Source organism: Apium graveolens, chromosome 9 (assembly GCF_009905375.1).
Source record: "Apium graveolens cultivar Ventura chromosome 9, ASM990537v1, whole genome shotgun sequence".
NCBI lineage: Eukaryota > Viridiplantae > Streptophyta > Magnoliopsida > Apiales > Apiaceae > Apium > Apium graveolens.
In genome coordinates, this window is record NC_133655.1 from 141,405,736 (window position 1) to 141,477,824 (window position 72,089).

Sequence of the window (72,089 nt, forward strand, 5' to 3'; positions counted from 1 at the left end):
AAATTCACTTATAGAGAACTCAGAGACTTCGACAAGTCAAAATACTTATATAGAACTCAGAGATCTCGATAAGCCATTATACTTATCGAGATGTCAGTTCTCTATACAACAAACTGTAGATCTCGATATGAACCTCAAGTACATAATGCAAATAAGTTAAAGATTCAAGATTATCAATTAACAAATGATCTAATCACTTAGATTGGAAATTTTACAAAAGAAGTTTGAAGAGTGCAAGATCAAGGGCCAAGATTAACTGACAAAGTAAGGTCACAGACCTACAAGATTTGCAAGGATTCACTAAGTCAGAAATGGAAAGGTTTAAAGATAACTTAAAGTAGGGTTTAGTACATCTTATTACATGCTGTGTAAACCCATGTTTATTAATCTATAAAGTAAACACTGGTCTTTTAAAATATAACAAAATAGATCTAGATTTTCTTGTACTCTCTCAAGATAAAAGCCGAGTTCTTTACTTGCAAGAAACCCAGAAATTTGTAGTAGGACATACTTAATTTTAATACAAAGTTAAGTGAGTTTTAAAAATACTGTATTTTTGTGCATGCTTTACTAATTCTTTTAAACACAATATCTCTACAAATTAGACTGTTTTGCTCACCATTTCCAATTAGTTTGAAAAAGTCTAAAAATCAAGAAAGCACATTCACTCACCCTCTATGTTGTACTCAATATCTAACAGGGACCATGCACATGAGACGCAATAAGGTTGCAGATATTTTCTCACTGTGGTTGATGATCATTCTCTCTTTGTTTGGGTGTTTATTCTTCCCAATAAGCAGTATGTGTTTACTCAAATTCAACATTTTTCGAGTTCTGTTGAGACTCAATTCCACACTAAAGTGTAGCAGATACGTAGTGATCATGTCACTGAATTTTTTAATTCAACAATGAATTCTCTCTTGGCTGATAGAGGGATTGCACATTCGGCCTCGTGTGTTGGCACACCAGCTCATAATGGACGAGTTGAATGAAAACATAGACAACTCTTGTTTATAGCTCATGCCATTCATTTTTAATCTGGATTACCAATTATTTATTGGGGTGAATGCATACAAATAGCTTTTCATATCATAAATCATTTGCCAACTCTTGTTCTTGATCATAAAACACCTTTTGTTTGTTTGTATGGTAAGGAACCAGATTATACTCAACTGAGTGTTTTTCGTTGTTTATGCTTTTCATCAGTTCATGGGGGAGACAAGTTTGGTCCTCGTGCTATTCACTCAGTTTTCCTGGGTTATCCCCTTGATCATAAAGGGTTCACACTATTAAACCTCAACACTAAGGAAATTTTTGTCTCTCGTCATGTGGTTTTTCAAGAATCCAAGTTTCCTTTTCATGACCAACTTGCAGGCTACTCCTAATGATCCTTATCATGTTGCTCAGTGGTTAGACTCTTACGATTAATCTCCTCTTGATACTGGCACTCTCAATTTGGAGGCTAATCCTATTATTCCAGCAAAGCAAAAGGTTGCAGAGAATGGGGGACAATCTTTCGAGACCACCACTTATTCTGATTTTTCAGATTGGCATGGCCTTCCACCTGATGTTGATACTTTGATGCATTTACAACCAGCTACTGATTTCTTAGCAGAATCCACAGAATATTTTGTTCGAAAGTCTAATAGAGATCGTAAACCTCAAGCTTGGTGGTCTGATTAACAAACTCATAATGTTCATACTTTGAAACCTATCAAGTATCACATTCAAATTTTGTTTCTACTACTTCATTTTCAACAGATCATTCTGCATTTATGACAACATTGATCCAGAAAAAGGAACCCAATTCTTTTGCTCAAGCAATTAGAGATCCTAGATGGATAGAATCTATGAACAAAGAGCTTGATGCTCTTGAATTTAATAATACTTGGGTTTTCAAAATCAAATATTTGGCTAATGGTGAGGTGGATAGATTCAAAGTACGTCTTGTGGCGAAAGGGTATACTCAAGAACCTGAAGTCGACTTTAATGATACCTTTGCACCATTTGCAAAAGGGGTGATTGTGAAATCAGTCATGGCAATTGCTTCTTCTAAAAATTGGCCTCTTTATCAGCTCAACATTAACAATGCGTTTTTACATGGCGATTTGAGTGAAGAGGTATACATGGACGTACCATTAGGTTATATTTTAGATTCTGATTCAGTACATCTCGTATGCAAGTTAATAAAATCGATCTATGGATTGCGTCAAACATCTAGAAAATAGAACAGAAAGCTATCAGATTTTTTGTTAACTCTTGGTTTTAAGCAGTCTCTTGCAGATTATGCTCTTTTCACTTGTCAACAAGGTTCCCATTTTACTGTGACAGTGATTTATGTTGATGACATCTTGTTAACCGGTAATCACACCTTATTTATCACTACAGTGAAAGAAGCACTTCATGAGAAGTTCAGTAGTAAAGACTTAGGTCAAGCCATGTATTATCTTGGGTTTGAGATTTCACGTACTGATTCTGGTTTGTTACTTAGTCAATAGAAGTTTATACTTAATTTTCTTTCTCACACAAATTTACTTCATTCTAAGCCAACTTTCTATTCCACTGGATCAACACACCAAGCTATATGACAATGTCAAGTCTGGTGTTCTTATTCCCAATCCATCTCTCTATCGTAGTTTGGTGGGTAAACTTATGTACTTGACGTTCACTGGGCCCAATATTAGCTATGTTGTTCATCTGATTAGCCAGTTTATGCAAGCTCCACGCACAAAACACTTGGATGTGCTATTTTGAGTTTTAAGGTACTTAAAATGTACTGTTTGTATGGGTCTTTATTTTCCTGCAGCCAATCCTTTGCACCTAGTTGGATATTGTGACAGGGATTGGGGTGGTTGCACTATCACTGGTCGTTCTATGACTGGTTTTTGCTTGTTATTGGGTTCCGCATTAATATATTGGCAAGCCAAGAAGCAGACAGTCACTTCTCAAAGCACTGCAGTAGCATCGATTACTACTGAAATCATGTGGTTGAAGTACTTGTTGGCGGATTTGAGTGTTCCGATTACACATGCTGTTGATGTGTGTTTGTGACAATCAAGTAGCAATTGATATTGCTAACAATCCAGTTCAACATGCTCATACTGTACATATTGAACTTGATTACCATTTTATTCGCGAGAAAATTTAGGATGGGGTTATTGTGCCTACGAAAATTGCTTCCACGATGCAATTGACTGATATTCTAACAAAGGCCTTAGGAGGAACTTCTCATTGGTTCATATGTTCCAAGCTTGGTCTTCACAATTCATGTGTGCCTCAAGCTTGTGGGGGGAGTAATGCAGATGGTAATGTCAGCAGATCCAAAAGTTGCACAGCATCAAGCTACATTGGTTAGCCTCACGCCACAACACAAGTTGACTGTAGGACATACTATAGAGTCATAAGTTATGCAGAAGTGAGTTAGACAAGGCTACTTGAACTTGAGTAATTACTTTGCGAGCTGTCATTCTGAAAAGTTTGTTAGGATCGGTTTTGTCTATAAATATGTAAACCATAACTTTGTTCAATCAAGTTTGTTAAAATACATTTTATCGGTTTTCTCTTTTCTTCTTATTCAAGTTTACTCATATACATTCATAATTTTTACATTCTCAAATCTATCATGAATGCATAAATACATGCGGTGTTCTATATTATTATAAAGAAACTTACCATTTATAAATTATTTGGAAAACATATTTTTAACAATTTTTACATATTTTCCTTTAATTAATGAAATGTAACAGACACTACCAATAGTGACCGTCGGATTAATATTAAATTGACCATTATGTCCCCGAGGGAAACGCATGGATTTGGAGTTTGGTTATGGTATCTAGAAAGTCAGAAGTTGGAGATAGTCGGAGGATGAGTGCTAGCCTGTGAAGTTGATCTCTATCATCAAATTATCAATCAAACATACATTTCAAACTTAAACATTACTCCTATAAAGGAACTGCCTCAAATTCTTGTGCTTTCTCAGTTTCTCGTCCCAAATAAACAATCAAGGTTAGTTAGCTTTGTTTGTACCACTACTTCTATTGTGTATACATATGTTTTTCATGTCCTTTTCTAATTCTTGCTCATTCTTATGTACTTCAATATTACTGTTACCTGAAATTTGGGTTTCTCGATATATTTCGTCAATAATATTTCAATAAGAGTTCTTTATGTGATTATTGTTGTATTAAGCCCCTTTGGATTCCTGCTGGCAAAAAAAAAGCCCCTGTGGATTCCCAAATTCCCAACTATTAGAGCATCTTCAATCACATTAGCTAAAATGATAAGCCAAATCATGGTTATCAAAAATATTGTTGAACCTGTAAGGACGAATGGCTATATTTAAAATGGTATTTTGTTCATATTTTTCAAGTTCTCATATACATATTTTAAATGATAAAATAAATTTGTTAAATATTTAATCTAATAAAAGTGTGAATAAAATATAAATTTTAATGAAAAGATGTTGAATATAATTGCAATTTAATAAGTATTAAAACTCAAAATATATAACACATTTAAATATGACAAAAAAATAACTGATAAAATTTGTTATATATTATACTATATATAGTTATATTGTATTTTATGATATGAGATTTATTACTATTTTTTATAAAAATGCAATTGTATGTCAAAAAATAATAATAAATTTGGTTAATAAGAAAATAATATTTTTATACTTAATCTTATATAAGCTTAAAATATTAAATAGTCCATAGGTATTAAATATAATATATATAAGTATGTATGCATGTATAGTCATAAGTTTAAATATTGTCCAATTTATGTAATGACTCCAGGATTAACAAATATAGAAGATGAAATAGATGATATCTATAATTATTGTTGTCTCATGGTTGGAGAGACATAATTTTAACCTAATATGTATATTAGGCTGACACATAGACATTTTAGCTAACAGGTAAACACGGTTGGAGGGGCTATTTTAGTTGATGATGTTGATATTAATACATGGACCTCATCTTAAAGGATTATTATACTTGTGACACTATCACTTAACCACATAACAAAACCTTACAAGTTTATTTCAAGGGATTAAATGTGATATATTGAGTACAGATTATGAAGAGTGAAAGGCATCATAGTACTTGCAAACAAACATAGCCTAAGGATACGTAACATATGAGAGCTGGTACTTTAACATAGTATCACAGGGGAGTTATGGAGTTTGTATCCGGACAATCCTAACTCAAAATTTTTAATTTTGACTCCAAGTTTCAAAATTGCCCAAAGATTGGCTCATGTTGATCAATTCTTCACTCTTTAGGCTTTCAAGTGAGTTGAGTGTAGAGTGTTAAAAGAGATCTGATGGTAAATATTCCCTAACATTTACAAGTTTTTGAGAGCATATAGCTTCACATTAAGAATACTAAATAAATCTCATATTTGATGTCCCTTCCAATTCTTTGCTATTCAAGTGTATTTTTGTCATTGGGCTGGTCCAAAACACCACAATTTTGAGAAACTTTACCTGGAAAAGCAAAATTTCAGTCATTGGCCAAAATGCCACATGAATACCAGTGTATTTAGGACTTTAGAAGGGTGTTATGCATTCAAAAAATATGTGTATCTTATGAAATAAAATTGGGAGATCATCATCTCTTAACGCTTGTGGGAGTCATATTCCATGCAATGCACAGTGGCTTTTTTATCATTTACCCGATCTATGTTACTCTGACTCGGGTACGGAGTGTCGGACACGACACATATCCGAGTGTCGGACTTTAGAATTCTAAAAATTGGGGACACGGGGACACTATTCTATTTTTGGACACGGGTACGCGGACACGGCATATTTTACTAATAAACAATAATAAACAAGTATGTTAAGTTAGATATCTAAGAATAAAGTAACAACAAAACTAAGATTAAAGTTTATTTTCTAAATAACTTTACGAATTTGGCATCTTCCCTACTTTTATCTCATTCTCGCTTCTTTCATTTTTCTTACATATTTATTTTGAATATTAAGGTGACTAGAATTTGTTCAATAAATTGGTCAAAGTGTCCAGTTTCGGTCATAGGATCCGACACGGAATAAGTGTCGTGTCCGAGTGTACGCCACAGGTACGGCAACCTAAACAGAAGAGTCGAAGTAACGTAGTACCCGATACACATATCTCATATATGTGTTTTAAGTTCTCTTTGGGCCCTCCCTCACCTATTATGTTATTCTGATCATGCTAGTGAATGTAGAAATGAAACACTGAAGATATCATACATGTCTCAGTCAACAGCCAATGATATGGTTAAGAAGCTTATTCGAATTGACGTAAGTTCAGACACGGTGTGTCCATGGTGTTGTGTGGGCAAAAAAAATCTTGACAATGCTATAGCTTCATCAAAGATTCACTATGATTTCAAGGTTTCTTCTTCTCCCTTTCTGTTTCAGTTAAACACTGATGTTAAATTATTGTTGACTGACTTTTTTTCAAATTACTCAGAAAGTCCGAATTTGTCGTTTAGGCCTATAACTTAAAACAGATTTATAAGGCTATTTTTTTTAAAAAAAGACAAGTCGAAAATACCAAAAAAATGACAAATAACTCTTTTTAAGGTAAGCCAGGCAGGCCTTGAGATTTTCTATTGTACAGTGCAGACATTTTGTAGAATGTTTGAGTAAGTATGGTGCGATACGTTGTATAGAAATATCCAGGGTTGTAATTGTTATTTGCACGAAGTCATAAATTGCATATCGCACATTACCTATGATTTCAAAAATAAATTGTTTGATATGTGAATGTATGTACTACAAGTGCATATCTTTAAGTAAATGTCCGCAAACCAAAAAGACTCTGAGGTTCCTTTTTCAATCTGAAATCAAACTAGTTAAATTTGACAATGGGATTTCTAATATTTTGAATAAGTAAATAATAATTATCACAGGTATTACAATAGAATCACAAAAATACTCATGCTCATAACTTGAAAGACACCACGTCTTTAACCGAGTGTGTGCGTGTGATACTGGAATAGAATCACAAACAGGTGACTAGTACTGGAACTGAATTTGAAATGTTACCTTGAAATGAGTTTAACAACCATGTATTATATCCTTCTTTTACTCTTAAATCTCATAATATACCATTAGTTGTGGTTGATTTTGATAGGTCTACAATATAATTGCAGGTTGTATGGCACCCTTTTTTTCTTAATCCGTCAGCCCCTACAGAAGGCGTAAACAAAAAAGATTTCTACAGGAGCAAGTTTGGATCCCGAGCCGATCAAATGCATTCACGAATGACTGAGGTTAGCTATTTTTATTTCGAAGTAACTGTTAGGTTGATTTTTTTAGGAGTGTACTCCTATAGTTTATTTCCTGCTGTACTTCACTCCAGTTAACAATCGCACTGCTGGAAATTACTCTGTCCTGATGACTTATTTCTTACTAGTTTTTTTGCTAATTTACTTGACTGAAGTTGCTCACACTGTCTCTAATTGGTTTAAATTTGCTGCCACCCAAGAAATCTCTTATTGCGTAAATACTAAAGGTCTCTCTCTCTCTCTCTCTCTCTCTCTCTCTCTCTCAATCTCTACATCTCTCTCGCACTTCCCCCCTCTATCTCTGCCACCAATCCAATTGAATCTTTATCTAAATTACCAACACAGAACTCTAGCCCCGACAAAATTCGACAGCATTCAACTCAAACTTTGCATCTTCCTGCAAAGTTTGCCTTCTCAGCCAAGTTTCAGTTTAAAACATTCACTTACAATTTCTATCTGCAATGTACTCAAACTTGTAAAATGAATAAAGTCGGATTTAACTGGCCTACATAGGCCTGTTCCAGCACAGCCAAAATCTTAATTAAACTCAAATTACTTATTTACCGAACCTCTTTTCTGTACGGGCTAAATTTGAGTCTGTTGATTTAAAAGCTATTTACTCACAGCTAAAAGGATAACGGAAGAAAAATAAAGTATTGTAACCTAAAGACAAGGTCACAAGGGTGATGAGTTAATTGAGTAAGCATATAGAGAGTCTTAAAACTTTCATCTTTTACTACTTACTAGGTATTTTTTTCAAACTTGGATGACTTGCCTGACCTTAATAAGACCACATTCTGGAGATAATATGCCTAGCAAGAGTGATTTAGTCTATACACCAGCTTCCATGAAAGCAACAACACCCTAGCATCGTCATTTTCTTCACCAATTATCTGTGAACTCCACATTAAAATTTTGTCAGTCACCTCTGACCACTGCCTGTACAGCCATAATCCCTAAAAGCTTAAGTATACCAGATTTGTTTTTGCTCTCCATTTTTTTCTTCTTCAGAACACTTTAGTAAATGAGGATATATAGCAGATTTAGCAAAAAATAACCTATGATTTTTTAATTTTTACACTTTGGACCACCCCATTTGATTCTTACAGATTTACAGAGTTCAATAAGTTGTTGAGACTAGAAAATGCCCCTATACAATATAAAACAAAGTGACTTGATAAGAAAAATTATTTACTCGATTTATCCACCTTCCCTTCTCAGCCTTATGTTTGGCCATAATGTAAATGCAGGTTTTTAAGAATGTTGGACTAGAATACAACATGTCTGGACTCACGTAAGTTCATTTGTTGTTTATTGACAAAGCTTCAATATAGAGATAAAACAACTTCATGTGTATATACAACTGTTTTAATTTTATGCAGGGGGAATAGTATGGACAGCCATAGGCTTATTTATTTGGCTGGTCAACAAGACCTTGGTAAACAACATGATCTCATGGAGGAGTTGTTCATTGGATATTTTACGCAAGGGAAGTATATAGGTGACAGGTAAACAAAGATAGTATCTTCTGATTGTAGAAAATAGAAATCCCTGCGTGATTTATAGTTATCATGTATTATATTTGCTAAAGTAAACAAATAATCATTTGCAATTATATTTCCTATCGTCCAACTCATACTTTTGTATATGATTTGGGTATCGCTGACTGAAATAATGTGCAATCTGTCCAAAAAAAAATTGTCATCAGTCTTTTTAGTCTTTTAGTATGTGAAATGATAATGGGCAGCTGAGTCGGATATAGGATTGAACTAAATTGAAAGAGGGAGTTTTGAGAGGAAGGAGTATACATTTTAAGGCGTAATTTGATATGTAGCTAAAATTCAGAGCTTGTATTGGTATACTGAACAAATTATATTTTATATACAGCATCGGTGCAGCTTCTTTTTTTTATTTAACATATTTAGTCCTTGCAGATGAGCACAATAACCGATAAATATACACATGCAGGCAATTTCTTGTGGAATCTGCAAATAAAGTTGGAGTAGAAGGAGCAGAAGAATTTCTTCAGGATCCTGATAATGGACGGAAGGAGGTATATATAGTATAGTTTAGTGTCAAACTGAATCTTCCACAATTCTTTTAACTATTAAAACTCTAATAAAGTTTTATATAATGTCCTATAGTTGACTTAAACAAAACTTCTACGTATTGTTGGTTCATCAAGATGCACAAGTTTCCAACTGGAAGCAACAAAACAATGCAGAATTATTTTTATTGTTCTATTACGGTACTGAATTATTCGTTTTAAACCATTGAAGGTACATGAGGAAATTAAGAAGTATTCAGAAAATATCGGTGGAGTTCCCTTTTACAAAGTAGGTTTATTATGTACAAAATAAAGAAATGCATTAGCTATTGTTTGTTTTTCTCAATGCTTCTTGTTTTTCAAGCAAAGTGACCAAACTATTGTCTTGCAGATTAACGGGAAGCACCAGTTAAGTGGTGCACAACCACCCGAAGCCTTTCTGCGAGCATTTTCAGTGGCAGCCGCTGACAGTACCTAAGATAATCCATCTCACATGTAGCACTATAATTTACTGTTTTGGCAACTTATATGCCTTCTCTTTGTCAATTTTCTGAATAAAGGGGTTGTCAATCAGTCTACATCTTTGTTATATTGTGTATTTTATAACTTTTACCGTTTTACGTTATAAGCATGATGTGGTATGTATAAATTTTCTGTATATGGTAATCAAATTTGAAGATGCTGTTTTTTTTGTCTATGCTGCTGCAAGCGGCCTTATCTAAAATCTTAAATAAGTCTAAGATTATGGATTTGTTTTTCTTACTTTCAAAAATACAAGCCTGGTGTTGGTTACTTAAAGATTTTTTACTCATTTCCAGGTAAATGGTAATGCGTTCGGAGCCCCGATTAGACAAATGAGGAACTTATGAAAAAAGTTCATATATCTTAGCATACTGATTAAATCATCACAATTGTATAAAATATAGAACATGACACTACTCAATAAAGTGTTTTTTTTGAGATGTTTTAATTGTGATTCTGATTTTCAAGCAGCTTCACTTCTGAATTTAGGTTCATTATTGTTGATTGTTCATTATTGTTCAAGCAGTTTTCGATTCCACTGATTTCTAAGCCGTATTGTTTAATAAATCTTGGTAAAAAAAAACTGCTAAACTGAATTTTATTATTAATATGATTGAATGAAAGAACTGGCAAGTTTAAAACAGAGATAAGTGTAACAGCATCCAACCATAGAGGCACAGGAGCTTGGTGAAACCTTTATTTATGTCCACAGGTTCTCCAGTCAATTTTTATGCACTTTCTAACTCCCTCAATTCTTCTCTTTCTTATTTAATTTACCAAAAATATTCACCCTCCACATCTCAACTCTCCAGTACTAAATAATATCTCTACTCTATAGTCAATTATATCATTCAAGTAAACTGTCTTCATTGCACAAGCCAATTTTTACAATTTACAAACTGCCAGTTTCTACACATGGGAAAACTTTGTGCCTTGTACATGAGGTTTCTCCTCTTCTTCTTCATTATCTTCACTACTAATTTCCCTCAACATGTTCTGGCCAATGAATCGAAATCTCCACTTGCACCTGCATTGTTTGTGATGGGGGACTCTCTGTTTGACAGTGGCAACAATAATCTTTTACCAACTTTAGCCAAGGCTAATTTCTTGCCATATGGTCACAACTTTGCTAGAGGTTCTACTGGAAGGTTCACCAATGGAAGAACTGTCGCAGATTTTATAGGTATGCACAATTAACATTGTTCATATATTCCTTCTCGGTTCACATTACGATATTTTATTTCATAACATGTTTTGTAACATTCGAGATCATGAACTCCAATACTCACACTTATGTACTATATACAATTCACTATTACAAGTGAATTTTAAATTCTGTATGTTAAGCTTCTTATTGTTTCTCATAATTTTGCAATGCTGCAGCTGAGTTTCTTGGGTTGCCATATTCTCCGCCTTACATTAGTTCTCTCAGAAAATCGTCTACCATAACAGGGTTTAACTATGCATCTGCAACCTGTGGTATTCTACCAGAAACTGGATTGTACATTGTAAGTGTGATGCTTATATACAAGTACCAGACATTTTCGAGCAAAATAAGTTCTGCGTACATTTTAGACCTGTTCTGTACACTTTTGATATGGTATGGTTTGGAAGAACAAAGTTTGTCGTCATCTTTCTGTTTCTTTTTCCAAATTCAGCATATTAATTTCAGTTCAGTTCATAGCGTAAGTTTTAGGTGAAAAAGTAAATGAAGCTGATAAGTTAAAAAATTTATAGTGAAGCAATAATTGAATCTCAGAGAATATGATTCAATAAAAGTGGTAAATGAAAGTTGGAAACTTTATTATGTCTCATTATGTATACTCTGGTGCATTTATAAGACAAACTAGATGTTTACACTATTAGGCAAATCTTTCTGCCGTAGGTCTTAATGCAATGATTAATTATTCTAACTTAGTACGTTAATTAACGTCTAAACGTGTAAATAAAAATATCCATCGTATCTTGACTTTCAGATTTAATTTGGGACCCCTAACACTACTCTTAAGAAATCAAACGGCAAACAACTCATAAAGTTCAATCGTACTTATTTAATTCTGTTATATATTAAAAGCACTTGTTATCGATCTTTAAATACTGATAACAGTTTAATATACACAGTCCGCAACATTTACCTTATGTTTATGGAAATGTATATGATTTTTTTTTTTGCAGGGAAAATGCCTAAATTTAGGTGATCAGATAAACTTGTTTGAAAGAACAGTGAATGTGAATTTGGCAAGACAATTTGAAAGCTCTACAAAGATGAAAGACTACTTGTCTAAATCTATATTTGTCATCAGCATTGGAAGTAATGACTACATCAACAATTACCTTCAGCCCAATATCTATGCTTCCAGCCTAAGCTACTCTCCTCAATCCTTTGCTAAACTGCTAAATGATGCTCTCTTCCAACATTTTCAGGTTAATTGCATTTCTTATGCAACTGGTGAGAACTGTTTTAACGTGAGAACAAGTGAGAATGATTGCATGTTATGCACTTTTGTGTAGATAACTCTGCAACAGAGCAATTGTTCTCACGTGCACGCCTCTGATTGCAATCCTGTGCATGTATGCATACTACCAACTATAACCTAAAATGTTATAATGTTGCAGAAGTTGTATAAGTTGGGAGCTAGAAAAGTGGTGATTTTCGAGCTTGGGCCAATTGGGTGCATTCCATCGGTGACAAGGCAATATAAACATAGTGGAAAATGTGTTGAGGAAATCAACCAGCTAGTCAATTTATTTAACAACCAGCTTCGCACAACACTAACAACATTGACTTCCACTCTCAAAGGCTCAGCTTTCGTCCTCGGACATCTTAATGGACTTGGATATGATGCAATTATCAATTCTAATGCTTATGGTAAGTAATGCAACACATATTTAGACATTCTCTTTATACATAACTGCACCAATAATCTTCTTATATCTACTCGAGGCTGTGCTGCAAGTTGAGCGAACGCATACAACCCAAAACCTGAACTGTTCCGCACATTTTGTTCTAAGCCTATGTATAACTTCTTCTTCTTCTTCTTCTTCTTCTTCTTGTTAATGTACTAATGACATGTAGGATTAACCGATTCAAGCAATCCGTGCTGCATTACATGGCAAAACGGAACATCTGGATGCATTCCTGGAAGCTTGCCTTGCCGCGATGCTGACAAACACTACTTCTGGGATGGATTTCATCTTACTGAAGCTATTTATTTCGTCCTGGGAAAACAGTGTATAAATGACAACAAGTACTGCATTCCGATGAGTATCAAGCAACTTGTTCACGCTTAATTAGTTCAATATGTATTCATTTAAAAAAAAAACTTTTTTAGAAGGCTAAGGCTGATTAAATTAACTTTTCTGTTTCTGCCAAGTGACTAATTGACATTTGAAGTTCTCTGATCAATTCAAGGTAAATTTTCCTGCAAATACGGGAAAATTCTCCAAACTGACCGTATTTAATCAGGCTACTCAACAGAAGTGAGAACAAAATTTTGACACTAGATGGTGATATTCCACCAAAAAACAAAAGTGAGAACAAATATCTTGACAACTAGACGGTGATACTACAAAAAACTGCTAAAATTCTTGACACTTTATGGTGATACTCCACCAAAAAACTACTCAAAGTTGCAAGGCATTATCCACCGAGAGAATAAAAATGGTACAACTACAAGGGTAAGGCTGCTCGGAGAGACGAAGTCGCACTCTTCACGAAGTCGCTTTGTCGAAAGAGAAATATAAAAACTCAAAAAAGCAACTACAGAAATGGAAACAAGTAATAAACATTGAAACATGTGTCTTCTTGTCTATTCTTCGTTGCTAAAAAGGATGGATCTCCAGTATGACTGCAAAATTTGGTATGTTTCCATGACTTGCAAGCAACCACCTCATACATATAAATTTTCCTTGCGGTATTCACGAACAACAACAGGAACACTTGTAGGAGGTATCTGAAAAACATTAAAATTTACTATTTCTTACGAGGGAAACAGACTGAGCACAGCTTCGAGTCATAAAAAGCTAATAATATATAGATTGAACAGAAAAAGCAAATGTTTATACCAAACTTAGAATCAAAGAACTACGATACAGTCAAAACTTTGACTTACCATCCCATAATCTGTTATGATCATTGAAACATAATCTGAAGGTGTTGCATCATAACTGTTGACATGTAAACAGAATATTTAATATCACGTATACTTTCTCTACAAAACTGGCAATTAATGTAGACAAATGCTAATCCTTTCTTACACAAGATTAAGAAGTTGTAGATTTTCACTTTTAGCCCAATCCTTCAGATAATTCAGGTCGTCTCTACCATAAACGTTCGAAATGGCATCAGGATCACCTACAGAACATGAAACGAATTGTAGAACCAAGCTTGCAACCAGGGAACATGTTACATATAATACAGTACTAAACCCCAAATAGACATACCCAGTTCATTAGAGCAAATTGAATCCAGCTGAACTCTTTCATGAAATTTATATGCTTCACAACAGACTAAGACTGGGACACGGAATGCATGAGCAACCATAGCAACGGATGCAGTCCCAACCCTTGAGTAAACCGTTCCATTAGATAACACGGATGAGGCCCCCAACAGAACCCGAGTAACTTCATGCATGATGTAGGAAACAGCATTGATATGAGTGTAAGTACAATTGAGACCCTTCCCTATCAACCTACGAAGTAAGAGTCGTCCCTCAAGCTTTGGACGTGAATCTACTATTACAACACGAAAGCGTCTGCCAAGCTCATGTGCATGTAATAGGATCATTTCCACAGCAGATGATGATCCATATGTTAGGAGAACATCTCCATCCCTCACTTTTGTTACAGCATAATTAACTATCACCTGATCAGCCAGTATAATTTTCTCATTTATAAAGCGATCAATATCTGACAGAAGAGTTGATTTTGCTTCCGTCTCAGAAAGAGTCAAAGGTAAGTTTGCAATTCTGGTTTTAACAAATTTAATTGCATTACCCATGCTGATCGAAATGGGTCTGCATTCTATTAAAAATGAAACATAACAATTAATTTTTGCAGTTAAATCTCGGTTAAGAGCTTTTTCGGCTGGTGTTGAATAGCTTTTTATCGATTCTTGGAATGCTTGAAGCATTGCAATGCAGCGTGCATTGCCACCAGATATATCTCCAGCTAAATACCTTATCCCAACCTGACAGAACGCAGAAGAGTTGCTAGATAAATGCCCAAGAAAACAAGATCTGGATTGTATATATGGTTTTTCTAGTGTGTCTCCAAGGGCACACGCTAAGAATCCGTGCTTGATGAGTTGTCAAAATTTTATTGGTGGAGATTTTTGTGCATGCACGGGGTCCATCATTATTAATAAGCTCTCCACCAATAAAATTTTGACAACTCATCAAACACAGATTCTTAGCATGTGCCCTTGGGGACACTAGAAAATTCGTTGTATAAAATCCTAGGAAAATTAGAGGCTTCAATTGTTTTAGCACAAGTTATAGATCTAATGCCTTTATCACCAGGAGATCCCTTTTGAAATTTTCAGAAAGACATGGCCTTTGTTTATATCATTATATGTTTGCATCGAGGTATGCAATTCACATATCTTAGGACAAATGGGCTGCTGGTTTAACAATTTCTTCTTCCATTTTATTTTATACTCTACTCCATTCTTCAGTATTCCACAATTGTATTAATGTTTTTAGATAAAAGCAATGAATATTCTTGTATATCCTAAGCTCTCTAACTGTCTCAGTATTACACCTAAAGAATTGTGTGAACAAGTTACTGAATAAGCATGACTGAGTAAGCACGTGTGGGAAGAACCTAAACTTAATTAGTTCCTGTTGAAGTACCTTATAAACAGCAGGGTGAACTGGATCAAGGTGGAAAAATTTTGATTCCAGATCAGGAAGCCGTGTACCATGTTCATACTGAGGTAGATGCCGAAACAGTTCAACTCTACTCCTTGCCTCTCTTTGTTTAACCACAGCACGCTTTTTAGCCTTCTCTACTCTACTCTCATCATCAAACTGCAAGCGTGGATGAGGAACTTCTTTCTTCCTATCTTTATCTGGTGCACGATCACCTCCCCTTTTCTCAGTTGATGCAATTGAAGAGCTATCTTTCTTTTGTGAAGCAGCTTTGGGGGCTTTCACGTTTCCAGGAGCTGCAATCCCAGTGGACGCAGGTGCTTTTTTTCCTTCAGCTTGTTTTATATTTAAATCAAATCGTCAAAACAGAGCGAATGATCGCACAATACAAGGTGTTAATTTGATAGCAAAAACAAAAAATTAAATGCCCAAAAACAGCTAAAATTTGTAATCATTGTAGATGATCTAATTTCTAGAACAAGTTTCTTACAAAAAACTTTTAGAAAGTTGAACATTCGGTTGATTACATCCTACATCAAAATACCAAAGGAAATGACTTCTTTCATTCTTTCTAAAGAAATGTGAACAGTAATCTATAAAAATATGTAACTAGATTGGTATGAAAAAAGTAAACGGAAGGGATTCTGCAATCCAATTTAAGCAAAGAGGATGACAATATAGGTGCCTAAAAGTACTATAACCTAAGGTTACAGCTGTTCCCAAGCTTCTGGTTAAGTGTCTCGCCAACAGGCAATGAATCTTCAGTAAAGAGCCACAGTTGTTTCATTTTGTTCTTCTAAATAATAAAGGCTTCACGTGTTCACCATAAGACAACACATCATCTGCCATCTGATACTTATTTGACACATATATCAGGCACTTATCTAAAAAGTATGATTTCTCCATCGTTAACAAGATGTCTGATTCTAGACATTGGTTTGAAAATATTCCCCTCATTTTGTACTAAGTTTGTCATGTGCACCGCATCCAAATTATCAAGCTTACAATACTGGTATGTAAACTTATTTGTTATTAGCCTACTCAAAAGAATGTATAGAATACCGGTAAAGTTAAAGATTCAACCGATATCTCTCACCTGTACACATTAGTTCCAGAATCTAAATAAATAAGGACACAATTTTCATGGGGAAAACAAAATAAAAAAAGAGAGCAACTTGTACAGGCAAAGTGCAAACAACGCATCTTGCACGCACACATTCACAAGCGTGCACTTGTTAAATGGACACTAATTTGAGTGGTTAACTGCTTATCCTCCAAGCCTGATTCCATACACATGGGAAACAGATTCATTAAAGCCAGTGTTCCAGTATGATCATCACAATGTCAAAGCAGATTTGTGACAACGTAAAACATAATGTCATTTCTTAGCTTCATGCCTTTCTAGTTCTAAATTTTTGTAAGTGGACTGTGTTGATATAGCGATGAATTTGTACTTCCACTAATAGGGGGAATAGGGGTGGGATAGGGCATTGCTTTAGCATATAGAGCTTAGTCTTCCATTACTAGCATTCTTGCTTTAAAGCTACCAAAATCACTGATTTAAAAACAAAAAACACAAGCGTCTCGTACTGTGTAAAAGTAAAACATGTCAGTACAATAATAATTTTCTCATCCATTTTAAGTACCTTTTGCAGCAGCTTTTGCTGCTCGTTCAGCCTCCTGAACAGCACGCCTTTCAGCCTTCGAACTTGTCCCCTTCGCAGTACCTTTTGCTGCTCGCTCGGCCTCCTGAGCAGCACGCCTTTCAGCCTTTGAACTTTTCTCCTTCAAAGGCTTCAAACTTGCATAGCTTTCATTTTGAGCTCCAGTAGGAAATCCACCTTTTTCTGCAAGCGAAGTCAGTAATCTTCAGTCAAATGCAGATTACTTTTTTCTTACTAGATTGAAGATAAAGTTCATGGTCCAATGTAATTTATGAACTAAATATGCAGTTAAAGAGATGATGAAAAAACTAAGTAGCAAATACTCAAAAAATTATTAAATCAAAAATTTAGGCCCATGTTGCTTGCACGTTGTCCGAAAGTGAACATCCATAATTTCAAATGATTTTTACTTTGATGAAAAATCTAATGATACTAGGTTACCCCTTTTAGTGCCGAAAGTGTTATAGTTTCTTTATACATAGTTTTTTGTTGTATAGAGTGGTACACATGCATTCACACTTATGTCATACTTGTAAAGACGTAAAGACGAGGCTAGACAACCCTGTACCACCTAACCGCCTAGACGGTTAAGCGCCCTCATAGACGGTCATTAGGCGGATTATACGTTTTACTATAAAAATTGGGTATATTTAATATATACATCCATTTATATGTTATAATAATATAGATTTAGCCATTACATACACTACCAAAAAGCAAATACTATAATTACATGTCAAAGTAAATACATTAATGTTATACCCAATGATATATGTTATATGTTTGTAGTTTGTGCATACATCTAATAGATATACATTCACGTATATATCTGTACATAAGAAAGATGAAGAAAAGAAGAAATATACATATGTATGTAGATATGTATGTATATGTTTATGTATATATGTATGTATTTAAAAGATTAGAAGAAAAATTAGAATATTGATGGTCATTAGGGTTAAGTGTGAGTTAATAACTTGAATATGGGCTGGCCCATATGAAAGTATACTGGGTTGGACTTGGTCAAAGATAGACTGGGCTAGCCCATGTTAAAATAAGACGGACTTAAGCGGATTTGGACGGATTTAGATCTCGCCTAGCCGTCTAGACGCCCTTATGCGTCGCCTACCCACTAAAAATGAAGACGGGTCGGACGCCTACCCATTTTTTACCGCCTAGGCGACGTCTTAACAACTATGCTTAAAATGTATATATAGCTTTTTACATGGACCGGATGCAGTTACCAACTTTAAGTTATTATAAGGTAAAACCTAATGTTTCACACAATGAATGTCAACTGTATCTAATGTACTTCATCAATTATGAAATCATAGAGTAGAGTACTGACAATAAATTCCAAAAGTTATGTTTGGCTGAAGGGATCAAAAATCCCAGATTAAGGCTCCATTTGGGAGTGCTGTTGAAAACTGCTATACTGTAAGAAAAAGTGCCGGTGGAAAAAGGGTTGTCAGGAAAATTAGATGATTATTTGGTAATTTTTTTTAATTTATGCATATTTTGAGATATAATATATAAAAAAATGTTTTTGAGAAGATTTGATGGTGAAACTGATAGCTATTTTCTGCAAAAGATGAAAACAGCTTTTTCCAAAAGCATGGGGACATGCTTTTGCTAACAACGGCTTTTAGACCAAAAGCGCTTTTGCAGCTTTTAGAATTTACCAAACACTTGTCTGATTGTTTTTCAGTAAAAAACTGTTGTATCTGTCTACAACAGTAATACCAAACGGGGCCTAACTACTTTTTGTCATTTTTTACTAAAAAAATTCAATACTAGATTCTATCACATTCTAGTTTGTTTAGGTGGAATACTATGAGGGTGGGACACAGTTTACGAGATAATGTAAATTAAAATCACAAAAATGAAAGAAAATTTGGAAATGATCTTGGGCTTATAACCCTTGTACACAAACGTAGGCTGAGATTAATTCAATGAGTTTGATGCATCTTCTCCTTGGCAAAAGTCCTAGAAACTGAGTTGGGGGGCCATTAGACTACACTTGTCCAAAGTTGTCATCTTTAGGTGCCAAGTTAAAAAATCAAACATCATATATTGTACGAAACACACCGCATATACGTATTCTTTGAATGAATGAACACCCCGCATATACGTTTATGTAGTTCTAATATGTGTTCCCTAAAAGATTACAAAAAACATAAGTTCTTTGTGCATAATTGTCTAGTGGAACCAAAAAACAGAAACTTTTATACCAAAATATAGCTGATGATGTTAAATGTAGATGGATGATACATGAAATCATATTTCACCATAAAACTCAAAGTCATAAACCATTTATAGCTTTTTAGAGAGAACTAGCCAGTAGTCACCAAACATAATAGAAGTACCTGTGTTGCACACTCATGTATACATATCTTAATAACAAACCTCGTAATTTATCTAAATCTTTACTTCATGACAATAGTTGAGGATCTGTACAGATATCTGACACAGGGTAAGACAAAGGGGATTATACATACTTCAGCAGAAAATTCTAGAAACACAAATTTGCGAATACAGTCTCGATATACTCATTTATTGAGACTTTCAATTTTTTCATGACAAAAGATTACAATTGTGTATATAGACAAACAAAATTAAACCACCAGGACTTAACATACCGTAACTTAATCCTAATCAATACCTATTTCCCAATAGTCATTAACAAACATTAGTAGATAGGGAAACATTCATCTAATCCAAATACAATTAAGCTACTACGAAAATTCAATCATTTAATCTCTATACAATATAAATGAATATAGTATAAGGATAACTATTAAGTAACTTCTTACCTTTGTTCTCTGCATCAATGTCAAGTTAAAACTGTAGTGAGAACAAAGGATTGATAATAGCTTCAAAATTTGATAGATACAGGGTTCTAATACAATTTTCATCATTCATGGCAATGACAAGGATGATAAGTTTCAGTGCATTTTAATCAACCACAAAGTTTTATACCTTCAAATATATGTATAACCCAGATAAATTATATACGCCACCCAGGAATCTATAAGGTTGGTCGATGATGAATAACGAAATAACGGGGATTAAAAAGACAATGTTTACTCCTGACGGCCATAGTGTCTTGTGTATGACCTCAATTTTCTAATGATTTTCAACCAACGTTGGGGGATTGTGGCTAGTAAAATCAAGCAAGGAGGGATAGCTTGATCACATATATATTATTCAAGTCTACTGTGAAATTACTTGATGTGAGATGAGATGGGAAGTGAGATTACATAAGAGTATTCAATGCAAGGTAATAATCCATAACAGAGAAAACTTTACGGAATTGCAACATCGACTGTGCTGTAAAACTCGCAACATGATTTCTATCTATGCAGGAGTCTTTATTAAAAGCACAAAAGTTTCCTCTATGGCTCTACCATAAGATGGCATATCTTTCTTTTTTGCACATATATTATATAAAGGCCGTATTAACTTTCCTGATTAACATCCCCCCTCCCCACGGCCCCTTCTTCCACTTGATTTTAGTTAACCTATTGCCAATTTTTTTAGTAATGGTGGTAATCAACAGATCCGGTCTTTCACTAAATTTCAAGATTTTACTAAACAATCAATTCAAACACTATCTTTCATGGCTTGTTAACGTCTTTTCCTTGCGTTAATTTCTAAAATTTTCACATGACAATTTTAACTTCAATCTAAGTATCTACTTATATCTTCAATTGTACTTGCACTACTGCCAAACATCTGTGCATGTGTTTAGCTTATTGAAGGCTGATTTTATTACATACTAGGATCATTCCTGTAATGAATTCCTTATGTCTACATGACTATGCATCGCTTTCTTGGTTACACGCAGTACAATGGTCAAAGACCGCTGAAGTAACTATATGAATTATAAAAAAATCCAAATATTTTCCTCAAAAGAAATTGGACTTACCCGATTTATGAACATGTAAAAGCCGCATAACAATAAAAGGTTGCACCAATTCCCTTGTTTGAAAAAATAACTTATTTCTCACATGTAGACACATGGAACTGAAAGCTGATGTAGTCATGTGGCAGATAACGCTAAACAATGATATCTTTGTATTTTTCTTCCAGAACAACTTGACTTTCTCAATTTTGAAAAAATAGTATATAGTTTCCTTTTTGGGACGTCCCTCTCAATTGTATATGTTCCAAAAATAGTAAAGTTCTATAATATAAAAAATAACTACACCCACTTCCATCCACTACTTTCTTCCACTACATTTACTTTATACATTAAATATTAACCGGTCCCACCATTTTACCCACTTCTCTTAATTTTCTCCACTAAATTACATTTTTTTCTTAACCTCCATGCCACACCTCCTACGTATACTAATCAACGGGACAGAGGGAGTACATAAGTAACACAGTACAATAATCGTTAGTTGTCTACCAGGGAAGCCAGCATATATCATCATCATAATTATTTTCTTTGTATAAAACATATAGTGATAAATACATTTATTAAAACTAAAAATCATTAAATTTGGAAGAGATGATCTGAAGTAGCATGTATCTACTTTTGCATCTAAAGTCAGGATAGACCGTACTACTGGGCATATCAAATTTTGCATACAACGCTGTTAGAATATAATATGAGATCTTGTTGGTGCCTTCCTCTAACACCTTAAGGTTTTAGGAGAACAGGTAACTTAACATGTAAGACTGATTACAACACAATCCTATATTTTTTAAAAAGATGTATTCCTCAGCTGTCATTTGACTAAAACTATAAAACTATGTGGAAGAATTTAGAAACACCGAAAAACAAAAAAAAACAGTAAAGAACTTTGCGGAGCTAAACAACCACACAAACTGAGCTATAACACCAATATCCATATCAGCAGTTAAAAAAACAGTAATAGCAAAGAAATACACAAATGCAGGCAGCTTACCAATCAAATTAGTGGAACCGCTGAGCATTGACACAGTCGTAAGACTACTAGCAACAACACTCCCCTTAGAATTCTTCTGTGCCATCTCAATCCCACCAACGGGCAACGAAGACGCCACAACTTTCCCAGAACACTCCCCTTTAGAACCCGAAAACTCACTAGCTGGATTATAGCTACTCCCAACAGCAACAGACTCAACCCCAACCCCAATTCCAATTCCACCGAGTGAATAACTATTATTATTATTATTATTATTATTGTCTGAAAAGTTAATAGGCGGTGGAATCATTACAGGAGACAACGAGTTACCTGAAGGAGACACAAGTGGAGATGTCAATGTTGTTGTTAAGGTGGTTGTTGGTGTTGGTTCAGATGGTGGGGCCCCTGGTGTGAAAAACCCAACTTGTCGGACCTTGGGATCTATCACCATGCGTGATGAAGCTCGGCGAGGATCCATTAGATTGGGGGGGGTATAGATACAGGGTATTTGTGCGTATATGTTAGGGTTTAATGGAAAACTCACAAAGTACACAGTCAGGTGGGTTTCTTATTTACCAGTGATGTTGGTTGGGGCGCACAGTGTATTACCTGATAAGATTGGAGTCACTCTACTGCCTGTGCCTTTACTCCTATTTTATTTTCAACATTATTTTATATAATTATTGCTACTTTATAAACCGTGTCAAGTTTGAACGAACTTATTTCGTATATGATATTTTCAAATTATTTTTTATAAAATTTGGTTACATTTTGTTTTTACCAAAATTTAGAGCATACCTCATTAATAATTTGAAATAGACTCAATTAAAGATCAATTAAAGATGCATAAAAGGCCCATCGGACCGGATTTTTATTGGCTCTTAAAAAATCGGGTTTTGACCGGATCAGGTTTTTCGGGTTTTGATTTTGACTGGACCGAGCCGGACTTTCCGAGAAATGTCAGAGCCCGTTTATCGAGCTTTTTTCATGCCGAGCTTTACCAGACTTTTTTTGGGGCTGAGTTGGATTCGACCAGGTTTTTTTCTAATTTAAATCGGATCGAGTTTTATTAAAAATTATGAAGACTATATATGTTAGCACCTAGATCATTGTAAAAATGTATTAGTTTGCATTAAATATTTTATGAAAATACTAATATATTGAAAACATGTAAGTTCGGCAAAAAATGAACATGTTTATAGAATAATATGTTTTATAAATGTTATCCAAATATATACAGTGTACTTAATATATCGTCATTCATTAATTATACAATATAGTACATAAATAGTATTATTAATTACAAATATTTAAATATATATGTGTTTAAAGTATTATTAACATTTATAGTAAATATAAATACATAAATATATAATGAAATATATTAAATTAATCAAATTTTAACCGGGTTTTTTCAGACTTTTAAACGGGTCGGGCCGGATCGAAACCCGCACTTTTAACCGGGCCAGGTTTTGCCTAAAAATATAGGATCCGTCAAACCCTAAGCCCGGGCCGAAACCGGGTCGGGCTTGACCGGGGCTTTGACCAGATCGGGCCGGATCAGATTTTCGGGCTCGGACTTTTGTGCATCTCTAAATCTCTAAACTGAATCGGGACAAACCCCCAGCTAATCATGCAACCAGATTAAAAAATAAATAAAGCAAGCTAAATAATTAGATGCTTTATTTCCGGATTGCTTAATTAAATGAATACAAATATTCTGAAAATTAAAAATGAAGGTAATGATTTCTTGAGTAATCCAGTCTGCATCTCCCGTGGAAATAGTACATTCACAATTGACCCTCGAATTAATTTCATGGATAATGCAATATTCATAGGACGCAGTTGCAACGAAGCTTAGAGACCTCATGTTATGAATAAATATTTTTTTGTGAGAAGTGAGCACATGCGAATTTCACCCCCGATTTAAGAACACATCAGCTATCTACCTACCAGATATCAGCTATAGACATGCCAAAAGTGTTGTTGATGCGTGTAATGTAATAACTCGAATTTCTGAGACTTTGTAAAATGCTTAATGAATATTAACCCTGACAATCGGGGGGAACTTTTTAGCCCACACTATGTTGTGCATGAGAAATTTATTTTTCGAGTCGATAACATGATTATACATACCAAATTAGTATATGTAAACGCTATTAGTTTTCGAAGAAAACGAACTTTGAAAAACGACCATATATACGGACCGTCAAGGATTACGAGAATCACAATATAATTACAAATTTAAAATCCTACAAATTCAAACCCAAGTACGAGACTTCAAAACGTAAAGGACATATAAGAAATGATTTACCCCGCGAACCGTTTACGAAGGTTTACTACGAAAATGAATAAGCGACGAACGAACGAACGCGTAAGCAATTAATAAACGTATCAAACCAAGCTAACCGTACAATCTAACTAGAGTAAGAAACTAACCATGGTTAGTAACCAAATAGTAACCTCGCTAATAGAAATGATAACCTAGCTAGTAAATAGTGACGTAATAGTAACAAAGTACATAAACTAGTTTGTAGCTTGGAAACTAGGATAGCTAGCAAAGATTTTTATTAATTTCCTAGTACTAGGTGATATACACAAGATTATATCACAAATCTTTCACAAGAAGCATTCAAGAAAACACAAAAAGCTCTCTCTTCTCTCTTCCTTAGCTCCATTCGGCAAAACAAGAAAAAAAGGGAGAAATCAAATTCAAAATACCAACTTCTAGCCATGGCAAAATTCCACAATTAAATCCCAAGATTCATACCTCCTAAACTAAGGTAAGATAATTTTTTGAGAACATGCTATTAAGGTTTGATGGGTGAAATAAATTTAAGAAAAGTGATAATGAATAGTAATGAATAGTAACTCTTCTTGGTTTAGTAATTTTTATGGCTTGATCTAGGTTTCTTAAACTCAAAAAAGCATCCCAAGACTCCACCATCAAGAAAAACACATCACAAGCTTGCAATAAAGGTATAAATCATTGACCAAACTTTGTTTAAGGTTTAAGTTTCAAGAAATTTTGAGATCTTAGCTAGAAACCTAGTTTTAATAGTTGATTTGCTATTATCTTGATGTTTAGTTAGTTAGTATTAAGGTTGATAATTGTTGCCTCAATTACATGATGTTCTTGAGAGGAGTTAGTGTTAATATGATGATATAGTGGTTGTTGATGGTTGAATAATGATTTAGGACGTAAACGAAACTCGAATCGTAATCGTAACCTCGTTAAAACGAACAAAACACAACTTAAGTTTTCTGCAGAAGTTACCGGGTGTATAAACTGTAGTTTCTTGAAAAGTAAGACTTGATTATAATTTACAATGTTATGAGGATCGTTAAGGCGCTTGAATTTCTTAATTTTGATTTACGGATCAAAAGTTATGATCGTTTTAGTAAAAGTGATTTACGCGACAAAAACTACTACGAATTACGAACTTTAGAAATAGAAATGATCGACTTAAAAATATAAAAAAATGATGAAATTTTTACAGAGATTAAGAAATAGAGTTTATTAACTTCTATAAAAATTTCAAGTGAAAATATGGATTTTTCAATTTTATAAAAATGTCGGAGCCGAGACCGCGTAATTAGAAAATCATTAAAAATCGTAAGCGAAGCCGAGGGTCGAAATGTAAAAGGCATAAACGGCCGTAAGGGATTTCGGAAAGAAATCGAACATAACGAGGACTTGTGCTTAATGTAATAGTAAGAGTAAAGTGAGTTGCGTGAACGATTAATAAGTATCGCGTATGTACGAGTCTCCATAAATAAGAACGGGATCTAACGAAATGATACATGTTTATGATTATAGATTTCCGAGCGGGCCCTAGAGCATCCTCCACCTCAAAGTACCCAGGAAAGTTTACGAACCCAACTCCATATACTGTTGTGTTGCGAAAAGATTATTTTACTGTCTTTTGTATAAATGTCATGCTTTCCATGATAATAGCATTTTGAGTTTTACGCATTAATAACTATTGTGTTACGATGTATATATCGTAGAATATTTTAGCGCTACCATAAGCGTGATGTATAAATCATAAGACCGAGAGTCGGTCGAAGTTTTAAAATGAAAACTCGAGAATCATCCCGGTGATATTTCGGACGATCAAAAGTCCGTACTTATTTTATTCCAAGGGACTTAATATCCACTTACGAAGTATTTAATACCTCAAATTCATTTAAAACGATTTCCGAAAATCGTATCCCCTCAACTATGTTTTGTTACTCGATCAATGGATATATTTCAATTATTCATTTGATATAGGAGAGGTATTCTCCAACGCTGAATTATTTCAACTCAATTATTTATAATTAATATATATTACTTTAATTATTTAAAACATAAATTAGTTGAGTAATATTATTTCAAATATTCTTTTAAAATATAATTGTTCGAGGTTTAATTATTTAATAATTATGATTTAATTATTAAATACTTATCAAATGATTTAATATGATTTTAAAAATCATAAAACCTATTTTAAAATATTTTTTGAGTTTCAGAATATCATACTAATACTTTCAGATCATCGAAGAATATTATCTCGATAAAATTAAATATTTTGAATACAGTTTCAAAAGAAACTCCCCCTTATTTATTCATCTGTTGACAACGGTCAACTCATATATCATAGTACTTCCTCCGAAAATTCTCGGAAGTACATATATATACATATATGAGATGAGCTGTACCTATCAACAAGCAAAAACGCTTGGGAAACTTCGATATAGTTTGATGTTCCAATTATATGATAGGATTCTTAAAAGGACAAGGGAGGGGTAGAGATCCAGTACTCCATGGACTGGGGAGACTGTCATTTTAATTTCCGTATGAAAATATACCATGTGTACTGAAGGATATACGAAGTATGCAAAACATACCCGAGGGAAAGGGGAAACATATAAAGCCCGAATGCGTTTAGGGTGACAACCGGGAGTAAGAAAGTCGTCCTTCTACATGTAGAGAACAATAAATATTTACCATTATACGATTGATCATCGTATCTCGGGGGCTCCGGTGAATGTCCTATTCTTCCATTTGGAATTGAGGTGCAATACCGTAACCCAAGCCTAGGTGCTGGGTTTACCATTAAGGTATTTGTGGACTAATAAGTTAATAAAAGAATTATTTTGAAAGAAGGTGTGTATCACCGAGAAGTACTATTTCTAAAACAAATATATTGATAAGTATATGGAATCAATTATAAATTTCTCATATAGTCTTTTCATAGTGTACATTATTATGTTGGGCATTATAGCTCACACTTGTTTTCTTAAATTTACACAACACAACAGTGAATCAAGATGCCTATCATGAAACTCACGGCCAGGAAACGGGTAGGAAATGGCAAGCTGTTCCGTAGGATGTTTGGTGTTGTACCTCAGGTAGATCGAATAAGCTGGATTGGTTTTCAGTTATTTTTAGTCCGGCTTATTTACAAGTATGACTTATATAAGATAATAACCAAGAAACGTATATTTGGTCACCGGTCTAACCTTATATAAAGGTTACTCATGAGGTAAGACTTAATCACTTTTGGGATTGTAATAATTATCATTTTATGGATTGATACACTTTAGTAATGCATGGTTCGTTTCCAAGATAATAACCTATAAGTGTGTGTGTTGATAAGTGTGGGGTCATAAAGGTGTGAATATTTATATATTGTTGTACAAGATAAGTGTTATACAGGATTCAAGATGGCGTGGCCTCCTAGATCCCTGACCTCGGATTTTGGGGCGCCATAGAAATGGTATTAGAGCCTTAGGTTATCAAATCTTAGAAAAGATAGGATATAAAATACGTAGACATAATAATAATAATAATTAATTAGAACTCAAGTCGAGTTCATCGTCAGACTGCATGGGTGGTCTTGACAGTTTTACCCTCAAAGGAATTCTGACTCTAAGTAGTAACACATTGCCTATTGTGTCAGGTACCAGTGGAGCCTGTGGGGGAGGTTGACCCTGTTGAGGACATTATGGCCCCTGAGCGTGACCCTAATCCCGATCCGGAGGACCCACCTATTGATGACTCAGATGATGACCCTACCGAGGATCCCCTGGAGGAGGAGACTGACTTCCCTTCCCCCATAGCTGATGATGTTGAGATACCCCAGGGCGATGGCGTAGACTGGACAGATATAAAGATGTACCCTCTCCCGACTGTTCACCCTCCCACACCTTACCCAGGGATGTTGAGCCCTTTGCCCTACACTGATGAGGACGGGGATGACGAGATGGATGCATAGACCTACGAGGTTCATGACATATCCTCCAGTGACCCGGACTCACCTCTACCACCCCCAGCGACCATACATGTAGCCGTGCACGACGGGGTAGTAGTTCAGCTTAATACTGAGATCACTGCGGTATCTTCCAGCATTGTGGAGCTACGACAGGCGTTGACCACCGAGAGAGCCATCATGCTAGGATACCCAGGGGACTTCAGAGCTGCTTCCCCGACTATAGCTCATCGGGAGATTGCTGGGATTGAGCTCCGTGCTCGAGTACAGATGAGGATGACGGCGATGGGGGGATACATCCCGGTAGTTGATGCAAAACTGATGTTGGCAGGAGCGATGAGGAGGGTTCGAGACCTTACGCGCAGGGACAGTGACTGAGAGGCCAGTGACTACTTATGGACCTTGTAAAGGGCTGGGTGACTTGTCATCAATTTTATTAGGATATCTAATAATCGATAGCATTCCTAGCCCACTCTGGTACCCGGTGTATGTATTTGTATTTCAATATTCAGGATCATGTAGTGGATGTATTATATTCAGGACCATGTATGGATGCGGATGGTTGTACTGTCCCCAAGATATATTCTGGGAGACCCTATGATATATTATCCCGAAGTTATTAAGAAATTATCTACCATATTATTGCACTTTGATAGAAGCATGCTAGATATTTAAATAACATGTTTGCTTACAAATGAATTAATCCAAATGTAAGAATTATACAACTGTATAGACATTATTTTCATTATCAAAATGATGTCACCCCGTAGAAGAGGAACCAGAAGAGCCCGCAGAATCTGTCAACCAACAACAAAATGAACCTGACCATATAGTGAATGAGGAGAGTGAAGAGGACTTAGACTATAATGAGTATGATGAGGAAGAATATGTGGAAGAAGAAGCTGAAGTTACCCATCAGGGGGAATTCCCATGAATGAATTTATGGAACTTTTAAGGGCTAATCTAAACCAACAGCCCCTTCCACCACAGCCACAGATTGTCCAATAGACTGCTGCCACTGCCTTTAGGGCATTCAAGTCTCTCAAACCCCCGGAGTTTCTAGGATCTCCCGACCCCGTTGAGGTATGGGCCTGGCTTAAGGAAATAGAAAAGTCCTTCGAGATACTAGGTGTTGAATAGTGACACAAGACCATCTTCACCTCTTACATGTTAAAGGGGGAAGCTAACTACTGGTGGGAGTCTAAACGAAACCTTGAGACTGATGCTGTGATTCTGTGGGATAGATTTACCTGATTGTTCTTAGACAAGTAATTCCCTAAGTTTATGGAGACTCAGATGGAGATTAAGTTTCTAGAGCTGAAACATGATAAATTGACTGTGGCAGAGTACGAGGCCAAGTTCACCGAGCTGTCACGATTTGTACCAGAGTTTGTAAATACTGAAGAAAAGAAGGCATGCAGGTTTCAGCTTGGTCTGAAACAGTGGATCCAAAACCAAGTAGCAGTGCTAGAATTGACTAATTATTCCATCTTGGTGCAGAAAGCATCGATTGTTAAAGTAGGTAGTGAACAAAGTTTGAAGGAGAAGGAAAGTTGGAAAAGGGAGATAGGAAGTCAAGGAGAAGGAGGAACAAGGAACAGGGGCCTTCCAAACAGGTTTGTCAGGGGAGTGGTGTCCCAACCTGCGAGAGGCCCCAGATTTAGAAAGCCCCCAAGTGAGAGTGTTGAACAGGGCGACGGACCATCTAGGGCAACATTTCACAGCCCACCCCGCGCCCCGATACCGGAGTGTTAAACATGCAGAAATAGACACTTTGAAGTGTGTAACGAGGCGAGAGCCCCTCTAAAATGCTACAGGTGCGACCAAACCGGACACCTCGTCAAAAAATGTACCCAACCCAAAGTAGTGTGTTTCCAGTGTGGGAAAGTAGGTCACATGAAAAAAGATTGCCCGGAACTAAGGCCCCCAGCCTCAGGGATGAGCAGAGCTGCATCCAACCGACCCCCAGCTGCTAGGACTTTCAACATGTCCGTTCAGGACGCTGTCCGGAACACTGATGTGATAGCAGTTACCCTTCTGTTAAATTCCGAACATGCAAATGTTTTATTTGATTCCGGAGCGACCAAGTCTTTTATATCTCGAAATTTTGCTAAAACGTTAAATCTTAGAGTTATACCCTTACGTGAGGTATTACAAGTGGAAATAGCGAACCGAGAAATAATTCCTGTAAATCAAATACACCCTAAATGTAAGTTGGAAATAGAAGGGAAAGTCTTTGAGTTTGACTTAATCCCATTTGCGTTAGGAGAATTTGACGTGATCCTAGGCATGGAGCGCAGATAGACTGTGAGCGAAAGAAGGTAAAGATAAGAATGCAAAATGGAAAGGAAATAGTGTTTAAAGGTCAATGACAGACCCAAAAATTTCTGACCATGATTCAGGCTAAGAGATTATTAAAGAAAGGTAACGAGGCCTACTTGACTTATGTGATGGATACTAAGAGGGAAGTTCCCAGCATACAGGACATACCCATAGTAAATGAATTCGAGGATGTGTTTCTAGAGAACTTACCAGAATTGCCACCCGATAGAGAAATAGATATCGCTATAGAATTAGCGCCAGGGACGACACCAGTATCTAAGGCCCCTTATAGACTGGCCCCGGTTGAGATGAAGGAACTAGTTTCTCAACTGTAGGAATTGGTAGATAACGGGATGATAAGACCCAGTGTGTCACCATGGGGTGCACCAGTACTGTTTGTAAAGAAAAAGGTTGGTAGTATGAGATTATGTATAGACTACCGAGAGTTGAACAAGCTGATTATCAAGAATATGTACCCTCTCCCTAGGATTGACGACCTATTTGACCATCTCAAAGGTGCTGTGCACTTTTCCAAAATAGATTTGAGGACATGATATCACCAGTTGAAAATCAAATCTGAGGATATACCAAAGACTGTCTTTCGCACTAGGTATGGACATTATGAGTTCCTAGTCATGTCATTTGGGCTAACCAATGCACCCGTAACCTTTATGGATTTGATGAACCGAGTGTTCAAGAAGTACCTAGACATATGTGTGATAGTTTTCATAGATGATATTCTAATCTACTCAAAGATAGAGCAAGAGCACGCAAAACATTTTGAGGATAGTCTTAGAAATCTTGAGGAATGAGAAGTTATATGCCAATTTCTCAAAATGCGAGTTTTGGTTAAAGAAAGTTCAATTCTTAGGGCATGTAGTGAGAAATAAAGGAGTTTTAGTCGACCCCGCCAAGATAGAGGCGGTATCCAATTGGGAAAGATCGACTACCCCAACTGAGGTTGGGAGTTTTGTGGGTTTAACAGGATATTACCAGAGATTCGTGCAAGACTTTGCCAAGATAGCCAGCCCATTGACTAGGCTTACCCGGAAAATGGAAAAGTTTGTGTGGACAGAGAAGTGTGAGGAAAGCTTTTAAGAGCTGAAAAGGAGACCGATGTCAACACCAGTGCTCGCTCTTCCAAATGGAAAGGGGGAGTTTTTGATATACAGTGATGCCTCACACAAGGGACTAGGATGTGTGCTTATGCAGCACAGAAAAGTTATTGCGTATGCCTCTCGGCAGTTGAAAGAATATGAGATCAGGTACCCTACCCACTATCTCGAATTAGTAGCCATTGTGTTTGCCCTAAAAATTTGGAGGCACTACTAGTACGGTGAAAAATGTGAAATTTACACAGATCATAAGAGCCCCAAGTATATTTTTACTCAGAAGGAATTAAACATGAGATATGGGAGATGGTTAGAGCTGATTAAGAACTACGATTGTGAAATTTTGTATCACCCAGGTAAAGCCAATGTGGTGGCTGACGCCCTCAGTAGGAAGGAGAGACTCAAAATGATAATGACATCTGAGGAGTTAGTTAAGGAATTTGAAAAGATGGATATTGACGTGAGAATAACCGGTAGAGATCAGAAGGACTATTCGAGATCAAGTTAGCACCGAAACTAGCCAAAAAGATACGAGTGTGTCAGGAAAGAAGATGAATGAAGAAAGAAAAACATTGACCGGCGAGAAGGTGAGATGCGAGAAAGATGAGAGAGGGATCATGAGGTATGCATCCCGGATTTGGGTTCTGAATGTGCAAGAACTAAAAGATGAGTCGCTACATGAAGGGCACAGCTCCAGGTATTTAATCCACTCGGGGAGTACGAAAATATACCGTGACCTTAAGGAATATAATTGGTGGCCTAATATAAAGAGAGAAGTAGCAGAGTGGGTCAGTAAATGCTTGACATGCCAGAGGGTAAAGGCTGAACATCAACGACCGAGTGGACTATTACGACCCCTGGAAATTCTGGAATGGAAATTGGAGCATATAGCAATGGATTTTGTGACAGGCCCACCAAGTACTAAAACCAATCATGATGCCATATGGGTTATCATAAATAGACTGACCAAGTCCACGCGCTTCCTGCCAATCAATAAAAGGTACATCATAGACAAGTTTAGTGGATATTTACCTGAGAGAAATTGTGGTGAGACACGGCGTTCTCGTTGCCATAGTGTCAAATAGAGACCCAAGGTTTAAATCCCGATTTTGGTGAAACTTCCAAAAGTGTGTAGGCACCAGACTGAATATAAGTACCGCTTACCACCCCCAAACAGATGGGCAGAGCGAAAGGACCATCCAGACCCTAGAAGATATGCTACGAGTATGTGCCATTGACTTTGAAGGGAACTGGAATGACCATTTACCCCTGATCGAGTTTGCCTACAATAATAGCTATCACGCTAGCATTAGAATGCCTCTGTATGAAGCTCTTTACGGAAGAAGATGCCGCCCTCTCTTATATTGGGATGAAGTTGGAGAACTTAAGATAATAGGACCGGAGTTAGTCCAGCAAACCAGAGAAATTATAGGACTCATCAGGAAGAGGTTGGTAGCGGCTCAAGACAGACAGAAGAAGTACGCCGACCAGACCAGGAAAGATAGAGAGTATGAAGTAGGAGATTCAGTGCTGTTGAAAGTGTCTCCATGGAAAGGAGTAATGAGATTTGGAAAGATAGGGAAACTAAGCCCCAGATTCATAGGACCTTTTGAGATCTTAAGGAGAATAGGACCTCTAGCTTACGAGCTCGCCTTGCCTCCTAATCTGCAATAAGTGCACAACATGTTCCATGTGTTGATGCTAAAGAAATACCATGCCGATGCGCAACATCTAATAGAGTATGAGCAGGTAGACTTACAACCAGACCTGATGTTGCGCCCTCCAAAACTGGGTCAAAAGTTTGGGGTCCACACACACACGCCTTATTTATAACCTGCTTATAACAATAATAAAGATAATAATAATATACAGTGACCCTACTTACCAACTTCCACGGACCGCAACAGGTTAAAGTATGCACACAAGCCACACACACACTTATATTATAAATGTCCAAATCCCAACTATTCAAACTTAAAACTGAACATTAAATATTATTACAAACTTTTACAAACTTAAACTATCTCAAAAGCTGCCAGCTAGCTAAACTCGATCAACCTGGACCCCTAGCTCTCGCACTGGATTGGGGATCCTCGCTACCAACTGGTTTCTTCTTAACTGGAAAAGAACATAAACAACATCGCACAAATGAGCTAACTAGCTCAGCAAGTCACAATGACAAGACTGAGAATAATGATCATCAAGTGAAAAAGATTAAGGTATCAAATGAACAAGGATTAATGATTTAGAATTGGATATTATATTTTTATTTTAAAAACCAAAGTTAGGCTACTGATCAGTCACGCATTTACCCCGAGCAAGGCACACAGCTCTGCTCTAATTACTGGATCTAAGGCACACATTGGCCTAACTTAACCACCAATCTGGTCTGACCACGCATATGGTCCACAATTTTATAAAACAATCCAATTCTAACATAATAACAGAATAATCAATGTAATGCAATAAACAAAATCATAAGCAACATTGGATGTTCAATAATGAAATAGTTTCAATCTTCACAAAGGATCAATATGGCAATTTCAAAGAATGACTGTTAGGTAATGAAAAAATTGGATAACAAAGGAATCAAGGTTCCAAGGTTGCAAGGATTTGGTCTTTCTAAGCATAAGGTACAATGGTTTGAGTATGTAAGCAATTTGAGTCAGTGTTTGGCATTTAGTTGTATGTATTTGTGGAGTAGTATCGTATATTTGTGATTCGTATTCGGGTATACAACAATTAATGGTTTAGAAAGAATAAGATTTATGGCTCAAAGATCAACAACTGGAATCAGGGTGTAGGGTTCAGTGCTTCAAAGCACTTGCCATATAAAACAGGGCTATCAATTAACTACAGTATATGTCGAGAAAGTTCTGAACACTTGCCTGATATTAGCTAGCTATACTTCTCTAATTTCCAATCACAATCTCCTACTCCTCGACTATCTGTTTCCCTTTCCTACGCCCTGCCTCTTCTGCTCACATATTATAAACATCTATCAATACTCAACTCATACGATTCTATTTGATATACACTTCTATCTACCCTTCATTTTACCCAAATCCGATCAACGGATTGAAAGTTATGCAATAAAAAAGTATACACCGAACATATAGACCGACAGGCAAACAACGAGTCATATATAACACGTAACACGTCAAACGCTCAATGATATATCATTTATAAAGGAGTCTCGGGTCATAAACAGACTTTCGGGTATTTAATATGACTTTTAAAACATTTTTCGGAATTAAAACGGGTCGTTGGATCAATTTTAAAGCAATAAACAGGGTTCGGTTGGCCAAATATGGCTTCAAAACTATTTTATAATAATTATCGATCCTTGAAAACAATTTAAAATAATATTTTAAAGCTCGAAACTATTTTTCGGAATTTTTAAATCATTTTTAAATAATTAAATCTAATTAAATAATTAATAAAATCAATTAATAATTAATTAAATCAGTTAATCAATTAATTTCAAATTAATTGATTACTTAATCAATCAATTATCAACTAAAATTAATTAACTAATTAATTCAGATTTATTTTTGAATTAAAATAATAATTTTTGGAATTTTCAGAAATTAAAAATGAATTTTTATAATTAAAATAAATAGAAAATATGATTTTAAATAATTTTAAAACAGGAAGGTTATTTTTGCAAATTCTGGAAACTTCAGGGATCAAACTGCATCGTCCCCAAAAGTTCAGGTACTAAACTGTAATTTTACAGGGGGGTCGCCGGAAAATGTCATGTCACGCCGGAGAAGACGATTCTGGCATCCTCGCCCCACCAACACCTCCAGATCACATCTACACAATACCAGGAATATAACCATACCATCAAATCGTCCTAACAATCCCTGAGTTGGCCGGAATCCGGCCGAGAAGTTCGCCGGTTTCCGGCGAACTCGACGAAAACTTTAAAACACAACTCCCTCCTCTACAGACCTCGTCGATTAGCAAGACTTATACGATTCGATTGAAAATTTCATAAGGAACACAACCCACCCCTCAAGAACATCTATTTATCCCGAAATAAGAAACCCCCAAATTTAATTAAGAACATTTAAACGAATTATAAACCTTAATTTCAAAATTCAAAAATTAAACTCAAATTTGAACATGTTATTGAACACCAAATCAGTCATATGACATATGAAAATCATCAGGAAAACAAGCTCTACAACATGCAATCATCAAATCATTCAAACAATCATCCGAACAAAAATTCATATTTTTAATCAAAATAATTCGAAAATAAATAAAAATATATAAAATCAACCTTTGATTCTGCAGTTCCGAAACTTGTATAATCTGATAGTATTCTTCAAAACCTCCGTTTTGGTTACTAGAGCTTCCCGAGCAGATTTCAATAACACCTCCAAATAGTTGTTTGATTCTTGAAAGATTATATGAATATATAGATTTTCTCCGTAAAATTATAAAATTACTGTTTGCAAATGATTTTCGGTACGAAATAAAATACGGTAAAGGCTATTTATAATTTTGGAAAATTAGTATCCCATTGGATCATTCTGGATATAAACTGGTATGTTTATTTATAAAAACAGATCCAAACGGTACCGGTTTTCGGGATAATTATCCAAATCAGTACAATTTGTACCGCGGTCTTGGTCTCAGCGCCTGGTTACACGTATTACGTGGTGATAATTGTAATAGTTTAATAAAAAGATCTCGTTTATCAAAAATACGAGTTTTATTGATATACCGAAACGAATAATGTATCGAAAATATTACGCCGGGACCTGCACAGGACAAACCGTATGCCGGATCGAAAAAGTTGAAACATGGAAAATGCTCGGAATATTGCAATTAGGTTAGAAAGGAGTTCTCGGAAGAGTTTCGGGTTATAAAAATGTAAAAACGGGTGACGTCGGTTGGTTCCCGATTATATAAAATAGTTTATAAATACTCGAAAAAAGATTTTATAAAATTCATAAATTTCCTATAAAATCATAAATCAACATAAAAATAAATAGGAAGATATGACAATTATGTATATTTTATTTTGGACATATAAACATTAAAATACTCAATTGATATTATTTTTAAACATCCAAATACATATACCACTTAACAATTAATTCACAGAATAAATACTGAACATGCATAATATTTATTTATTAGCAAGAATAATTACACGATATATCCCAAATATTACACCTAACCTACGTTGAGCAACCGGTAATAGTGATGCACCAGAAAGAACAAGTGCTGAGGAACAAGACTGTGAAGCTGGTCAGAATCTTGTGGAGAAATCAGAATGTCGAAGAGTTAACTAAGGAACTAGAAGATGTGATGAAGGAAAGATATCCCCACCTGTTTTCTATTTGATTCCGGGAAGGAATCCTTTTTAGAGGGGGAAGATTATAATAACTCAAAATTTTGAGACTTTGTAAAACGCTTGATGAATAGTAACCCTGACAATCGGGGGAAACTTTTTAGCCCACACTATGTTGTGCACGAGAAATTTATTATCCGAGTCGATAACATGATTATACATGTAACACCCCCAAATCCGGGGACGGGGATCCGGGTTGTCACGAGTTCCATTTCCCTTAATAACACTTAATCTTAATAAACAACCAACTACTGCGTACTGTGACCCCACAATATACACACACACCACAAGTTATAGTCTCAGAGATGAATACCAAAAATAACACAAGTCATTTTATTCCACAATTATAAGTCATTATACCTCAAAAGGGTTTCTAAAAAGATTTACAAATTCTTTGCCATTATTAAAATTCATAAATATAGATAAGTCCGGTACATCAAAAGTTGAAAGCCTAGCCTATTGGTAATTCCTACCTCAGCTACAGCGGCATCAACGCCTATAGGAAACTGCAGAATGTTTCCTATCCGCTCACGAATGGGGAGCTTGGTCCTGTTCATCTTGTCTAGTTGTTGTTGTGTGATGAAAGAATAAAGCAAGGGTGAGTAACAAGCCCACCAAAATAACATGTATAATAATTAACAATATATGAGAATTCTCATATTACTCATAAAAGTCTTGGTCAAGCAGAAATGAACTAAGTTTAATATCTTAACGCGACGAAGTCGCAAAATATTTAGTATATATGTATATATACTTTTCAAAATCTTTGAAATCCTCTTCTATGCATAATATACACAGAGTTCCAGTGTATAACTGTATAAAAATATCGTTGCAAGGGATCTCATATATCTAACCTTGTTTCAACGTATTTCTAAAAATCTTTGTCATGCATAAGATAATCCTTTACTAGATATAAGATAAAAAGATGAAGTTATAAAATACTTCAATATAATTATATCTTCTCCGAATACTGCTTGAACTACCACCGTTCAAGGTATAATCAGTTTCAAAAGTTCATCACATTGATGAGACTACAAGATAAGACTTGAATATAATCAATCTTTAAAATATCATTTAAAAGAAATGAAGTTACGAGATACTTCATTAAGTCCTGATATATATATACACCTATATATCTCTCTCTCATACTTTCCTTGAAAACCTCTGTTATGAACAGTATAAACAGAGTTGTAATACCCAATAAATTTGGAAAGAAGAAAACTTTGGCATAAACCTGATATCTTGCTGATCAGGCAAAGATACCCATTAAGTAACCTTTTCTACTAGTAGATGGATGAATTTCTCGCCGGTCATCACCCTGGCCGCATTAGGACCTCACACTAGACCGTTACCCGGCCACTCACGCGTTGATGGACTGTCACCCAGCCTCTTACACCTTGATAGACAGTACCCCGGCCTGTCGCTTATGCTGACTCAATTAGATGGACTTACTTCCCGAACGTTGGGCAAGTAATCAAATTGTTTTCTCAAAACAGCAACCTCGTTGCGAATATAAAATACACCACAAAGCCTGATCCCTCAGATTTTTGAGCGAGTATTCAAGTCCCCTTCGAAAGGAAGATCTTAAATTTGAAAACGAGTTTTGGGATCCGCTCTAGCCTTTAAAATTATTTTGAAGACTCGAAAATATTTTTGAAAGCGTTTGGAATAAGGATGATTTGATAGAATAAATTAATTCCAAGATAATCAAAGAATATCTTAATATTAAGTTATAAATAATATTCAAATAACGATTAATTTTATCAAAGCAAATAAAGTAAAAGTTTTGAAACTAACTTTATGAAAATATTTAAGGTAAGAATGATTGACGATATCAATCATTTCTCGAATACTTGGCGAATAACGAAACATTATTCTTTAAGAAAATAATGAATATTATTTAATAAAATAAACGGAGTCGTAAGTCCTCGAATGAATATTTAAACTAATATTCACTTATAATTTAAAACTATCGAATAAACATTATTCGATTAATAATTTTGAAAACTATATATATATATATATAATATACTCGGGAACATCGCCTCCCGGTTTAGAAAAATGTTAATCTTTGGGTCCCCTATACTAAGGGTATACGCAAATAATGCCTATCTCTAGCATAGGTATTATACAGTTTATAAACAATTGAATTGATAACGAGATATCAAGATTACGAAATAGGCATGCATATATATCATATCAACATGCTCCAATATATCGCAAGATTTGATAATAACAATAATGCACTTATCACAAGATAATGCATATACATATATACATCACAACAACAGTTATACGGGTAGAAAACTTGCCTGAGTGTTCCGGGGTAGACTTAAGCTTAGAGTGGGTCCGGTAACCTATGAACAACAACATAATCCGGAATTAAACCACCTTAGAGTGGGTCGCTTAAGAAACTAGACTTTATCCACTTAGACCCTAACGTTCGCTTTTGCGCTTAACGATTTACACAAGTCACTCGAGTACCCTCGGATTCACCATTTTTATAAAATTAACCATTAAACATTTTAAGGCTACTCTTTCGCGAGTACTTTACCAACTGCCTAATCCACCTTACATAATTGTTTCGTGTTTCGATTAATCATTTAAGGGTCTCAATTATGGTCTCAAAGTTACTCGAGGTTTCGGGGTTCGCTTGCGAAACGCCGTTACTTAAAACGGTCGTTTCTCATCGCTCGTAACTCGGATTTAGGCGAACGACATATCAAAACGAAGCTCGTAACATGAACTATCTAAACATGGAAAATATCAGAATCTTACAGTGAGTTAACGGGTCCTAAAGTTAATCACAGAAACAGTTAAGGAAAATCGGGCATTATGACGGCTAGAACTTAGCGATTTTCAATATTTTTACCACTCCAAATCAATCCCTTCCAACTACAATCCATCCATAATTTCAATATTTAAACCTAGGCTACTGATGTTAGCCAAAACAAGCTCAAGATTCTCAATCCAATTCAATATTATACCATCTCCATAATCAACTAATCTACTTAACAATCAAAGTTCAATTCAAACTTAATCATTCAAACAACTACTCATCCATCCAAACCATCCCAAAATTCAAGCAAACAAACTTAGTACTTAAAGGTCCAGAAGTTTTATACCTTTATTTATGAGGGGAAAGTTGCTAGGAAGCCTTAAAACCTTAATTAATCCTTATACAAGCTTGGATCTCACAAACAATCAAGAAAACACAAAGTTAGGTTTTGAAGTTTCTAAAAGTCCGATTGAAAGAACTGTAAAAATTATGGTCTTACCATGATTATTTGGACGAGACTTGTGAACAATAGTTGTAGGCCATCTCAATACCTTTCTAAAGAGCTATAGAACATAATATTTGAGTGAGTATTGAAGGAGATATGGCAGTTTGAAATTGCTGCTTTGGTTTTGGCCGAGAGCAAGGGAAGAAATGAAGAAATGAAGAAATCAAAATGCTTCTTGTTTGTCTTTGATTAATTGTGTGGTGGATGTAATATTTGGTTAACTTAACCTTGGCTTAATCAAGGTTACTTTGTGTGGCCATAATTAAACCTAAGCAAAATATCTACTAATTTGGCTTACATCACCCTCCTAATGTCATCAATTTGTCACATGTCTTTATCTTGTGGTTTGATGATGTCATAATCACTTGGATTCTTGTACAAGCTTGGTTCTTGGTCGCTTATTCATTTTACGGTTCGCTTAACTCTCGTTCTCGTTAATCGTTTGAGAGATCATATCCGGGATCTTGTTACTTGGGCTTCCATAGACCTTTCTTAATATTTTATACTCCTTTAATGATCCTCTCTTATAATTATTGAATTTAAATCCTTTTAATCATGTTACCTTATACTTAATTCTTTCAGTATCTGGTGGATATTCGGGAAAAATCAAAGTGCCCGGATTCGAATTATAACGACCTTTACATACACTCATTTACTTTCTGGAATACTATTATGATCTCAGAATTCCATAACAGTACTTGATGTGCCAAAAATATATATTTTAATTGCAAACGCACAATTTTCGTTTTAATATTTTGAGATTCATTCCACAAGGACTATAAATTTTTCGCAATCTTAATTTTTAACTTAGGCGAACTAGAACAAGTAATTTTTGTAGTGAGTTTAGCTTTAACAACTAATAACTATACTCGAAGATAATTATGAAATTATTTAAACTATCTAAAATAATGATAACACAATAAATAAATAAAAATATTAAACTAAAGTCACTTGGTAGTCTAATTAAGAAGCAGAAAAATTGGAGTTTGGGGTAGAAGGTTACAGTGAAGAAATTAATAAACAAGCTAATTAAACTAATTATTATAATACTAGTAGTAACATGAATAAAAAGTAGTATGTGCTAGAAAATGATGTAGGCAAGAAACATGATAGAAGAAATGCATGATCCACTCAAGACAAGAAGTTGGACATATATACATAGGCTCGGCTTTGAATAAAGAAAAGAAACCCATTAGCAAAAACAAGATTAATTCTACGGACATGAACTCATAAAGACAACTTAATACTATTAAATTGGCAAGCATTAATTTTACTAATTAAGACAATAGAAGCATTAATTAATAAACCACATTAAAAATTAACTAAGCAAATATTGACAACTATAACTACGGGCTAGGACTAAGATATGGGCTATAAATGAAACATGGGCTGAAATTGAAAGTTGGGCCATAGATGATAATGGTACCTAGTAACTATAAACAATAATAATGGGTCATCAATAAAAATGGACAAGAAAATACATAAGGGCCTGCAGTGATGAAAAATATAAACGAATCATATCCAAGTATATCTACAGAAAAATGATATTAATGGTGGAATTGTTGCTGGTAAAACTAGCTAGACAGATGGACCGCAATTAAAATAAATTAATGCATAAAATGGAAGAAAAGTAGAAGCCGAAAGTAAATCTACACAAAAAAATCACATCGAGTAATTAGAGTCTTCAGAAAATAAACAATGTAAAACCGAAAATAAGTGAAACTTTGAATGGGCGCAGCAAAACTCTCCAGCAAATTGTATTTCACCGGAAAAATTAAACTCGTCGGAAAAATTTAACAAGATCCGAGCAACACAATAATACTTTTAAATCTAGCGGGCTCCTTTTATATCTCCAAGTATGTAACTTGTATGACATTAAAAGATATCATAATCCAAAATAAAAATAAGAAGACATAAAAGTAGAGGAGAGGATGTAATAACAAGACTTGAATGATATTAATTGAAGAGAGTGTTTACAACTTTTGAGAGCTATTACAATGGAAATGAAAACTAGATCTAGAAATTGAAAAGAGAGGCTATTACTAAATTTAGGGTAAACTAAGATAAAACTAAGGTTATGAATACAAGGGGGAAGAGGGGTATTTATAGCTAAAAAGTAGGGTTTAGGGTATAGTTGGGTGAATCTTGGTCATCCAAGTGAAAGGTGTGCTTTATTGATCTTGACCCTTGATTTCCACCAACTCTTTCTTTTGGATTTTCTTTAAGTTGCTTAGTGACATTATATTTCTTCCATTTTTGCCCTTTTCTCCTTTTTTTCTTCACATTTCTCATTTTTTCAAATATCTACAAAATGATGAGAATGCAACAAATTAATTTATTTAAATATGAAAGCAAGCAATAAATAGGTATGAAATTATGCAAAAATATGAGATTATCAGTACTCCTATATAGTGTGGTCTGATAATTTTCCTTAATCAACATCATCAGTAAAAAGTTGCTATTCATCGGGGTTTCAAAAATTTCCAAAAATTGGGGTTATTACAGTCTCCCCTCCTTAAAAGGATTCTGTCCCGGAATCAGATATAAAATAGTTGGGGATACTTTTATAGCATTGCACTTTCTAACTCTCAAGTCAATTTTCCCACATTGTGGTTCTGCCACAAAACCCTGACTAGCATGATAACCTTGTTCCGAAGCACTTACTTATTTTCGATCTATAACCTCTCCTGGTTGTTCTATATTGGTTAAGTCTGGTTGCATATCTATGCGCTCGTATGCCTCTTATATGTCCGACATTCGGATTATGCTTCCTTAATATTGATACGTGGAACACGTTATGAACTTGCTACAGGTTCGAGGGTAGGGCTAGCTCATATGCTAACTTCCCAATACGTCTTAATATGTCCAAGGGTCCAATAAATCGTGAACTTAACTTTCCTTTCTTTCCGAACCTCATTAATCCTTTCCAAGGGAATACCTTTAACAATAATAGGTTCTCTACTTCATACTCTTTGTCCTTTCAGGCCAAACCGATATACTTCTCTAGTCGATCTTTGGTTGCTACCGGCTGTCCTCTGATTAGATCTACTATGTCCTTAGTTATTTGGACTACTTTGGACCTGAGCATCTTGCGCTCTCCAACTTCATCCCAATACAAGGGAGATCGACAACTTTTTCCGTACATGGCCTCGTAAGGCGACATTCCGACACTGTCATATTATCCATCGTCATAAGAAAACTCAATCCGTGCTAAGTGATCATTCCAAATTTCTTTCAAGACTATCACACAGACTCTCGTTATATCATCTAGCTCTACAGCTTTCGCTTCTCAATACTTATTCTTTTCCAGTTTGCAATCGTTACTATCTTCCATACAGAATACTATTCTGGATATACCTTTACTCTCTAGAGTTTTATAACCTTTTAATAAACGCGTCAACCTTAGTATCATGAACACGTTTCCATTCCGAATACCACCATACTTATACTACTCCTTTTCTAGCTGCTTCTATCTTCCAAAGTTTGATCAATCATATAGAAGTAAAAGAATTTGTTGAGAGTTCACTATGATCATGAACACTTGTTCTATTGCATAGTTAGTACAGAAGGTGGCCAGCCTTTAGTACTTGACACGTAATTAAATAACATGTGGTATCCTACTAGGCTTGTATCACACAGATAGATAGTCATTCAGCTATACCTCCCCTTTTGGAAGGGTTGTTCTTCTCAGTTTACACGAATATGAAAAGAAGAGAAAAAAAGAATTTAAGAGAATTATATAAAAATACTGCCACAAAACATCTGGCTTGGAGTCTACCTCTGAACTATAGAGGTTTATCACAGGAGAACAAAACATATATATGTATATATCTCAACATCAAGTATTATAGCATCGCAATTCACGTGCCTGAATATTTACTATTCCGTCCATCATTCTATGGACCCATGCTCATGCGCGAGCTTATAAACAATCACCATTGAAACTCCCTCGACAACAAAAATCAAATCTGGGATTTCATTCTAGACATCATCGTTACTAGAATCCATTGCTATACCGCAACCTTCTTCGTATAGTAATACTACTCTTTATCGATAAGAAGGAATAAATATATCGTAGGTAATTGTTCGGCTTAGTTGGTCTATCAATAATAACTTATACATCACCACAACCCGATTAGTGGTACTCAATCTCAACATTCATTACAATACAACTCTCACGGTTGTAATCAGCTCATTATTCAAAGAATCGTTGATGTATTACTATTGTCCACCACGGACCTACGGTAGTCATTTGTTTTCCTTGGAATCTTAATAGATAACCATACGAAGTCCATACCTGTCGTATGAAATTCTTCTAAGGAGGTAACATAATCACCATTCATGATTCATGAAGAACACTTAAGATCCTGACGTACATACATGACATGAAGCAGATAAAATTGCAGAAGAGTTTCAATCAAAGCAATGATAGCAGGTTAATACCGTTCTTAATCATATGCCTTCAATAGAAGACTTAACTCAAGGGTTTGTTTAGTCCTTTTTGAAATATGGTCCTGGCTTATCTCAAGATAGGACCCTCTGAGATAGATAGCCCGCTCACGGCGATTACATGAATTAAATCTTTACCAAACTACTATTACGGTTGAGTATCGCACAATCATTAGAAGGAATATCAATCTTTCACACCATAATACAACCTTTACGGCTTTAACCATCATCACTGTAGTTCTCTGGCAAGAGCGCCTATAATTACTCTCTTATACTTAGAGTGTCGGCCACCTCATTGGCCTTTCCTGATAGTAATAGTTCCTTATAATCAATGTCTATTGAACGATCTCCAACTAAATTTTCTACTTCATTTCCAATCACTGCTTGTTTGAAAATGCTCTTCCTTAAGCTTTGGTGAGAAAAAAAATATCACCATTTTTCCATAAATTATTGCCTCGGTCTTTCGAGGTTAACATTGTCACGATTGACTCTCAATCATACTTAGGACGTTTTTTATCTTAGGTCCTAATTACCTTAAACAATTTCGACCTTTACTGGTTCGATCCATACTTTCTCATGGTTTAACACGTGCCCCACTTGGCATTATTATTATTACATCATATTTCCTTTACCAAAGTTTCTATTTGTAAAAACTTAAATATCACCACTCTTTTTGTAACTTCTCCAAGGTTATTCTTAAATCATTCCTCCTGTACTCCCTAGGTACAGGGCATATCAAGACACGATTTACTAATAATAGAACCATTGTCTATATAGTTCTGAAAAACTTTCTCCACTAATCTTTAAAGATTGTTGTTACTTTAATTCTTCCCAATTCATACTTTGACACTCATATTGTCCTTATTAATGGTGTAATGCCAACCTTATGCATTCCCCTAGGTTCATCTCAAGTTATCGAGGTTCTGTCCTTAATTCCACCTTTAAAAAGGTACTTGCATCCTTCCATGGATAAATCAAGTCATATATCCTTGATAGATTATCTTATTCAATCATTCCCACCTCGATAGTCTATACCAAATTTCACAATAGCATCCTTATTCAAGTTGAGGTCAATCCATATGGCCTCCAAAAGATAACAATGGTTATCCACTTTTCTTTCCTGATTTGGTAATGATAACAGGGATGTTCTGGAAGATATTGGTCATGTTCAACGTTAACTTTTTAGTTCTAACTATTCATTTATCTCAATTATTTATCTCAACCGTCATCTTAATATTGGGATAACTTTTATACCTGGCGTCTCCCTTTCTGGGTATCAAGCCACCGGTCTTACATACACTTCACATTCTTGAAGGTCACTTCCTTCATCCCATTTTCTTAATATCTTGTTATCCTGTCTCCTCAGTCCATCTGTGTTTCCTTATTAATCCATCGGTCTATCTCAAAGTTTCATCGAATACTCTCAACTTAAAGGGGATTAATTATACGTATCGCTTACGCTTTTAAACCTTGAATTTATCTCATGATCAGTCACTATCGCACTGATGATGACACACTTCTCTATATTTGTTTCTAGGGTTTCACATACCTAACTCCCGTATCGCTTCTCAACTCTATTTTCTTTATATACCTTTATACTCCTTCCCCTTTCAGTCTTTTATTTTCATTTCTATTACAACTATTTCATGAACCAACACAACATAAGCATTGATTTTAAACTTCCTGTCATTCTGGATTCGTGTCCTTCAGACGAACCTTGATGACTTTCACAACCTAGATTCATGATTCATCATACTTGTCCGCCTCTGGCCTGGTTTTAAAACTTCTACACTATCTCTCCATCTTCCTTAGCCTTCCACCAGCAGGTGGCCTCTCTCTTAGGAAGGTAAGTGGCAAAATAGTCTTTTGCGCTTCGTCAATATCATTTAGAATCTCAAATGATTCCTCTATTTCCTTTAACCAGGCTCTTGCCTTGAATGGGTCAACTCGTTCCTTGGAACTCTGAGAGCTTAGTGACTTAAAGGTCCTGAAAGAATTTCCCACCGCATTATTTCCTCAGGGTGGTGGTTGGGGGTAAAAGTATAGGTTTTGTTTAGGCGGGTCCATGAATTGCCTCATAGGAATACCGTCTTGGCGCTCCCTTCCTTGCTCGACTTCTGTTTTCTCAGTCTAAATTTTTTTTCTCCTACTCCCCATAATCGGGGTCATCTTATACGTTAAAATCCTTGATTTCCACTTTATTATGTTATGGGTTCCTTGTATCTTGATGGCGACCTCCCTGACTATCAAACTCAGGGTTTGCCTTAATCTCATTCCTTATGGGGGCATAATGCTTAGAAAAATTTGAGGAACTCTTTATATTGGTTTTACTCACTTTGCTTAAGTCTTTCTCTCGTACAAGCCTTACATGGTTGGAAAATATGAATTCTCCCATTTCTATACACTTCACGACACTCTTAAGTGTTAACAGTGCAGTTAACAATATGAATAAACTTGCGTTCTTATCATAAAGGAACTGATCTGAACTAAAAGGAACAAATATATGCATAATCATTTGTTCAGGAGTACAACAACTAAACACATGAAAGACAATTACATCATCTGATCTGAGCGGTTCCATCACAAAAGTACTACCACAGATATATATCTAATCAATCTAGACTAATCATTCATAACTTAGGCTAATCCTCCAAAAGTGGTGTTGCATGAAAATCCTTGTCTGATCGCTCTATGTAATATCCCATATTTTCAGATATTATTATTATTATTTGGAATTGTTTATGTGATTTTATGTGAATTTTAGTGAATTATATGATAAATGGAATTGATGTTTGGGTGTTTATATGTGATATTCTTTGAGTATTTTAATTTTTATATGTCCAGAATAAAATATAGATAATTGTGATATTTTCTGGTAATTTTTGGATTGTTACATGATTTTATAATGATCTATAGATTTAATAATTATTTTCTGAATAATTACCAAAATTATTTTATAAAGCCGGGAACCGTCAAACTTCAACTGTTTTTACGTTTTATAACCCGAAACTTTTCCGAAAACTCCTTCCTAACCAAATCTGGTAATTTCGGACATTTTCCGTGTTTTGACTTTTTCGATCCGGATTACGGTTTGACCCGTACGCGTCCCGGTGCAAAATTTTCGATAAGATAATCGTTTCGATAAAACAACAAAACCCGTATTCTCAAAAGACGGGATATTATTACATTATCTTCGTATAAAGTGTTTTATAAGAAGCCCAGTTTTGATAATTTTCCAAATCTGATATTAAATTGTATCGTTTTATAGTTACTTAGCGGCTGAGTAATGTATTTTCGGATCCGATATGATCCAATGAGATACTTGTTATGTGTTTAAGATGCATCTATATGAATTGATCCGTAATTTGGACGTGTATTTATTTGCGTTATTCATTTGATCTCCTTTTATGTGCAATTGATTGTATTTTATGAGTTTTCGGGGTTTTCAATTAATTTAGGTATCGTTTCTGTTTTTCAAAAATTAGCGAACCGAGACCCCACCTGGACGTCAAAACCCACAAAATTCATGTTTTTATTTTTATAAAATTATTCGTATTTTAAATACCCGTTATTTTTGTATTTTTAAATTATTCACAATTTTTGGGGAATTTTGATATAAATTTTGTATTTTATTACTTTTAAAATTACTTCCCCGTAATTATAATTTTTGGGCCTAATTATTTTAATTGGGGGATAAAAACACCCTTAATTTATTTTGGGGTATTTATTTTTCAAAAAGTATAAATAGTCTCATTAATTATTTTATTTCATTTTTATTTTATTAAAAACAAATATCAAGAACTTTTTTGGGGGTAAGAATTTCTTCAAGAACAAAGAATCAATGATTTTGGGAGTTCTAGGAATCAGTTGTTGATGCTCTACACACCAAAACAATCCTTGTTTCAAGCCCGTTTTATTGGTACCAAAATCACGAATTGAGTTTAAGTATTAAGAAAAATCGAATTTTATGTTCTTGATGTAGAAATCGTTTTGGATTTTTGAATGGTTGATGATTGATTTTGATGCTACAGATAGCTCTATAATGATCACTAAAATCGATTTATGTGCTTGTTTGACTTATTTTAGTCCCGTAATTATCTAACCAAGTTTTGGTTTTTATATAACTTTTGAATCGATTTTAGAGTTATTTGTGAATTTGTGATTGTGTTTGAGGTTGTGAATAGATTTTAAAGAGTTAGGGGATTAATTTGAGCTATGAATCATCGAATTTGGTTCAGAAACATAGGATTTGGGTGGTGGCCGGAGTTCGCCGGCGTTAATGGAGGTTGGGTGGCCGGAACTTGAGTTCTGTTGTTTGTTCAGTATTATTAGCATAATTTATATGTTACTGGGCTCATGTTACTGCAAATCGCACTGAAAATCAATTGAATGGACGTGATTTTGACCCCAAAATGAGGCTGCCGGGATAAAGAACCGACGTCGGCCGGAATCTGCGTTTTTCCAGATTTCCGGTGACGTGTTCTTCATGTCACTGGTCTTCCCCTTCCCCAAGCCCCGCCGTTTGATCCAAATTTCGGCTGTCTCTGTTCTAATTGCATGTTTCTGTATTTTCTGTTTTGATTTTAAATCAAAATTCATTTTGTTTTTAAAATCATTTATTTTAGTTTCAAAAATCATTTAGTTAATTATTTTAAATTCTAAAAATCACTTATTTAATTATTATAAATTCCAAAATTTATTTCTGTTATTATTTTCAAAAATTCATATTTGTTTCAATTATTTATAATTTATTTTAATTGATTATTTATAGATTCAATTAATTGATTAATTCATTTAATCAATTAATTTTATTTATAAATAGTTAAATAAAATACGATCATTTATAATTAATTCAAATAATTCATAATTTTTTTAAGCTTTTAAAAATTGTATTTTGGTATTTAAAAATCAATTAATATTATTATTAATTGATTTATTTTCATTTAATTCTTATTTTATTCATAATAAATAAACCGTTCGTCCGTTTAATACCAAACGAACGCGTATAGACTCAGAAAAACATTTCGCTTCCAATAAAAATACTTTTGAGACCTAATTTCTTTTGTATTGAAAGGCCGTTTGATTTTTGAATCTTTCTGAGTCCATTTTTGATTGAAAAATCATATTTTTGACCCGATTTCAGTTTTAAACGTACCTAGTCGAACCTTTTGTCGAACTGAGACACGTGTGATATAAATTATGTGATACGTGAGTTATGTGTTTACGTGTTATGTGAATTACGTGCATATGTGAGTCAAATGTTTTGTGTTTGACTGTTTTCCTTATGTGTGGACTATCGTATGGGTAGAAGATAGGATTTTGACGCACAGCTCGTCGAGTAATTATCGATTAGACGATTAAAGCTATATCTTTTAATTATAGATGCGGATCTTTCGAGTTGATCAGTACAAGACGTTGGATAAAGAATAATATGGAATGGTATTGGGTATCTGTCTTCTAGCAATCGCAGGAGCAGCATATCAGTAAAGTGTTGAAAGGAAGGACGGTGATATTTTGAGACAGAATGTCAGAAAAGATGCGTCTTTGCGAGTGTGACTAACTATTAAATCTCAAAGGCAAGTATCCCTATCATCACTTATTGTTCAAGTGATATTTATTTTAAATCTTTTCATGCAAATATTGCTTTCCCTATTCAGTTCATAATAGATAAATATTTTACATATCGCTGAATTAAATGCTTCTGTTTATGAAAGTACTATTTTGCTATTCTATGTTCAGAATAGCTTAGGATTTTACTTATCAAATGAATGGATTTATAAATGTTTTGGGTTTTGAGAAAAATGAGTTGATTTTGCGAGTATTCCTGCCCAAGTAAATGGGGGAATAAAAGTTTTTAAGGGTGTCGAGTATTATGACCCCTCTCAATAAAACGTTTTAAGATTGTATCATAATTGCGTAAGTGACCAGGACGGATGGTCCAACGGAGGGCTATTTCTAAGTGCCATATGGAATATTATGACACAATTTTTGTCACAGGCAGGTATATTGCCTTTTGTTTGAGTATTCGTGTTTTTGGGGTCACGTTTCTATGAATCATGACCTTGTGCGATCACACGGGATGATCAGCATATGATAGTACGTCCGTCAGAGGATGATCCCAATCTAAATTATCATATCATTTTTGATATTCATAGAATAAATGATTTATCAATTGTTTCTGTTTTTGAATAATGGTGAAATGCAGTTTTAATTCAGATTCTGATTTATGCTAATACTTACGTTGCTGTTAAATATAAAAGGTGGTATTAGTATAGATGATTGATGTTGACTTCAGTATGGGTGTTGTGAGCATCAAAGTTCGTATTGATATCTAATTTGATATGACAGCAAAATAAGTATTAATTTGAAGAGTTCGGTTTTGAGTAAAGTTTATGATTCAATCCATAATCATTATTTCATGTTATTGTGGTTTACGATATTTCCGTAAACACTATTTTATGAGTTTCATTCTCGTCAAGATTCAAAGTATTGCTGAAGTATTTCGCTCAAAAATATCAAAATAGTTTGAATACAATTAAGGAATCAATTCTGGGATTCCTCAACTAAAATTTTATGATTCAGCAATTATGATTTTAAATATTCTGCTCTAATGCAGATGTTGGTTTTATATCAAAATGACCCTATATTCGCTATAATGATCTTGCTGAGCATTTCTTTCGCTCATACTAGCCTGTTCTCAAATTTAACCTCCAGTGAGGATTAGCTTGTGCTGTTTAGCTGCGTAATTCGAGGAAGCAAAGAAGAAGCTCTTGGAAGGTGGTTGGTCTAGGGTTTGCGAACAAGTGTAAGTTTTATTGTATAAAGTTGTTTATATTATATTATATTATAGTTGTATATTTTATTTGGGCCTAGTAGACTTCATTTCGAAGTTATACTAGTGGGTTTAGTTTTGAGTTGGAATTTATTGAAAAGAGTTTTAAAAGAAAGTGAAAAATTTAATTGTGGAATTTGGATTTCTTGTTTCTAGAACTGTAACCTTAAAAGATCTTGGATTAGTTTGGGGTCATTTATGATAAATATCTTCCGCTGGCATTTAATTATTGATTAAACATGTTGATTTGGATTGAGGTTTCATAGTGACGACCAAATCCCTTTACCCCGGATTTGGGGGCATTACAGGTTGATATTAGAGCTGAGGTTATAGTAAACTAGAAACGAGAGTGTGTAGGGGTGTGTATAGCTATGTGAGGACGTTTGAGTTTATATCGAGTTCCTGTAGGACTATTGGATATAGTACCAACGAATAAGTTAAGATAGGCGCATTCGTTTGAGATGGTTGTGTTTAGCTGGATAAAACTCCGAGAAGCTGCAAACTTCTATGGTGGAATCTTTCGAGGCTACTACGATTCAAAGACGATAAAGATTATCGATATCTTTGGAACGTGAAGAAGTGTCTATAATCAGATGACGAGTCAACCGAAGAGTTCAACTAGAAGATAAGTATTAAGACTTTGGCAATGCCTTCTCTTTCTATAATTTCTTTTGACATCTCTTTAAAGAGGTATCTGTTAGAGGATATATTCCCTAACACTCGTTTAATCATTTTGTTCCAGAATCTTGTTTTCTGGATTTCATTTTTCTCCAGAAATATCAGCTTTGAAATCTTTCCAGTTTTATTCATTTGTTTTTGGATTCTTTTGATATTCTTTTATTCTGACTGAGATGAACAACCCCAACTATAGGGGACACAAGGTATACCTGTATGTGTGATAGGAGTTGGATGGGACGCCATCACTTGTGTGTGTTGTGAATACATGAAGGTTAACAACCTTTAGATTTTGGCACACAACACCAAGTTTGTTTGATCATATTGATCTCTCAGTTATTCTTTCATCTCAACAATACTTTCTCTCAAATTTAGATTTTGATTATTACAATGGTGGAACACCCATTATGACATGAAATTCTTTTCTCTTTGAAATTCTATGATTTTATCATCTCAAATATTCGAAGGTATGCCAATCAAGTTGAGATGAGTTACCCAGGTCAATGGAAAGTAGGAATTTTGGATAAAATTACCAAGAGCAACAGTGGTGTTATGGATCAAAAACTAGGGTATATGATTGCTGTATTTATTACTAAGGAACGTGAGCTTCGAGGCTCGATTTGACTGCTCTTGTGCTTCGTGACTCAATCTGCCTTAACAAGATGCCTACGTACCTTGCTGATTGCCAAGGATCAAGTCAAAAACGTAGTTCTTGGTGATACTTACCCTCGGGGCTATGGCGACGAGGGCTCACCAAGGACGCAGTGACTTTCATGTCCTCCGAGGACTAAGTCTCAAACCTCCTTCTTATTGGTGGGGTGAGGCCCCTTATATAGATGTTGGGAGTCCTTGAATTGGACTTGTGTTAGGAGACTTGGTGGGCAAGTCTCAGAATTAGAATGGACTTTGGAGTCCTAAGTGGTAGGAAACTGATTCCTTATCCTTTTAGGTCCCTTGGAGGCTAATCTACTAGGATTTATGTCCTTATTGGGACTCTTCTTAATAGCTGATTTTTCCCTTATTAATTAATTACGAAATTAATTAATAATCAGGGTTTTGGGCCCTTTCTAACTGGGCTTCATTGTTGGACCTTATCTGGTTTAGTTAACTTTAATACCAATTATATTCCTGGGCTATTTTTGGGCCCTTATTCTAAGGTCTTGGGCCTCTTCTAATGGGCTTAACTGTCAGCCCAATGTTAATACAATTAATGCGATATTAATTACGCAATCAGGGTTTATTTTATTCCCTATCATTTGCCCCCCAACTTCTGGGAAATCGTAAAAGATTTCGCAGAAGTTAAGTTCATTCGTTCCCTTACACGGTATCGTTTTGGCGTAAAGTGTGTAACGACCTACACATTTACAATGATTTGCCTTGTACACGGCTTCAGGGTTGTTTTTTAGAACTTCCCTATCATTTTCTTACCTTTTTCCCTTTCTTTAGGAATTTTCTGGTATTTTTCAGGAATTTACCCTTAATTTCTGGAATTTTCCCTGAATTCAGAGATTTTTCCTTAATTTTCAGGAATTTTCCCTTAATTCTGGGATTTTTCCCTTAATTCTGGGATTTTTCCTTAATTTCCAGGAATTTTCCCTTAATTTTCTGGAATTTTCCCTGATTTTCTGGATTTTTCCCTTAATTCTGGGATTTTTCCTTGATTTCCAGGAATTTTCCCTTAATTTTCTGGAATTTTCCCTTAATTCTGGGAATTTTCCTTAATTTTCTGGATTTTTCTCTGATTTTATGGATTTTTCCCTTAATTCTAAGATTTTTCCTTAATTTCCAGGAATTTTCCCTTAATTCTGGGAATTTTTCTTAATTTTCTGGAATTTTCCCTGATTTTCTGGATTTTTCCCTTAATTCTGGGATTTTTCCCTTAATTCTGGGAATTTTCCTTAATTTTCTGTAATTTTTCACAAACTTTTTTTTCTTTTTAGTTTTCAGCCCTTTTTCGACCAGGATCCTAGTCGAAAATTCGACCTGGATCCTAGTCGAATTTTGGGCCAGCCACTCAATCCTGGTCGAAGGATTTCGACTAGGATCCACGACCTGGATTTCGACCAGAATCCTAGTCGAACCTTCGACCTGGATCCTGGTTGAAAATTTGTCCTTGTTTTGATTCCTGGTCGAAAGGTTTCGACTAGGATTCACGACCTGGATTTCGACCAGGATCCTAGTCGAACCTTCGACCTGGATCTAGATCAAAAATTTGTTCTTGTTTTGATTCCTGGTCGTAAGGTTTCGACTAGGATTCACGACCTGGATTTAGACCAGGATCCTAGTCGAACCTTCGACCTGGATCTAGGTCGAAAATTCTGTCCTTTTCCTCGAAAAATATCGTGCTTGATTTGGGAATTCGACCTCAATCCTGGTCTTATTTTCCTGGATTTTGACCTCAATCCTGGTCTTTTTTACCCGTAATTTTCGGGTGTCTATTCGAAAGAATTCGAATAGAATTCACGACCTCAAATTCAACCTCAATCCTGGTCTTTATTGGGCTTCTTCTTTATTCAACTTGGAATGGGCCTTGTTTGGGCCTTCTCTTTTTCCAAATCCTAATTGGATTTGGGCTTTGATTTGGGCTTGTATCCTTCCAAATCTTAATTGGACTTGGGCCTCTATTTTTCCAAATCCTAATTGGATTTGGGCCTTTTATCGGGCCTCTTCCTAATTATAATTGGACTTTAATATATTTAAATACCTCCTTTAGAATTCTCTAGAATTCTTGGGAATATTCTTGAATTTTTCTTCCCTGTTCATTTATTTCTTTTAGAATTTCTTGGAGTATTCTGGAACGTTCCACTTCGGGGCTTTCTTCTTTGGGCTTTTAAACTTACTGGGCTTTTTGTCCCTTAAGACTATCGATTTGTGTTTAGCCTCAGCCAGGCTTTTCTGATCGTTTTCTAGTAAACGTTCTATTCTTCATGAAACTTGTTTTCGTGGATGTCCTAGTCTTCCCGAAATTTGTTCTCATGGACTCTTTAGCCTTCACGGAACTTGTTCTCATGGACTCTTTAGTCTTCGCGGAACTTGTTCTCATGGACGTTCTAGTCTTCATGAAACTTGTTCTCGTCGGGCGCCTAATTTTTCAAGAATTCTCAAGGAATTTTATAGGAGTTCCACCAGAAAACCTTTAGGAGGGTCTGGATCAACCCTGCATGGGTTCCCGTCGGCTATGAGGCCTTCATGTGGCCTGGTCGGCCAATTCTGCTCTTTTTGGACGTTTGGCCCTTTTTCTAGTGAGCGTTATGTACTTGTTCTCGTGAATGTTCTATTCTTCACGAAACTTATTTTCCTCTGTGAAGGTTCTAGTCGGCCTAATCCTTCCTTATGGAGGACTAGGCGTCACTGACTCTTGGTAGCCGTGAGCGTCTTACTCTTCGTGAAACTTATTTCCCTTCATAAGGGTTCTAGTCTTTACGAAACTTGTTTCCGTGGAAGTTCTTGTCTTCATTAGGAGCATCTCTAGGCTCTAGTTCATGGCTTTCTTGGAACCTTCTCTTAGGGGCCATCCCTATTAGTTCCAGACGTCTATAGACGTTCCTTTGAGGACATCCTAGTCGGCCTAACCCTCCATGTGGAGGAGTCAGCTTCAAGGACTCTTGGTCGGCCATAGAGACCAAGCCCTTGAGGCCCTGGTCGGCCATAACCTTAATGCCTAGAGCTTCTTGGCCCTTCGGGATCCTATTTCATGGAATTTCTTGAACTTCAATATTCTCAATATCAATTCGTGGATTTGACTTCTCTCTTTTTTATTCGAGGGAGTGCCTTGCCGGGTGGGGACCTCATCCAAGGACCCTTTAGACGGTCAAAGATCTTCGTGGATGGCTACTCAGCCTCCTCTGGTTGGTCAAAGGGAAACATTTTTGCTTTCTTGGATAATATGTCTTGATGGACCTTGAACATAAACTATCATATTCCTGTTCTTGATGGGTCCTCATAATTCAAAGGAACCTTGTTAAAGTTGGCCTAACCCCTCTTATCTTTCCATTAGTTAAGTTTGTTCCAATTAGGCGAACAGCTTCCTGAGGCGGGGATGTGTGGGGCTCATGCCTTGTATTTGGTACATCTATTCTTTTTAGAACTTTCAGTACTTCACAAATTAAAGGAGGATCCTGGCTGGCTTAAGGCATCCCTTGGAGGCCGGTCTGCTGGAGCCCTTTCTAAGGGAACTCCAGTTGGTCAAAGGCTTTCTCTTGAGGCTGATCATCCTTCTTTGGTAGGCTGGAGTTTGTAATGTGGACTCCAATTGACCATATATATTTCGTGAAGTTAGATTTCTAATATCTTTTTCTTATTAGGCCAACGCCTACTTCGCAGCTTCTTTCACTAGGAGTGCAAAATGAAGGAGTGAGCACATGGCCTTGGAGGCATTGATGAAGAAACTTGAGAGAAAGTTTCAGGACTGGGATTCTAGAGCTCTCTTAGCGTTTATCAACGGTCGGAAGACTTATTCAAGATGATGGACACCCATGATGATGCGTTAATATGTCCATTGGCTCTGTTCATAGCTCTTACCCGGATATGGTAAATTTGCGGGGCTTTCCTAGCCTTTGGGTTGTTTCTGAGGTTGCCATTATTGGCCAATCATCTGATTTTGGACTATAGATTGTCCTTCAGTGTTTAGGCCTTGTATGGCTTTGTTTTCCGTGTGTGGCTTTTATCTATTTGCGTTCCTTCATGGACTTGAACATCTTCAGTATGTAACCTAATTGTTCATCATGACTTGATTTCTGATCCTTCAGGATCTCCTGCATTTGTAGTTTGATTTCATATTCGTCTTTTATTTTTGGTACTTTGGTCCTTCGGGAATTTTATTCATTGGATGCTCGTACACTGGTCGACTTTATTCCTCCATTTACTACTAAGTACCAGGAACATGTCTTTCATGTCCTGAACATATTAAACCTTCAGCTTCAAAACGCGCCAGGTATGAGGCACTTTGTCACTGTTCAGGGTTTCCGACTTGTAAGATTCTCGTCCTCATGTTTTCTTGACCTTATACGGTCTTTCCCAGTTAGGGATTAGCATTTCTTTCTCTTCAACTCCTGAAGCCTCAATCTTTCTTAAGATCAAGCCTCTTTGGTAAAAGAACCTTTCTTTAACCCTTTTATTAAAATAGAGGGAGGCTCTTCGTTGATGCTCTGTATTATCAAATTGTTTCCCATTATCCGTGATAAGGAAGTGTGGGATTCCATATCGGCACATGATATTTTTCCACAAGAATTGTGCAACCTATTCGGTTGTGATTTTGGCCAAAGGCTTGGCTTCAATCCACTTAGTAAAATGATCAATGGCTACAATCAGGAACTTCCTTTGTGCCATGGCCATGGGGAAAGGCCCAAGTATATCCATTCCCCACATAGCAAAGGGGATGGGTGAGTTGATGGAGGTCAGCATCTCGGGGGGTTGTCTAACGACAGGTGCATGCTTCTGACAGTGGTCACACTTCTTCACATACTCTTTGGCATCAGCCATTATTTCTGGCCAATAGAAGCCTAAACGGGTTATCTTGTGAGCTAGTACTCTGCCCCCCAAGTGTTGCCCGTATATACCTTCATGCACTTCTTCAAGAGCCAAGCATGCATCATCGGGCCTAAGACATCTTAAGTAAGGAACTACATAAGATCTTTTATACAAAATCCCATCTATCAAGGAATATCTTAGTGCTTGAACAGCCAACTTCCGTGCTTCAGTAGCATTATTTGGCAACCAATCGGTTTGAATATGGGTCTTAATGGGATCTATCCATGACGTCCCCAGACCTATAGGAGCTACAAGCTTACCATCAATGCTCCGTGTCTTCAAGACGCGGAAGTATCACTTCCTGAACTTTCCTCTATCTCAGATGAAGCAAACTTTGATAATGCATCTGCCTTATCATTTTCCTCCCTTGCATTGTGCTCAACATGGCATTCATCGAATTGAGTCATCACAGCCCTTACTAGGCGGACATACTTAGCCATCGTAGCATTCCTTGCCTCAAACTCTCCCTTCACTTGGGATATGAACAACTTCGAGTCTCCACAGACCTTCAAGTTCTTGACTCTCATTATCCCTGCTAGGCCGAGGCCAGCTATCAGAGCTTCATATTCTGCCTCGTTGTTTGTGGCCAGGAAATCTAACTTCATTGCATACTCAATTAAGAACCCATCAGGGCTTTATAAAACCAAACCTGCTCCATTTGAATTTGTTTTTGATGCTCCATCAAAATTCAAAATAGAGGACCCAATATTCCTTCTCCTTATCATCCTTTTCTTTGTCCCCCTTATCAACCTCCTTGTCTTGAGGTATATTATCTTCCTGCCCCTCGACTTCTTGGTTGGGTATGGTACATTCCACCACGAAGTCAGCCAATGCCTGGGCTTTTATTGCCGTTCGTGGCTTATACTTGATGTCGAATTCTCCCAGCTCTATTGCCCACTTGATCAACCTCCCACTAGCCATGGGACTGTGAATGATACTTCTCAGGGGTTGGTTTGTTAGCACCTCAATCTTATGAACCTGGAAGTAAGGACACAACTTTCTCAAAGCCATTACCAAGGCTAAAGCAAACTTCTCAATAGTTGAATAATTCAACTCTACTCCATGCAGAATTTTGCTGACATAGTATATGGGTTTCTGGATTTTCAGTTCCTCCTTAACCAATACAGCGCTCAAGGCACTCTCTGAAACGACCAAGTACAAGTACAAGACTTCATTCAAAGCTGGCTTGGCCAACAACGGGGCCTAGGCCATATATTTCTTTAATTCCTCGAATGTCTTCTGGCTTTCCTCACTCCATACAAAATCCTTAACCTTCTTTAAGGACTTGAAGAACAACAAACACTTGTCTCCACACTTGGAGATGAATCGTCCCAATGCAGCAACCCTTCCAATGAGCTTTTGAATATCTTTGATAGTTTTTGGTGGATCCATGTCCAGGATTGCCTTTATTTTATCGGGATTGGCCTCGATTCCTCTCTTGGAGACCATCAATCCCAAAAACTTTCCAGACCCTACTCCGAAAGCACGCTTCGTAGGATTTAACATCATCTTATGATATCTCAGGACCTCAAGAGCTTCCCTCAAATGGGTTATATAGCCAGTCTTTACTAGACTCTTGACTAACATGTCACCAACATAAACTTTCATGGTCTTGCCAATAAGATCCTTAAAAATTTTATTTACCAACCTTTGATAGGTGGCTCCTGCATTCTTGAGACCAAATGCCCTAACAAGATAACAATAAACACCAAAGTCAGTGATGAATGATACCTTTGGGATGTCGTCCTTGTGCATCTTGATCTGATTGTATCCACTAAATCCATCCATGAAGCTCAGAATCTCATGCCCAACAGTGGTATCTATCAAAGTATCTATCCTTGGCAATGGGAAACAGTCCTTAGAGCATGCGTCGCTCAGATCAGTGAAGTCCACACACATCCTCCATTTTCCATTGGCCTTCTTCACCATTACAGGGTTTGCTAACCATTCGGGAAATTGTATCTCCTCGATGAAACCAGCCTCTAAGAGCTTCTCTACTTCCTGTTTTATAGCTTCTTGCCTCTCTGGGGCAAAACTCTTTTTTTTTGCTTCACTGTCTTCCGATTTGGATCCACATTCAGCTTGTGAGTAATCAGTTTTGGGTCTATGTCTGGCATATCAGATGTTGTCCAAGCAAACACATCACTATTTTCTTGCAAAAATTTCATCAACTTCCCTCTAAGGGGCTCCTCTAGTGTGGCTCCAACGAAAGTCACCTTCTCAGGATCCTCGGGAGCTAAAGGAATCAAAACCAAGTCTTCTGCTGGCTTCCCTCTTTTCTCATCATTCTCTCGAATATCCAGATCTTCAATAGGCAGAACCTGCCCCCTAACTCCATCTGCCCTCAGTGAGGCCACATAGCAACTTCTAGCCATTTTTTGATCTCCTCTAGCCATTTTTTGATCTCCTCTCTCTTCTCCAATCCCATCCCGGGTGGGAAACTTCATAACTGAATGGTAGGAAGAAGGGACTGCCTTGAAGACATGTATCCATGTTCTTCCCATGATAGCGTTGTAAGTCAAACTAGCCTTCACTACCACAAAGTCCAACATTTGTGTTGCTTTCCTTGGTTCCTAACCTATGGTTGTTGGCACTTAATTCTCCCTTCCACGGGGCACTCTACTCTAGCAAATCCATATATCCGCATATCGGTCGGGGTTAATTATGAATAATTATAACCTATCCTTAAAAGGGGTCATGGAGCAAGATATCCACTGAAGCACCATTATCTACGAGGACCCTCTTCACCGGGCTGTTTCCTACTATTGGTGTTATGACCAGCGGGTCGTCATGAGGAAATTTCACACCCTCTAGATCAGAATCATCAAAAGTCATTGTTACTCCTGTCCGGGCCCTCTTCGGGGATTCTCCAACAATATGCATAACCTCTCTAGTATATGCTTTCCTGGAGTTCTTGGATAACCCAGCAGCAGTTGGTCCACCAAAAATTGTGTTTAACACAGGCCCTCGGGGTCGTGGTCCTCCGAAGATTGTATTTATCACCGGTCCCCTAGGCTGGGGATTTCGCCCCTGATCATCTTGGTCCATCCTACGATCTTCAAAGTTCTTTCTTCCATTGTTATTCCTATCCCCTCCATCTCCAGTGTACTTGTTCAACCTCTCTTTTCTAATAATGAACTCAATTTCATCTTTCAGTTTCCTACACTCATCGGTGTCATGAGCAACATCCTTGTGAAATCTACAATACTTGCTCTTATCTAAGTTGGCAGGGTCGGCCTTCAAGGGCTAGGCCAGCGAATATCTCGATCTATCTCGATTTCCATTAAAATTTGGCTCCTTGGAGCATTCAGCTTAGCATACTCAGTAAATTTTTGTCCAGGTCCTCCTCTCTTGGGAGTTGAGTCAGGATTTTCCTCAGTTCTAGGATACTTGTCCTTAGCACTATATTCCAGATCAGTTTTCCGCTTCTTGCCTCCTACGGGCTCGTTGCTCACAACTGTCTTCCTCATACTTTCTTCCACCTTGATATACTTCCCCGCCCTATCCAGGAGCTGCAATATGCTTTCAGGGGGGCGTTTGGCCAAGGACATCTTGAAAAACTCATCCCTAGTTCCCTGTTGCAGTGCTGTCATGGCTACCTTGTCATCAAGGTCCGGGACTTTTAAAGCTTCCTTCGTGAAACGATTCAGGCAGTCTCTTAAGGATTCCTTCGCCCCCTGCACAATGTTCATGAGGGATGCCGAACTTTTCTCATGCACTCTCCCACTGATGAATTTCTTAATATAAGCCTGACTTAATTCTCTGAAGGACCTAATAGAGTTTGGGGGCAAACGATTATACCATCTTTGAGCCATACCCGATAGGGTTTGAGGAAAGAACCGACACTTAATAGCGTCATTCACGGGCTGCAGCAACAGTGCATTAGAGAATGTCCTGACATGATTAGTGGGATCTCCCGTGCCATCATAAGCTTTGATAGTGGGCATCTTGAACTTCCTTGAGATATGGGCATTCATTATCTCTTCAGTGAATGGCGGAGTAGGATCATCAGGATCTCCAAGGGGAAGAAGATTGCTTGGATCAGCCCTTGGGACAACAACCCTTCTCTGTATTGGACCATCCAGGTCTATGATAGGAGGAGGATTCCTCCTCCTTGGGGGTAATGGGGGTCTGGTGTTCTGGTGTGACTCCAAGTCGTGCTTCATCTTTTGAATCTCAGCCTCATGATCCCTGATCCTTTCCTGCACTTCTTGGGAATTCGTCCCTTTGGTGCTCCTAGGACGTTGGTGACCATCAGCCATCGGCTCTTTGTCAGCACGCCTCCTTCTTCAGACCACTCCATCATCTTGTATATAGGGGGTGATCGCCCTCGTGCTTCACTCCGCCCAGCATGTCCGCTTCCTCCAACCTCGGGGTAAAGGGGCATCCCATATGGGGGGTTAGTAGTCACAATAGTTGAATACTTATACCCAATGGGTCGAGAATTCACAGGTGCATATAGTTGTTGAACTTGGGGATTCGTACCTTGAATAGCCGAGGGAATCGTCCCTTGTGGCTGAGGTTCAGTTGCCCCTATCTGGGCTTCTCCTTGCGTGGTTGCATAAGTTGAATGAGGAGGTACCTCCACAGTTGAAGAAATCACTTGGGTTGTCCCCGTTGGTGTTCTTCCTTCAAGGGCTCTAGCTGTTCTCCGTGTTTTCGCCATGGTTGTTGTTGTGTTTTCCCACAGACGGCGCCAAATGTTATGGATCAAAAACTAGGGTATATGATTGCTGTATTTATTACTAAGGAACGTGAGCTTCGAGGCTCGATTTGACTGCTCTTGTGCTTCGTGACTCAATCTGCCTTAACAAGATGCCTACGTACCTTGCTGATTGCCAAGGATCAAGTCAAAAACATAGTTCTTGGTGATACTTGCCCTCGGGGCTATGGCGACGAGGGCTCACCAAGGACGCAGTGACTTTCATGTCCTCCGAGGACTAAGTCTCAAACCTCCTTCTTATTGGTGGGGTGAGGCCCCTTATATAGATGTTGGGAGTCCTTGAATTGGACTTGTGTTAGGAGACTTGGTAGGCAAGTCTCAGAATTAGAATGGACTTTGGAGTCCTAAGTGGTAGGAAACTGATTCCTTATCCTTTTAGGTCCCTTGGAGGCTAATCTACTAGGATTTATGTCCTTATTGGGACTCTTCTTAATAGCTGATTTTTCCCTTATTAATTAATTACGAAATTAATTAATAATCAGGGTTTTGGGCCCTTTCTAACTGGGCTTCATTGTTGGACCTTATCTGGTTTAGTTAACTTTAATACCAATTATATTCCTGGGCTATTTTTGGGCCCTTATTCTAAGGTCTTGGGCCTCTTCTAATGGGCTTAACTGTCAGCCCAATGTTAATACAATTAATGCGATATTAATTACGCAATCAGGGTTTATTTTATTCCCTATCAAGTGGACTGCGATGCGGTTATTATCTCAGTGATGTATACCGAAGTCAATCTGTTTCCTTACTTCTCTCCCTATCTATCTCTCTTTCTTTCTTTTTCTTTCTTTCTATCTTTCTCTCTAATCTTCTTTCTCGCAATCACTAAAAGCGATTCTACTAAGGAATTTGTCAAATGATATGTGGATGGAACAATGGTGCAGAGTGAAGCTTTCGTGATAACTGTGTGGCATAAGAAATTTCAGTGTTATTGGAAATTTTGAGAAAAGTTGCGTATGCAAGATTGAGAAGTTGGTAACAAAACCCTTAGTGCTTTCTTCTGCTGATTTCGAGGACGGAATCCTTATAAGGGGGTAGATTTTAATATCCCATATTTTCAGATATTATTATTATTATTATTATTATTATTATTTGGAATTGTTTATGTGATTTTATGTGAATTTTAGTGAATTATATGATAAGTGAAATTAATGTTTGGGTGTTTATATGTGATATTCTTTGAGTATTTTAATTTTTATATGTCCAGAATAAAATATAGATAATTGTGATATTTTCTGGTAATTTTTGGATTGTTACATGATCTTATAATGATCTATAGATTTAATAATTATTTTCTATATAATTACCAAAATTATTTTATAAATCCGGGAACCGTCCAACTTCAACTGTTTTTACGTTTTTATAACCCGAAACTCTTCCGAAAACTCCTTTCTAACCTAATATGGTAATTCCAGACATTTTCCGTGTTTTGACTTTTTCGATCCGGATTAGGTTTGACCCGTACGCGTCCCGGCGTAAAATTTTCGATACGATAATCGTTTCGATAAAACAACAAAACCCGTATTCTCGAAAGACGGGATATTATTACATTATCTTCGTATAAAGTGTTTTATAAGAAACCCAGTTTTGATAATTATCCAAATCTGATATTAAATTATATCGTTTTATAGTTACTTAGCGGCTAAGTAATGTATTTTCGGATCCGATATGATCCAATAAGATACTTGTTACGTGTTTAAGATGCATCTATATGAATTGATCCGTAATTTGGATGTGTGTTTATTTGCATTATTCGTTTTATCTCGTTTTATGTGCAATTGATTATATTTTATGAGTTTTCGGGGTTTTCTATTAATTTAGATATCGTTTCTGTTTTTCAAAAATTAGGGAACCGGGACCCACCGGGACGTCAAAACCCACAAAATTCATGTTTTTATTTTTTATAAAATTATTCGTATTTTAAATACCTGTCATTTTTGTATTTTTAAATTATTCACAATTTTTTGGGGAATTTTGATATAAATTTTGTATTTTATTACTTTTAAAATTACTTCCCCGTAATTATAATTTTAAGGCCTAATTATTTTAATTGGGGGGATAAAAACACCCTTAATTTATTTTGGGGTATTTATTTTTCAAAAAGTATAAATAGTCTCATTAATTATTTTATTTCATTTTTATTTTATTAAAAACAAAAATCAAGAACATTTTTGGGGGTAAGAATTTCTTCAAGAACAAAGAATCAATGATTTTGGGAGTTCTAGGAATCGGTTGTTGATGCTCTACACACCAAAACAATCCTTGTTTCAAGCCCGTTCTATTGGTACAAAAATCACGAATCGAGGTTAAGTATTAAGAAAAATCGAATTTCATGTTCTTGATGTAGAAATTATTTTTGATTTTTGAATGATTGATGATTAATTTTGATTCTACAGATAGCTTTATAATGATCAGTAGAGTCGATTTATGTGTTTGTTTGACTTGTTTTAGTCCCGTAATTATCTAACCAAGTTTTGGTTTTTATATAACTTTTGAATCAATTTTAGAGTTATTTGTGAATTTGTGATTGTGTTTGAGGTTGTGAATAGATTTTAAAGAGTTAGAATCAGAAATCATTCCATTTCAATCGTTTTTACGTTTTTACAACCCGAAACTCTTCAGAAAACTCCTTCCTATACTAATCTGATAATTCTTAACACTTTTCATGTTTTGACTTTTTCGATCCGGGGTACGGTTTGACCTGTACGAGTCCCGGTGTGAAATTTTCGATACGCAAATCATTTTATATATCGATAAGAATCCATATTCTCAAAAGGCGAGACATTATCACCTTAATTTCGTATAAAGTATTTTGTAATAAACTCTGTTTTGATAATTATCCAAATTTGGTATTAAAATCGTATCGTCTTTTTAGTTACTTAGCGGCTAAGTAGCCTATTTTCGGATGTGATGTGTAAATGTAATTATCAAATTATTAAATAAATAAGATATGTGATGGTTCTGTCAACCTTGTGTTGCTGTATCATAAATTGTTTGTGCTTTGTTGGACGCGAAGATTAATTTTATAATTACTTATCGAGCTGTATAAATTTATTTTGTTTTTAAAATGATTTTTATTGAATATTTATTTTCATAAATGCTAAAATTGTTTCTAAAATTATTTTTGTTGCTTTGTAATGTTATTCATTATTTTCAGGAGTTTATAAAATTTAGAAATCAATATTTTATTGATCATTTATCTTTAAATGATTTTCCGATCGCATTTAAGTGTAAATTCTGTATTAAATTTAGAAATACTTTAAAAATTACGAAATTGATGTTTTATTTGTTTCATAATATTTATAAAATTTAAAAATTATTTTAAACGATATTTTGAGTTACCGTTATTCGCAAATTATATCATGATATCGTTAAATACGTAACAAATCAGATAAGAAAAGAAAAGAAAAAAAATAATAATAAAAAAATAAAAAAATAAAAACCTAATTCTACCCCCAAATCCCCCACCCCCCTGTTGTCTCTCTCATTCTTCTCGACTCTCTCTCCTTTCTCTCTAATCTCTCCATCATCTCTCTCTCTCGGTTCTCCTCCCTTTCTCCATCAATCTCTCTTGCTCCTGGCTCTTTTCGATTTCTTCTTTCCCCCAACTGAAACCCATGGTTCTGGGTAAGTGATGCCTTCGTTTTTCAGGCCGCCCCGTTGCCACCGATTCTCCGGCGAGGTAACGGCGGTGGCGCGTGTTTCGTGCTTCGCGTATATTCAGTCTTTATATATATATGTTGTATATCTATGCTGTGGTGTATGCGTGAATTGGTTGGGTGTGGTGTTTTTAATTTTTACCGCCGCCCCTCACCGTTTTCCGGTGAGGACGGTGGCGCGTGCGGGTGTTATTGTGCGTGTGTGAGTGTGTGTGTGTGTGTGTGTATGGCAGAAGTGGTGACTGCTGTTCTGTGTTGCGTTTTCCGGCCAGTTTTTCCGGCCGTGCTCTGTTGGTTCCGTTTGTGGCCCGTACTGTGATGTTGTTGTTGGCTTGGGAATTTGCAGATTGAATTTTTATTATTTTTTCAGAAAAGAAAAAATAATAATGGATTAATATTCATGAAATTAATTAATTACTTATTTTTGTGCGGGAATTGGTAAGAATTAATCGGTGAAATTCGTAAGGAAACCCGAAATTAAACAGGCACCGACGAATTTTACCGCCGTCGGCGATGAGCCTCGGCGAGCCGACGGTGGACCGTGATGATTTTAATCTGAGTCCTACATTTATAAATGAAATAAATTAATTCTTGAAATTAATTTCGAAACGAAAATTACGAATCAAAAATATAGAAATGCGAATAACCAGGATAAATAATTGAGATTAGATTGGTGTTTGGGAATTATGAATTGTAGTTATGGATGTGATTGAGTTGTTGTAGTGATTTGACGACGAACTGATTCGACGAGTAGGCCGATAAACAGAGGAGACGCTGCCCGATTTTTGGGAAAATTGATTCCGAAAATACGGGAACGTAACCTATAATTATCGGAGACGTCGAATAATCATATACGATTATACTATATAAACTTAATTGCTATTGAAACAAAATAATTTATAAGTAATCGATTACCCTATTTTCGAGATAACAAATATACGTATTTTTCGAAAATAAATACCGAACCGAGTTTCAAAGATGTGAACTATAATTGCTATGTGTATTTCGATAATACATATAAATACAAGTTGGGTTATGAAATCGTATGGGTAGAATAAGATTGTGGTGTTATGTTAAGCGGTTATCTGAACGGAAGACCCGAGATTTGACATCGGACTAGAAACAATCTAGTGATTAGACGTCGAGATCAACGAAGTTTCAACTTAAGGGTCTGAATGTTGGGATCGTATCCAGAATAGGATAGTAGTTTGATGATAAAGCCGAACGATCAAAGTCGAACCGAAGTCAATAGCGGTTAAAGCTTATTGAGGCAAGTATTCCCGAACTTTCTTTTAAATAATGCGATTATTTATTCGTTCCTATTCTAAGTTCAGAATAGTTAACTGTTTTACATTTCGCTGCAATTACTCTTATTATGCATGTCCTTTCATTATTGTTCCTATAATTCGATTGCTCTCTTGAGCAAATACCCATTCTTTCAGGTTATTTGCGAACCCTGAATTGGGATGTTTTGGATTCAAAATGATTTTACATCAAAATACTCCATGGGCTGGATAATGATGATGTTTTGGGGATTAAGTGTGTCTTAATCCTGAGGACCGGGATATGACTGGTGCCTCGAAATGGGCCGTAGTGCCTAGGTACCTGAATGGACCGATACAGTTGGGTATAGATCCGCACCGTATCCTGACTGATCAACAGGGTATAGTGCATATGTTGGTTTTAGTGTCCAGTCTAATTTGTTGTTATCGCCATTAACGGCATTCTCTCTCGAAAGGTTTTACTATTCCAAAACCGGACAAAATCCTGATTCAGGAGATGAATCTGGGAATCGCTTGTCACTTTTGAATTTATTGGTCATTGAAATAAGAATAGGTGAGAGTAAGATAGGAATGATAGGTCGTACATGATAGGAAGGACCCTAGGCATACTCAGGTTAAGTGGAGTTGAGTGCGAATTAGGGTTAGTAGGTCTGATACGGAGTGGGTAAACCAGGATTATTGAGAAAAATGTGAGGCGAATATAGCAACGCTATAGATATATTGAGTTATCAGATTCTATTGTAACGAGGAATCGACAGATCGACAGAGATTGGGTATATTACCCAACCTTTCATGTGGTTTTGAGAAAAAATGCGATCGATTCTCGGGAGAATTTGTGTAAGAGAAGCTACGATTTAACTTAGGTATTAGGACGAGTTCCATGTCGAAGACAACCAGTTGATGGAAGCTGATGAAGAACCAATGCTGCACATTTCGAAGGCATCATCGTTACAAGAAGATTCTTACCACATACCGGGCGTTGCGCGAGGAATGATATCTACCTTCCTAGATATAGGTAAGACTAGCAAGAAGATGCGACCCTATCTACAGACAGAACATCGAATCGCATGCGTGGTTGTAAGCATAACGTCAAGGACGACGACGAGAATATGAAAGACAATGGCAGGCATTAGCATTGGGTTCGAGTTAGGAATAAAATGATATACGACGGTAAATGAAGTTTCGTCAATCAATAAGTGCGAGCAGAATCCAAGGAAAAGTGGAAGAGGCACCAAAGTGGAGAGACCCTTATATGGGCATTCTTTTAATTAGACAGTTCTTGGGTAAATCATAAAAATAACAAGTAACTTATATAGTAATGACGACCAAATATTTGATTTCCAAAACTTTAAAATGAGATGTCGGAAGAGATTTTCTTAATCAACTTTCAGAAGATTTTTGGCATGAAATGAGTTTTACAAATTGGTTGTCAAATTACTATTTATGTTCTTGTTATTACCAACAGAAAATGACCTAAAAAGATAATGGATTTAGACTCAGTGTTGTTAGTTCGAGGGACCAAGTAGACCCATTGGCAGGAAGAAAGGTTTACAGTTTTCTGTCAAAAATAAAGGTAAACGTTGTTTAATAAAATCAATAATTAAATCAACATATTAAAATATTAATTACCCAATTTATAAAATTATTAAAATTTAACAAGACTCGTGATTCAAATGGACAGAGGATGATGGAAGGAAATGAAAGAATCTTCCAGATGATTAGAGAAGAATCATATTTCTATTGACGGAATTGAGGCGTTGCGTGATCGATGGATATTTTACGCGACATGGATGAAATCTGAAGCCGTGATTTTAAATTTTGGAACGACGCGATTAAGATCAAATTATTGAAGCATTTGGTGTGAAGACATTTCCGGACGTCATTTCGAAGCAATGATGTGACTTAAATCGTAAACCTGTATCCGAACGATCCTGAAGGCAGATGTAGGCGAAGCATGGAAGGTGATCAATACTGATATCCTTTCTTCTAATACGATAGTATATGTTTTTCTTGATTCTTGAATGCGACTGGAAGCAATGATTATAAATTTTGTAAGGACACGATATGATCGAATTATTAAAGCTTTGAATATGGAGACATTTCCAGAAGACATTCCGAAGTTATATCGTAACCTAAACGGTGAATCTCTCATCCGAATGGTCCCTAGAGGCATACGTAAATGGAGCGTGGACGGTGACCAATGGTGATCTACAATGTTATTCTTTTACAAATACGAGCATATGTTCTTCTCGAGTTTTAAATACATATGAGCTTCTTCTGTTGATAAATTATATGAGGCGAAAATGAAAGAAAATTTATTGTATTCCTTTTGAACTATTTCTCTTCTCAAATTCTTGATTCCTGATTGAGACAACAGTGTTGTGATATGACGCTTGGTCGAAATGATGAAGAGTCGGGTGGGATGCCACCTAATCATGTGCTATATGCCATATAGTATGAAAGACTGGCCACCTTGAGTACGAATATGGTTGTCTCATTCTTCACTCATTTTTCTACCTTCAATTTTCTGATTTACAAATTCTTTCAATCGGTTGTTGCATTGTTATTCCTTATTCCGTTTCTCAATCAAAATCATGTTCACAAACTCTCCTCTTGCGTAGAGTTTGTTTTCTGACAATTTCAAAAGAAATGAAATAGTGTGATACGTGGAATCATACAACGAACATAGATACGACTGCAAATTGATAAATAGTGGACATCTACGAGCAAGGAAAAATGGATACACTGATAAATGTGGACATGGTGAAGATATCAAGTCAGGCAGTTGTTCTTGCAACAGGGATCTCATCAATACGATAGATTACGTTAACGTGATGCACTTCAAATCGAAAGATTTCGACGAAAAATAAATCGTTAGTGAACCGTAATAAATAGATTAATTACAAAATAAGGAAGTAAAGTTGTGTGCGTCAGACAAAGCAAGCGCGTGTCGGGATGACAATCGAAGATCAGGGGAATTCTGAACAATGACTCAGACAGGCGGTTAATACACGAGGCATCCCTTCGTCATGAAAAGATATTTGTCGTGAAAATTCAAGATGGAAGAAATCTTAAATGTAATCGAACTTCGAACGTGTTCTTCAAGAAGTTGTGAAGTTCTCTAACTTGCGTAAACAAGTGATGGTGAATTTAATGCTCATACCCGGGTCAGCGATGAAATTTTGATACGGGAAAATAAGTGGAGATGAAGCAATGGTGATTCGACTGTGGAGTTTTTAGAAATAACGAGATAACGATTAAGTTTCCATCAGATTACGACGATAATAATGAAAACCGTGCGTGGTTATTAAAAGATAAACAAATTAGTTAATAAAATTGAATGTGTATCGTCCAAGATAAATGATTGTTGTGATTGGTGGAAGGATGCGGCATAATTCTTAAAAGTAACTGTACACAATGGGTAATGACAAGAAATAAGTTAAAAGAATCGCGAAATAAAATACTTGAAAAAAAAACAACGAGATAAATTCATTAAGGACAATTCGTAACATTCTAAAAGAATTGAGAAATATATGGTTATATTAATCATTGTTGGTGTAAGACCCAATTTCCCAATTAAAAAGATATATGTTATGCCAATTAATAATACATATACTGATCAAAATGATATAATCTGAATTATGTTGAATGGATGAATGTGGTTGATGGGAGTGGATGGATATGATTGTGGATGATTTGGTTGATTGATGGTGTCGGCTTGAGTTCGACTGGTAGTCAATGGTGTAGGGGAAGTGCTGACCAAATTTTCGGAGATTACTCTACATTTAAGGAGAAAGAAGTATATTGTCGTTCTCGTCAGTATTCCAAATAATTGCAATTTCGGTTCTTGAGAAAGTGTTATGACCAAATCGACTTTATTTAATTGGTCTTTGATTCTAGTTAGCTAATCAACACTTGGTTTAAGTGGTCATTTAAAAGAGTTAATTGATCAACTTTACCAACTAATGATCAATTAAATGAAAATCAATTCCAATTAGATTAAGTCAAATTCTGACATGATTTTCAGATCCGAAAGCAAAACAATTAGTAATTTGGAGGAAGTAATGATATTAACATGAATTGGAAAATGAGTAAAAGTAGCGTGATGTTACTGCAAACATGTGCGAGGTTTTATCCAGAAGAATACGCTCTTTTCGATAAATAAGAGGAACATGAAGTTACTGGTACATGCTAGTGAGAAGAATATTTTTAAGAACTGAAGGTTTAAGATAAAGAAAAGGGATTATATCATCTGTACTAGCGTTCCAGGAAGGACTTGGATGTATACCCATATCGAATGACGAATTAATG

General features: G+C 36.0%; 3 protein-coding genes across 5 annotated transcripts; 2 read left to right on the forward strand and 1 right to left on the reverse strand.

Moving 5' to 3' along the window:
- The first annotated feature begins 3,806 nt into the window (after window positions 1-3,806).
- On the forward strand, window positions 3,807-10,029 carry LOC141682500 (uncharacterized). Of its 3 annotated transcripts, none has more exons than XM_074487196.1 (8): window positions 3,807-4,008; window positions 6,220-6,388; window positions 7,153-7,272; window positions 8,538-8,581; window positions 8,670-8,795; window positions 9,256-9,340; window positions 9,567-9,623; window positions 9,726-10,029. In XM_074487196.1, the coding sequence occupies exons 2-8, from the start codon at window positions 6,245-6,247 to the stop codon at window positions 9,810-9,812; spliced, it is 663 nt and encodes a 220-aa protein (XP_074343297.1). In that variant the 5' UTR covers window positions 3,807-4,008; window positions 6,220-6,244; the 3' UTR covers window positions 9,813-10,029. The 3 variants fall into 3 exon arrangements, with proteins under 3 accessions (XP_074343297.1, XP_074343298.1, XP_074343296.1); XM_074487197.1 differs by having other exon boundaries at window positions 6,254-6,388; XM_074487195.1 differs by having other exon boundaries at window positions 3,808-4,008; window positions 6,211-6,388.
- Window positions 10,030-10,601: 572 nt separating this feature from the next.
- LOC141683910 (GDSL esterase/lipase 7-like) lies at window positions 10,602-13,304 on the forward strand. Its single transcript, XM_074488716.1, has 5 exons — window positions 10,602-11,039; window positions 11,240-11,364; window positions 12,032-12,280; window positions 12,473-12,725; window positions 12,933-13,304. The coding sequence occupies exons 1-5, from the start codon at window positions 10,772-10,774 to the stop codon at window positions 13,145-13,147; spliced, it is 1,110 nt and encodes a 369-aa protein (XP_074344817.1). The 5' UTR covers window positions 10,602-10,771; the 3' UTR covers window positions 13,148-13,304.
- A 96-nt stretch (window positions 13,305-13,400) lies between these two features.
- On the reverse strand, window positions 13,401-22,917 carry LOC141683909 (uncharacterized). Its single transcript, XM_074488715.1, has 7 exons — window positions 22,307-22,917; window positions 17,373-17,573; window positions 15,709-16,061; window positions 14,300-15,044; window positions 14,114-14,210; window positions 13,969-14,023; window positions 13,401-13,809 (listed from the first exon to the last, which is right to left on the reverse strand). The coding sequence occupies exons 1-7, from the start codon at window positions 22,761-22,763 to the stop codon at window positions 13,747-13,749; spliced, it is 1,971 nt and encodes a 656-aa protein (XP_074344816.1). The 5' UTR covers window positions 22,764-22,917; the 3' UTR covers window positions 13,401-13,746.
- Between the last annotated feature and the right edge of the window lie 49,172 nt (window positions 22,918-72,089).

Excerpts from the sequence above, each read along its gene's own strand:
- LOC141682500 (XM_074487196.1), top strand. The coding sequence starts at position 6,245 with ATGTCTCAGTCAACAGCCAATGATATGGTTAAGAAGCTTATTCGAATT. Across the intron at positions 7,273-8,537 it reads TGCATTCACGAATGACTGAG|GTTTTTAAGAATGTTGGACT; the intron begins GTTAGCTATTTT and ends ATGTAAATGCAG. Across the intron at positions 9,624-9,725 it reads GTGGAGTTCCCTTTTACAAA|ATTAACGGGAAGCACCAGTT; the intron begins GTAGGTTTATTA and ends ATTGTCTTGCAG.
- LOC141683910 (XM_074488716.1), top strand. The coding sequence starts at position 10,772 with ATGGGAAAACTTTGTGCCTTGTACATGAGGTTTCTCCTCTTCTTCTTC. Across the intron at positions 11,040-11,239 it reads AACTGTCGCAGATTTTATAG|CTGAGTTTCTTGGGTTGCCA; the intron begins GTATGCACAATT and ends GCAATGCTGCAG. Across the intron at positions 11,365-12,031 it reads CAGAAACTGGATTGTACATT|GGAAAATGCCTAAATTTAGG; the intron begins GTAAGTGTGATG and ends TTTTTTTTGCAG.
- LOC141683909 (XM_074488715.1), bottom strand. The coding sequence starts at position 22,763 with ATGGATCCTCGCCGAGCTTCATCACGCATGGTGATAGATCCCAAGGTC. Across the intron at positions 17,574-22,306 it reads CGGTTCCACTAATTTGATTG|AAAAAGGTGGATTTCCTACT; the intron begins GTAAGCTGCCTG and ends CTTCGCTTGCAG. Across the intron at positions 13,810-13,968 it reads TCATAACAGATTATGGGATG|ATACCTCCTACAAGTGTTCC; the intron begins GTAAGTCAAAGT and ends AATGTTTTTCAG.